This window comes from Nicotiana sylvestris, chromosome 8 (genome assembly GCF_000393655.2).
Source record: "Nicotiana sylvestris chromosome 8, ASM39365v2, whole genome shotgun sequence".
In the NCBI taxonomy this organism is placed as follows: Eukaryota; Viridiplantae; Streptophyta; class Magnoliopsida; order Solanales; family Solanaceae; genus Nicotiana; species Nicotiana sylvestris.
The window spans coordinates 199597961-199670049 of record NC_091064.1 but is presented as its reverse complement, the minus strand read 5'-3'; the positions used below and the strand labels follow the sequence as shown (position 1 = coordinate 199670049).

Sequence of the window (72089 nt, the reverse complement as noted above, 5' to 3'; positions counted from 1 at the left end):
ATAGTCAACCAGCAAAAAGATTTTGAACTGTCTGCTAGTTTTTGGATATTGTGCTTGAAACTTAGCAACATTAGCGTTAAAGTCACAGACAGCTATTTGAATCTGTTGGCCTATTCAATCAGTGGTTCTTTCTTCTTACTTGGACAACTTCATGCTGTTAAACGTTTCATTCCTTACAATTTCAGCTCACTATCATCGTATAAAAGAGGGGCTCTATAAGATGTGAAAGAACATCACTCATGATTGATACATTTCCTTGGGCTTGAAAATCAGATGTTAAAGTGATCTTAAATCTATTTAAGTAATACCTGAACAGGATTTGACTGATTAGCTGAACCAACAAATTTCTGTGACCACCGCTTGGTTGCTATGTAGCCTACTTCCTTCTCCTTTAGCAATGACAAAGGACATGGTGAAGGAAAAATATCAGTTTTTGTTAGTTTTCCTTTTAGGCAGTGGGAGCAAAAGTAACAAATAGCACGGAAATAATTGTAGAGAGTCTTAACAATAATAATTGTAGAGATATTTGAGTGATTTGTGGTCACTTTAGGGGACTTTGGCTGATTTGTCGTTTTGGATCTCTCTTCCTTTCTCTTCGTTAGCCAGATGTGCAAGTTACTGCTGATGTGATGGAGTAAAATTGATGAATGGCGTTACACCTTTGGGTGAAATATGGGAAGAATTTGGTCTTTATACTTCTATTGATTATTCTTGTTTCCCATCTGATGATAGTAGTTTAAAACACTTTCCCATGACAAGAAAGACCTATTTTGGTTTTCATTTTTCCCTTGGGTAATATTGATCATGGCTGCTACCATTGTCCAAGTAAGAAATTGGAAAAGTAGTGGGAGGACCGTTTAATTTACTGATACAGACATACAGGTTTTTAGGGAACAAAGCCCCATCTTGTTAAAAGTTTAGGGATTACACATGTGATTTACCTTAAAAATTTAAATGGATCTCTAGAACAGTACACAGCCTTGTAAACAACCTGATTATTGTCTTGCCTGGTGAGTTGCTTTTGTTTTGGATATCAGAGGTGGATTCCGGATTTGAAGTTTATTCGCTTGTAGTTACAGTAGTAACTTAGTGCACAGTCAAATATCTATAGATATTTAGTAGACTTTTTAACACATATACACTGTCTAGGCAATAGCATGCATTCACGTGAACCTCCGTATGTCGTAGGGTAGATCTGCTCATGTTGGATATCTTCTTTTTTGTCTCCTTTAAAATCTTGGAGACATTACTTGAATCTGGAGTATCATCTAGAAATATAATCTTAATGTACTTTTTTGAGGTGTCCCATAGTTTTATGTAAGTTTCTTCCATCAGAATATCGGATGAAAATAACAAGCTTCTTCTGTCAAAATGTGCATATATAAGTAAATAAGTAATATGTGCTCCACGTGTAGATGGCAAATTAGATGCTGAAATTGACCTGCTAATTATGGATGGGGGTCAACTTGTGTTCTTGTATTCTTGATCCACGTCTCCATTCTGCCCCCTTGTGGGGTATTAGTGTCACAGCATAACTTTAGTTATGCTTACATAGTCAAGAAAATAGGAACTTATTATTATCATTCTCCTTTTTACTTTTCATGACAACAGGTATTCACCAAATATCAAGGAACTCAAAGTAGTTAAGCACCGGAAAGTCAGGCGGGCAAGATTGTACTATTTGCGTGACAAACTCCCTCGGCTCTCTACTTTCAAATGAGAATCCTTTAGTTTGGCCTCTTTCTACTGTCCTTTTCCTTCATAATTTTGTTCCTTTTCTTTATTGGAAGTCTACGTAAGTGTAATTTACATCAAACATTCGTAAATAGGTTGTTTCATTTTTGCTTAGTTTTTCTCCAATCTATTGAAACTTTTTCGACATACTCCTTTTCAATATGAATGATGCAATTACTAGTTGGAGAGTTAAATTTTCTTTTCTTTGATGATGATATTGTTTGCCGTTTTCTATAGCTGTGGCGCTGAAGAATTCGTGTTGCTGCCTTTGCCGTTTCGGGGGGCGCCAAGCGCCAACCTTGACCCCCAAATTTCCTACACTTTGTGCTTTGCTGCCTTTGGCGTTTTAGTTGGTGCCTTGCGCCCTTCTGGACAAAAAAATTTCGTTTTGGCTTCAAACCGTGTGTATTCTAATTGACTCCTACATATATAAGCACTATAATTAAGATCAAGTGTTAATATTCACAAAACTAGACTCCCGTTATGCGCGGGGTCTGTGGAAGGGGTATGCAGCCTTAAGCGTCAATATTCACATTAAAGTTAAATGTAGTATAGCAATTCATTGTACGCGTTAGATCATAGTATATAATTAATTGAGACAGATAGACAGTGAATTAGACCTTGCCATCGAGCTGGGATGTCAATTCTGAAATTCCAAAAACTAGACAGTCCTCTGAAAATTGGCCTTCTTGATTTTCATGGGCATTTAGATAAAATCTTGTGTTTCTTCATATCCTCTATGTACTAATGTCGACCCTTTTGGTGACAAAAATGGCAAAAGTTACGGGCAAAACTAATTTAATAGTGGGCATATCCAAATAATATAAATGAGCTGGATTGAAGTGTAAATAACTGTCTGGTGATATACTATCAGTTGTTTACACATTTTAACAATTCTTTTTGAGATTTACAGAATCACTCCACAGTAGGTAATATGTTAAAGAGAGCGATAAGAAAACTTGAGTAGATGCTCCTCCTAATTATATTAAACAAATTAAAGATGATTACCAATGCCAAAATTGATTTTTAAAAAAAAGAAAAGCTGATAAATTCGGGTATGTTTGATTCAAACATATCCGACAGATCAATATTTTAATTCGGACTCAAATATGGAATAACAAGCAGCTACAGATGTATTAAACGGCATAAAATAATACTGAACGAGTCAGAAACAAAATGGAAAACGTCGAAATTAAGAAATTACGCTAACACGTCGAAGACAACAAAAAACAAAATGAACGAACACGAATATGCTGATGCCTGGTATAAACCAAATAATTTAAGTAAGGACACATAATTTTAGTGTATTTTTGTTTGTAAGTATTCAATATCTAAAATTTATTAGTCTAACTAATAGCATGTTTGGCCAAACTGTAAAATTAGCTTATTCTGAGAAGTATTTTTTCTCAAAGTGTTTTTTCCAAAAGTACTTTTGGTGAGAAATGGTTTGTGTTTGACTAATTAATTTAAAAAACACTTTTGAGCAGCAATTAGTGTTTGACCAAACTTTTAAAAACTGCTTCGTATATTTTTTTGCTCAAAAGTGTTTTTCAAAAAATTGCTTTTGGAGAGAAGTTACTTTTTTCCGCTTCTCCAAAACTGCTTTTGCTTATCTTCAAAAACACTTTTTTTTCTTTCAAAAGTTTGGCCAAATACTTTAATTTTTTAAAGAAAAAAAAACTTTTGGCCAAACAAACTATAATTCAAATATACAGATGATATTGTGAAGAGATAAAACGATCTGATCAAAAATAAACTTAGTCGACTTGATTCTTACATCAAATTATATAGACTTATAATATTTAAATAAATTAAGATTATATAATATTAATTAACTATAGCTGATTGAAAAAAATCACAGGTAATGTATTTATTAATATGACTCGGCCAGGAAATGTAACCATTATATTAAACTACTAAAGGGTGGTTTGGTAGGATGTATAAGAATAATGCGGAATAAGATGTATTAGTATGCATGGATTAGTAATGCATGTGTTAGTAATGCAAGCATTAGTTGTGCATATATTATTTCTTATCTACTGTTTGGTGTGTTGTATTAAAATTATAATGCATTGCATAATTTTTAAGAAAAATAGTTGTTTATAAAAATGCCCTCCATATTCTCTAACTTTAAAGGACTTTAAGGACAATTTTATCTTTAAACATACTAATGCATGCATTAATAGCCTTGATATTACTAATGTCATGGTTTTCTATGCATTACTAATGCATAGGATAATACCATTAGTTATACATATGTTAAAAAAATGTATCAAACAAGGTATTAGTAATGCATAGAGCTAATACTTACATTATTTTTTCTAATACCTCCCGCCAGACGTCCCTGTAATTAAGTGAACAAGTTGAGGACAAATATATATATATATATATATATAATAATTACATTTATTGATATGACTCGAGTAAATTTTAGCTATAATTAAGCTATTTAATCGAAGAATTATCCCGTATTTATCCGATGAATAATCAAACTGAAGTGGACCCCACAAAATAGAAGGAGCAACCAGTCCGAACATTCGCTTTTGAATCGGACGTCACTGTCCGCACACATTCGCCATGTGTCACGCCATCATTTCCACCACCTCCTCTCCCTCCCTTTCCTCTCTTTCCCCTCACCTCATTATTGCTGATTGATACCCCCCACCCCCATTACCCCCACACCCATACCACCCGCACATACCTGTATAAGAAACCTTCATAACATAACTATTCACTTTTCCCCCTCTTTCTCTTTCTTCTTCTCTCAAAAGCTACACAGATCTTTCAGGTAAAATTCCTTCTTCTCCTTTTTATTTTCAACGGCATTTCTATGATCATCAGTTCTTTTTTTTTTTAATTTTAGGAAAAACTGTTTTTTTTTTCTATCTATATTTGCATTTGATGCATTTATCTGTTTTGTTATTGGATGCATTTTGGTAACCTAGGGTTTGTGTATGTGTATGTTTTTGTTTTGTATTTTTTAGGTTCGTTTTGATAGGGGGCTGATCAGCTTGAGGTTCGTAACCATGACTGGTACTACCAACCAGTTGATATCTGTTAGTCCTGAGGAGCTCAGATTCCAATGTAAGCTCTCTCTCTCTCTCTCTCTCTCTCTCTCAGAGATTTTTGTTTCCGGATTTTTGGTTAATTACGCTTTTGTTTTAATTTTATGTCTTGTGATGGGGAAAGTTATTATTTTGATTTGGTTAATTGCAATTGAATGCACCAAAGACGAAAATAGAACGGCCTGTAGAATATGTTGTATCTAGACGTTGGGGATAAATGTGAGAGAGAATTAAAAGAAGAGGGAGAAATTTGAGGGCAATATGCAGTGGGTGAAAAAGTTGTCAAATTTATGTTTTATTAGCACTTACAGACTAATGTATGTGATTTTTATCACAAAATTATGAGCTTTGTGGTGAAATCGTTCAGAGGAAACAAAAAATGAGCTGCTCACACTATGATCTGATTGCTGATCAGATCTATTTTTAAGCTAATCTCGTGGTTGGGGGAGGGGTGGCGGGGCGGCAGGAAGAGGGTGCAAGAGAGTAGTCATATGGGTAAAGTTGCAGTGGTGAAAGAGATTTAAAAGGATTTCATGTGAGGATTTATGGGTTTTTTTTGTTGATGTTTTCTTCTCGATTTATTTGTGCAAAATATTAGCTCGCTCAACTGTGAACTTGACGGAGCCAAAAGAGTGATTGTTCATCCAATATATTAGGGTGAGTAAGTGTGAGATATTAATCAGTATAATTGAGTTAAACCTTATATGCAGACATAATTTCTTCTGCTGTGTTATGTGTCAAACATGGACGCCAAAATCTTGGCGCTAGTAGAAATGGACTTGTAAAGTATAAAATTCCAGAGCTGTTGGCTTATTTTCAGGACCAAGTAACTCAGTAAGTTAGATTAGCTCAATGAATCCGCTCTCTATATTTTTCGATAAGAAAGATGATTTTATTAATCATAGTACTAAGTGGGTGCTCCAAAATATTTACAGTTCAGAAATGCACAAAGGAACTATTCTCCACAGTGTTCTGAGTTGCTTCTTTACTTTCTACCCCTATCAGCTTTGGAAGTTCTCCTTTAGTATCTTAGGCATAGCACGCTGCATAAAGATCAAGGAATAAACGCCAGACATACCATGTCTTGCTGCAGTTATAAAAAAGTGATTGGAGGACTCTGGAGCACATTCACATATGTAATATCATAGTTATGTGGAAGCAACCTCCTCTGTCATGCCTTTTTTATAGCTAACTTTCCAAAGCAGGCTGCTTTAGCGGAGCTCTTTTGACTTCCTAATGACTTCACAAGGCCACTGTGTTACTCACCTGCATTGATCAACAGGTCATAAGACTTCCTATTCTTCCTTGCTTTCCAGTGTGAGATGTTCCCGTCAAAAGATGTGACTTCTGTTCTTCCAGCTTTAGAAGAAGTAGCAATGCTCTTTCAATCTCCAAATCCTGTAGATCTCTTGTGAAATTAATTTGTCACCCATTTTCATCTCTGATATCTGCAAAGTGACAACAATCTGTGATGCACTGATGCTAAGATATATAAGTCTGGAATTGTTGCTTCAGGTGCACTTTTCCACCCACAGATCTAATTGCAGCATCATTTTGCTTCATTGACCTCCTTAAGCTTTCTAAATTAATGAATTCTCTCAAGTAACAATTTATTTGCCTCCACAATGCCACTCATAGGAGTATTTCCCGGTTTTTTGGATTATCTATATGACTTTTTCCTTTCGACATTTTCTATTGTAATTCTTGTTCTATGTGGAGTATCCAAAATCACGTGATAAGGAGACTTCTTTTTGGTACTTTCAAGTTCATTACCCCTATTCCTCCATGTCTTTTTGGAGCTATCATTTCAGACCATTTAACTAGATGCTGCTTCCTCTTCTGAGCTTTATCGTCCCACAGGAAGTCTCTTCCTTTTCCCACCTCATTGGCATTTGCAGCACAAATTAGATATGTTGGCAATTGGCATACACCTATTACTCCCTCAATTTCATTTTTGTATGATGGTGTTTAATTGGGGACAAAGTTTAAGTAATGAAAAGAAAGACTTTGGCACATAAGCTAGATGTATATAACATCCCAAAATAGCCTCCAAAGTTTTGTGATTTTCAATGCCATGTCATTCCTATAAGAGTAGTTAAAGGAATGAGTAGTTATTAAGGACAAAATTAGAAATGTAAAAATTAAAGAGCTTAAAATATAGAACTCAGGGACGATGATGCAGAGCAAACATAGGCCCTCATATTGTTGGATTGTATCTGTGGCAAAGTGTTTTGTTACATGAGCATGTGTAAACATATAGAACTCAGTCCCAAAAACATGAAGGGCTATTCTTTTAAATGTCCGAAAGAATTTTCAGTATGTTTTAATTTTGCAATGACAATAAGCATAGGCCCTCATATTGTTAGAATGTATCTGTGGCAAAGTGTTTTATTACATGAGCATAGGCCCTCATATTGTTAGAATGTATCTGTGGCAAAGTGTTTTATTACATGAGCAAGTGTAATCCACTATGGCACTATCAAGAGTGATATCAGCAACAACAACAATAATTTTGGTCAAGATAGAGAAACTGATACAGTAGAAAGGAATATACATAACAGGCATCATCTATAGAGGAGTATCATGATATGACCAGATAACAAGTTTGTACCTCATAAATTAAAAACAATACAATAATGAACAATATTCTTATTTTATTTAATTAGCTTAATTTATTTTTTGATCTTTATAGGTTCAGACAATATTAATCATTTTGAATTCAAGTACTAGGTCACTAAAATAGTATTGATATTCATGAGATATTCTATCTACAAATGACAAACAATAACTTTTTTATACTTTATTTGGTTTTGTACCTCAAACAAATGTTTTAAGAATATACAACAACAACAACCCAGTAGAATCGCACCAGTGGGGTCTGGGGAGGATAGAGTGTACGCAAACCTTGGGGAGGGTAGAGTGTACGCAGACTTTACTCCTACCCCGGAGGGATAGAGAGGCTTTTTCCGGGATACTGTAAATTTTTTATATCAAAATTTACTATTTTGGATACAGTTTTTTAAATTATTGACACAAGATACCACACGCAACAAATGTGGCCAACGGCTAGCTCCTCCAATAATGATTCAAAAAGAGAAGAAAAGGTTGCTCCAATAATGTTCATTTGCAATTAAAAAAATAACTTTCTTATGCAAAGGAGCATATTCAACAGTAGCACATTTTGATCAGCAACAGGATCAGGATCTTTGTACGTTACACGTTCATTTTTTTATTTTTTTTTATCAGTAAGTTCTTTGGGCTGCACTAAGAAGTTGTTTCTTTTCTTCCTTGTTTGAGCCTTTTGTTGGTTCTTCGCATGGCATACACTTTCATACATTACCTAATTACTGCTTGGCTTTTCTGTGTTAGTTGAGCTGGAGAAACAAAGCTACTGTGATCTTAAAGTTACAAACAGCACAGAGCATTGTGTTGCTTTCAAGGTATGCTTTAGCTCAATTTGACAAAATCTCACAATTCAGTCATCACTTCTTTAATGACTATTACAACTCATATCTAGGTATATCCTGTATCATTTTCTTTGTTAGGTGAAAACTACTTCTCCTAAAAAGTACTTTGTTCGGCCAAACACAGGTGTCATACATCCCTGGGATTCATGTTTTATACGAGGTGCCACTCCGAATCCTGAAGTTCTATTAGAAGCACTTTAATCTGTTATACCACAGTTAGCTTTGAATGTTTTAGCAGAATATTTAGGCAAACATAGTACTGCATAAAAGTTTATTTACACTGGTACCACCATTTGCCAGAAAATATAATAAAGAGCAGTTGTTGATATCTTGGTATATAGCAAATGTACGCACAAATTGTTCAAATATTGGCTTGGATTAGCTTACTCCTTTGCTGTTTGGATAAACTTAGGTAGGATAAATTTATCTTTCAAAATTCTGACTAGGAATTACTTTAATGGCTTATAGTGATTTGTTTCGGCATAGCCCAATCTTCTTTTCTGTTAATTGTTTGTCATGGCAGATACTAACCCTTTGTTTGCGATGATTATTACATCCTTCTTATATGATGAGAGTCTAGGAACAGGGGTATTATACTAATCATATAATAAAAAAAATCTTAGAACAGGTATTCTTTAACAAATGTTTCTACAATTTGGCCATTTATCATCTGTAACGTAGAAATCTAATGTGATGTCTTTATTTACTAAGAGTATGCCTATGCAGTTGGATATCCATTTGGTGCACCTATTTGCACTCACGATTTTCATCTTGTAACATCTCAGTTGTCCATCCTGACACTGACATCCTTTTATGGTTTCATTTATGAAGAAAAATGAATTGACATCCTTTTAATGGTTGGCTTTCCTATATTGTTCTTAACTTTGTAATGTCTCTAGTCACCCTTCAAGCTCAAAAAGAGTACCCTCCGGATATGCAATGCAAGGACAAGTTCCTCCTACAGAGCACCATTGTGAATAATGATTCTGACGAACTTTCTCCCGATACTGTAAGAATTTGGATGGCTTTCTGTATTATGCTTAAAGAGAGAATGCTTGTTATCCTTTATTTTCACTTTATGCTATTGATGGACATTTCTGAATCCAGTTTAATAAGGATAGTGGAAGAACTGTAGAAGAGTGCAAGCTTAGGGTTGTTTACATCTCTCCTCACTCATCTCCTGGACAATCTGAAGATGCGTTTAAACAAAGTTCTGATGTCAACTCTGTAAGTTCTAAATTCAAGTCATAGTCTAGTTCATTTTTCATGTCCTTATTTTTTTCTTCCAAAAGTCATGCTGCTTGATTTCTTAGGATATAATGACTGGTGACGTAAAGTTTCTTTAAAAACATCTGGAGATCTCGAGCAAGTTTTTGTCATATATAACTTGTCATCTTATTTTTTCCCTTTTCCCTTTCCTATATGTGAGAGCCACGTGTTGCTAGATTTTATAAAGCCAGTACTCTTTCTACTTTTCGGTGGATGCTCATTTTGAATGTCTGGCTGTTTTTATTTATTTTTTTTGGTTTGGGGGCGGGGTGAGGGTGATTAGGTGCTCTAGGTTGTTGCTTTAGTTTGTGACAGGAGGTAAAAGATATTTTCTGAATGAAAAAGGTGAATGGCAAAAAAAAAAAAAAAGGAAAGAATTGAAGAGAGGACAGACTATGATTATTCTTCTGCTTTTTGAGAATAAAATGGTTGTCGAAGAGCAGATATGTACCCATCTCATCTCCCCCGATCGTCTTCTTGGCTCATAACAAATCATAAGAAGAAATGTTTAACCATTAAGAAATAGAAGATACTACTACTTTTATTTTATAAATAGCCGTTTATGTCACTGGCTATTTCCCTCCCTTGAGAAGAATGGGAATCAAAGGAGTTCATGGGACCTGATAAAGCAAATAGGGTGGTATAAAGTTTACTTGATTATTCTTCATCAAAAAGGTTTACTTGATTATTAGGATGTCAAGGATAACAAAAAACAGTGATGATTTATAGTTTTTGGATAAGGAAACACTCTACCAGGTTAAGATTCGAACCCCCGCCTCAACCAAAAACATTTAAAAGAAACATTGATGATCATTTTCTGGAGGGTTTTGTTATTGGTCTCTGTCAAAACGTGATTGCGAGCACTTTTTCCCTTGGTGGTGGAGATACTCGTTCTCCCTGCTCCATAGGAACTACTTGAGGAGAATTAATTTAGAATGGAATATCCTTATCGCGTGACCCTATATGGAGATTTCCATGATGGACAAATCCCCCAAAAAAGGAGCAATTGCTATTATTATTTTCAAACAGGATTTCTTTTTGGGCAAGTTGTCTAGACCCGTCAGTCACTTGAAATTCAATGTAACCTGCTTTTCTCACCCATCAGTCACTTGAAATTCAACATGACCTGCTTTAATCTTTTCACCTATCCCCATAGAACCTGGTCAAATCATGGGCCATATTCCATTTTGGAGTACTTTTCAGAACCATGTTGCTTTGTATCCCCAGTTAATGCCAGATGAAGCGTTTCAAAATAGAAAGTTCTACTTCTCCAGTTTGAAAAAGAGAACCGTAAAGTTAGATGTTGAATTTGGTCAATTTGTCGATGAAGTACTTCCCATTTAGCTTTTGTTACTGACATGTGTAAAGCTCCCTAATGGATGTTCTGGGGGAACAAATATTCCGCGATCTTCGGAAGGTTTTAGCTTCTAATCATATGGAGACTTGCACATCATGTAGGTAGAAAAGATTTATCTGTAATCATAATGCCAAGTTTATACATGAGATAGAGAATTTTATCTTAGTCCCAAGTTTGACACCATACTATATGCTTTCGCTTTGATATAGAGTCAAGCATTGCAACGTGCCAGAGATGAAAGGGATGCAGCTTTCCGACAAACACAGCAGCTGCAACAGGAAGTGGTTAGTGTACTTTACATTTTCCTATTTATTTAGTTGTTATAATTATTCATCCATGTATAGGTATATGCTAGTCCAAATTAATACTAATACATTAGTAGGTGGCTCCATATGCAGAACTATCTGATCAGATTAATCCTAGTTGATACACGAAAAAGCAGAGCAGAAGATAAACTGGAAGTGATATATTTGACTTGCTATTAGTTCATTATAATCTTGGGTCCTTATACACAGTCATTAGATAAGGCCAAAATACATAATAGTTCTGGGAACCAAAAAGAGAAAACCAAGGAGTTGAAAATACTGTTTCACATGGGAAGGAATAGTAACTTGTTTAGACTTAGCTTCGCTTTATTTGAAGCAGGCAGGGATTATGCAAAAAGATTTAGACGTGGAACTCAACTGGCTGCATAGAAAAACTATACATCAACCTAATAAAAAAGAGCACAAGAAGAAGATAGCTATAGATCAACAATAATAATCTTACCTTTTGAAATTTCTTGTTTATCTGGATCTACAACAAGCATTGGTGATGGCTTCATTTGTCCATAGATTAATTCTTCGATTTTGAAACTTCAGTTAAATTTCTATCATCTTGCATATATCCATTGGTCTGTAGTTGGCCACCATTCTCATGTATGTTGCTTCATGAACTTGCAGGAAGTTCTTAAGAGACGAAGAAATCGGAGAGGTGATGCAGGCTTCTCTCTAAAGTTTGCACTCGTTGTGGGAGTCATTGGGATAATGGTTGGGTTTCTATTTAAACTGTTGATGTCTTCACCTTCTACAGAATAGCTCAAGTCCCTCCGTTCGTGGATTACTGTTTTTCTCTTTCAGTTTACTGTATAATTTTCTAGTGTTGGGGAACTGAAGAGCTCGCTGGCTCTGTTCTTTCTGTGTAAATTGATCAATTTTTATGATACTTTGTATTCATTCTCACCATTTTTCAGTTGATATATATTTTCTTTTTCTTTTGTCTCTTGAAAATGAGCGGCCGTTCGCCTGTATCATGTGCCACAGTGCCAGACTATTGCTTAGAGTTGATTTTACCTTAAACGTGGGACCATCAGTTCCTTCTCAAAAAAAAAAAAAAAACAGTTCCCATTGCTAGCATTGGTTGCCATGTTCCTTCCTTAATATCTGTTGAATTGGAGTAGTGGTGGCAAAATGGTTCAAAGAAAACAGTTAACCACCCATATTATCCACTAAAAAATGGGTTGAATAATGAACTTTTTAAAAACGGGTCAAATATGGATAAGAACCATATTATCTAAATGGATAATTAATGAGTAATCAATGGGTGTAACTTTTATATTTGTAAAACCTCAAATTGGGGGTTACTCAAGTTAGGGAGACAAAAAATTTTCCCAAAAGTGATCAAGAAGTCATGGATAATATGGGTAACTCATATTATCCGCCGGTTAACCTGTTTTTTATCCGTATTAAATATGGGTCGGGTCGGATCTATTTTTTCATTACCCATTTTCAACTCGAACCATATCCGACCTGCTCGTTTGCCACTCCTAAATTGGAGTAAGTAAATATCCTTGATGTCAATTGTTAAAGTTTCATCAAAACAACCAGAGTAGATTAACTAATGAAATACATACTGTCGAATTGTAAGGACTGCTTGAGCTTGTTAATGGAGGAAGATTCTAGAACATATTTCTGTTATTGAGAGAATGAGCAAGTCCCAGCTTTACACTTTCATATACAGTCGATATATACTAGAAGAAGAAGAAAGAAGGGCTAAAAAGACTAAAGTACATTAACTTACTTATAACAACTAACTACCTTCTTAACTAATTAACTACCCATGTGACTCTCACATGCTTGTATCATAACATGCCCCCTCAAGCTGGAGGGTGCAAAACATTGAACACTCCAAGTTTGCCAAGTAGATAATCATGTTGAGCAACCTCTAGAGCTTTGGTTAACAGATCTGCCTGCTGCTCCTTAATGCTGACATGTGTTGTCTTGGCCATCCCTTCCTTGATTTTGTCCGTAATGAAATGACAGTCGATTTCTATATGCTTTGTTCTTTCATGAAGCACATGATTAGCTGCTAGTTGAATGGCTGATTTACTATCACTGAGTACTGTGACTGGTCGTTCTATTTCCACACCCAGCTCCTTGAACAAACCAAGTAGCCAAGTCAATTCTGCAATACTTGCAGTCATACTTTTGTATTCTGTTTCAGCTGAACTCCTTGAAACAGTCTGTTGTTTCTTTGATTTCCAAGAGATCAATAAGTTGCCAAACTTGATAGCACAACTAGTAATAGACCTTCTAGTATTAAGACAATCAACCCAATCTGAGTCACACCAGCATGTGAGCTCCTTAGAATATTCAGACTGCAGTAATACACCCTCGCCTGGTGTACTTTTCAAGTATCTTACCACTCTCAATGCAGCATCCCAATGAGACCTTTTTGGTGTTTGCATAAACTGGCTCAAGGCTTGTACAACATAATTAATGTCATGCCTTGTTATAGTAACATGGAAGAATTTTCCTACTAGCCTCTGATAAGTGCTAACATCTTGTAAAGCCATGTCTCTTGTGATTCCATTTGCTTTGTCATACTCTATTGAAGTCAGTTTTGAATTGACTTCCAATGGTGTGCATGCAGGTTTCGCTCCACTTAATCCCATGTCTGATATTAATTCTAGCACATATTTCCTCCGATTCAATAGTACTCCTCTCTTAGATCTTGGGACTTCAATTCCCATAAAATATTTCAACTCTCCCAGATCCTCACCTTAAAGTTTTGATGCAATATGTCTTTGGCTTTCTTAATCAGATTTGCACAACTTCCTGTGATGGGGAGATCATCCATATACACAAGAATGACTACTATACCTTCTTGACTCCTCGGTGTGAACAATGAGTAGTCATGATGACTTTGTACAAAACCAGCCCCTAATAGAGCCTCAGTGAGTTTAATATTCCATTGCCTTGAAGCTTGCTTGAGTCCATATAGTGACTTCACTCATTTGAATACCTTCTTTTCTCCTGGCTTTCTAAAACCTTCAGGTAACTCCATATGCACTTCTTCATATAGATCTCCCTGCAGGAAATCATTATAAACATCCATCTGATATAATCCCTAGCCTCTTGAAGCAGTCAATGCAATGACAATCCTCACATTGACCATTTTTTCCATTGTTGAGAAGGTGTCATAGTTGTCCAAGCCTTCCCTTTGACTGTATCCTTTTGCAACCAGTCTGGACTTGAACCTCTCTATGTCTCTATCTGCCTTGAACTTGATTTTATATACCCATTTTGATCAACATCACTCTTCCCTGCTAGTAAGTCTACCACCTTCCATGTGTTGTTGTCTTTTAATGCCTTCACTGCTTGTTTCATTGCCTCTATCCACCTACTATCCTTCACAGCCTCCTTGAATGTCTTTGGTTCAGCCAATCGAGAGAATTTTGCTAAGTAACATTGATAGTTAGGAGTGGTTTGATCATAGGCCAAGTAATTTGATATATGGTAGTTGCAGTTTGTGTTCCTTTCGGTTGTTACATAATCTTTCATCCATATTGGTTCCTTGACCTACCTTGTAGATTTTTTGCCTGGTCTTGAGCTTATTGCATTTCCCAGCTGCTCACTTGTATTTCCTTACTGATCCTCAATTGTGGTTGATCTCTCCTATGCATTCTCAGGAATTCCTGCATCCTCCATTGTGGTTGATCTCTCCTGTGCATTCTCAGGGATTCCTGCAGCATCCATCTCCTGCAAATTCAATGAGTATGAGTATGAGTTCTCCTGCACTATACTCTGCCTATTGTCCTGCAGAGCTACTGCTTCCTCCATGGAATTTAAACTGCTCGTTTCCTGCAAAACATTAGTATGTAAAGGAGAAAATAACAATGGATTCATTTCTCCCCCACACTCCTGAGTGACTGAACTGTTCTCATTCTCCTTAGAAAATGGGAACACAGATTCTCTAAAAATAACATCCTTAGTTGTGAAAAATTGCCTTGTGGATAAGTCAAATAAAATGTAGCCTTTCTGAGTTTCAGAATAGCCCATAAGAACAACTGCTTTGGTCCTTTCTGCAAATTTATCTGTAAGCATAACAAAGACATCCTACAACTCTAGCGTGTGCAAGACTAGGCTTCTTGCAATACAAGACCTCATATGGAGTCTTGCCCCCTGGGACACTGGATGGTAGTGTGTTGATCAAATAGACAGATGTTTTGACACACATTCCTAAGTATTTGATTGGAATTAAGCCCTCAAACCTTAAGGCTCTTGCAGTATCAAGTATGTGCCTATGATTCCTCTCCATTATTCCATTTTGTTGTGGAGTATAGGGACAACTACTCTGATGGATGATACCCGAGCATTCAACAACTTTGCACATTGCTTGTTGAAGAACTCTGTCCCATTATCTGACCTTATCACCTTAACCACAACGCCAAACTAATTCCTAACCATGGTCAAGAACTGTTTTATTGCTAGTTGCTACTCTGGCTTCAAATTTTAACTGCAGGAAAAATGTCCATGTATATCTAGAATGATCATCACAACTGTTGTCACACCTCCTTTTTCGCCCGCGCCGCCGCAAAGGGGCGCGGAGGGAGTTTTTCCAATTAAAGGACAATCGAAACGGAATTTGTTTATTTGTTTCAGAGTCGCCACTTGAGAGATTTAGGGTGTCCCAAGTCACTAATTTAATCCCGAATCGAGGAAAAGAATGACTCTGTATTACAGTCCGCGAACCAGAAATCCGGATAAGGAATTCTATTAACCCGGGAGAAGGTGTTAGGCATTCCCGAGTTCCGTGGTTCTAGCACGGTCGCTCAACTGTCATATTCGGCTTGTTTATCTGATTTTAATTCATATTGAACCTATGGGCAAATTTAAACCTTTTACCGCTTTTACTATTGTTATTTTTTAACAGAGAATTGCAATGTTGGGAGAACGCATCTTGAGCCACGTCACATCAATGTACCCATGGTTATCGACACGTTCCAACTTTGTTGAGATTTAGATTTGGGTCACATAAATGTGCACCCGAGTTTAGGAAAATAACCTTATTAAATACACGCCCAAAGATACTAACGCATTTGTTATTTTGAGAAAAGCCGTAAAATTCGCTATGCGACCTGTCTCGAAATCTAAGCATTTGGAATAACTATCCATTGAGGGCCCCGCAATTTGTAATTTATTCGGCGAGGCACGCCTCCCTTATTTTTAAAAGGGCTAATCAGCCGCTTCTATTATTTATTATTTTTTTAAAGAATTTGCAACGTCGTGGAAATGTATCTCAAACCACGTCACAATCAATGTACCCGTGATTAAAGACACATTTCGACTTTGTTGGTATTTGGATTTGGGTCACATAAATCTGCACCCGAATTTAAGAAAGTAAATTATTAAAGGCGCGCCTAAAGCGACTAGCGTATTGTTATTTTTTGGGAAGGCCGTAAAATTCACTAACCGACATGTCCAGAATTCTGAGTATTTTGATATATATACATTTAATGAGGGCCCCGCAGTTTGTGCATCTTATTTGGCGAGGCTCGTCTCATCATTTTATTAAATGGCCAACCTAAAAGTGGCTAGGATTTTCTAATTAATTTGTCTCTAAAACATAAGGAAAAATCCTAACCATTTTTGTCAATTGTAAACCAAATGTGTCTCACGGCTCAAGGATAAGCCCGACAAATGGAATTGGCATAACTGAAAACTGGCCCAGCGTAAGTCCCAGGCCATTCGAGATAGGCCGTTAAGCCTTGATAGCCCATTCAAAATGAATTTCGAGGACTCATGGACAACTTCAATTTACTGGTATTTCACCATTTTTCGACAAAGGAGAAACGTGATTCGCTTATCTAGATTGTTGCAACACTAATCCTTTCTGATTAAAGCTGAGATTATTTCTACTTGTCTTTGATGAGCTATTGGATACATTTAAGATGAAGGAAAGCATATGTTGACAATGCTAAATCCATGCTCGAATGATTCAGGATTTCATGCGAGTTTACTGTCAATACGTATGAGAATTCAAAAACTTGAAGTGATTTCCTATTTTTAACCGCCTTCTGACTTTAATAATCCAATTAATAGGAACAAAATTAACTAGTTAAAACTGAAGGATAATTTCAGCTAGCATTACTATAGTTCGAAAACTCTATACTAAATATACAAACTGAGTTAGCTGCGGCTAATTTCATTCCACACTCATCAACCTAACTGATTTAAACAATTTAAACAACTTTAAACTAAATCAAACCCTATCTTAATCAACTGGCACCAAGCGACAATTTACACAACTTTAAACTATATCATATAGCATCCAAAGTGCAGAGATCTGGTAGCAACTTTCATTTCAACTTCACACGGGAGTTACATGGAAGACAATCAAGGAAGTGTACCTGGAGTTGGAAGAGAAACAGAGTAGAAGAGAAGTCAGCAGCAGTAGCAGTAGCACAACAACAGTTAACAGCAAAATTCAGAACCAGCTCCAACCAGTTTTAAACCAGAATGACGCTCAACCAAAAAACCTAGAAAGAGTTTGTCAACCCACAACAATACAAAACAACCAGTAACTGACCCCAAAACAGCTTGCTAGCAACCCTATCTTAATCAAGACCCAAACAGGAGCCCCCTAGAACTTCAGTAATCGAGAGGAAACTTGAATACACCATTCGACAATTAAAGCTGGAGCCCTTTTCAATTTTTCAATGGAACAGTGCTAATTGAGCTAAACCAAACTTTTAAGGATCTCTTTCTGTGTTTCAGAATTGTCCGACCCCTCTCCTGTTAGAATGTTCAATCCTCAACTTTATATATTTTTCTTTTTACTCTGAATTTCTGCTCGAAAATCCAGCACTCAGGGTTTTTTTTTCTTTTTAGAATCCCCCTCTCCCACTCTGTCCAGACCCCTATATATATATATCTAAACTCTGCCCCTTCCCTCTTAAAAATACTAAAACTAATCAGAAAATGCCCATGATATTCCTGACAGCCCCCATACCTCATGTTTTTCTCTTTTTAATCAAAGTTATGGGTATTTTAACTTATTTTAATCAACCTCCCCATTCCATTAAGTCTTGTTCCCCACTATCCTTAAACAATGTATCAGTTTAATGGAATTTTAATACCCTATTGACATCCATTCAAATTAAGCCATTTTCAGACTCCTTTAAATCCAAAAATACCCTCCTAAAAGTCCCTGAAATTACCGCCTTACCCACCACCAACCTGTTTTAATCTGTATTAATCCCTTCAGCTATAACCAATTCAAACTTAGCTAACTAACAATTGGACCCTAATTATCCAACAAACTACAACCTATAACCAGTTCGCAACTGAATTCAGACAAATGACTTAATCAGAATTAAGCATAATGAATCAAATTATTACCATTCAAGACTGTAAAACTAATCGACGACATATATCGAATCGACTACGCGAATTACAACACATACAATCGATAGCAAATAATTAAACTCGAACAAGTACAGAGGTGATTTCATATTGATAGACACAAGGATCTATGAAAAACTTAACTAATCGACGAAACTCATTCAAATCGATTATGTAGTTTATTATGTACTCGACCATGACCAGAAAAAGTTCGACCAAATAAAAGGTCTTTGGAGAAGGGCAGAATCAATTGACAAAAATTGAAAAATTAATAAAACCACCTTAAACAAAAAAACAGATATAAACAAACACCAACGGAACAAATAGGAAAGGAAAAATTACCTCAGAAACTCGGAAATAGACGACCATGAAAACACCTTGAAGATTCGAAGAGCTCGGTTGAGATTCGAGCTAAAAGGATCCTGGATTCGTGATGAGGAAGGTCAGGAGGCTCAGGGGTGTTAGTTTCATGGCCAGCGGCGTCGTTGCCGCCGGCTTTCAGGCGAAGGGGTAGGGTGGCGGCTAGGGTTTTTCCATAGGAACCGGTCTCTGAGTTTGAGAGAGACGAAGGAGTGAGAGGGGGGTTTGGTTTGGGGCACGTGGGGTGAGAGATTGAGGTTTTATACGGGGGAGGGAATTGATCCTGGGCCGTTCGATCTGATGAGATCAATGGTCCGGATCAATACACTTAAGGGGAACGGTGTCGTTTGGTTTTAGTTGGGGGTCGGTTCGAACCGGGTAACGGGTTAGGCTAGGGAATGGGTAAGGGAGACGGATTTTGAGCCGTTGGATCATGTAGGATCAATGGCTGTGATTGATTGCCGCTAAATTGACGTCGTTTCAGCGACCATGGGAATGGACCGGGCACAAGGGCATTTGGACTGGGCCGTAAGGGGGTTATTTCGGTTTGGGCCTGGTTGATTTAATTCAAAACTGGCCCAGTCCGACTTTCTCCTCATTTTCCACTTGTTTCTTCTTCTTTTTCTCTTATTTCATTATTAATCAAACTGGAATTCCAATTCAAATCATAAACCAAGTTAAAAATACTAATTAATCCTTAACAACAAGTATCACACACAATTAAATACCAACTAAATAAAATCATACATCTAAATGCAAGTACATGTCTTTGTGGTCTTCATTTTTGCAAATCCACATATTGTTTAACTAACTCCTGAGTAAATCTTAAATGCACATGCAACACATATTTTTGTATTTTTCTTAATTAAGGTAGAAATAAACATGCATAGACAAAATACAGACAAATCACAAACGACACAAAACTATTTTGCATTTTTGGGAGTAGTTTCTCGCAGGGCAAAAATCACGTGCTCACAGCTGCCCCTCTTTGTCCGAAAACATGAAGGGTTTTCGTGCAAAGATAAAGTGAGCGGGTACAAGCGATTTTTGCTCTTTTGACTACTCCGTACGAAGCATTTTTTGAAAGATTTGACCGAACCTCTGCTTCAAAGGTTTCCTACATATCCTTGGCTAAAAAGGGAATCAGGTCAATATAGTTCGGGAAGTTTTAGTAGCTGGAACTACCATGAAGCGGTTGTCTTGCTGTTACTACTATTGTTGCTGCTGCTACCGCTTATTGACCTCCTTATTACACCAGGCTAAAAGAAAACAAGAAGCTAGACTAATCTGGGGACTACAAAATCTTATTTATCTTCAAACTTGCTTTTGTCACCTTGCTTTCTTGCTGGCTCGTGTTTTCTCCGTTGTTTATTTCTTAGACTTGACTTGTAGTCTTCTTTCTGATTTCTGAAGTGGGATTCATGCTGGGGGTATTTTGTTGTAACCCTCTGCACTACCGGCTTCTATCTTGATCTTGAAATGTATTCCTCTGTTATATTGACTTGAAATGTATTCCTCTGTTATATGGGCGGGCTCCCAACCTCAACCCACAACTTTGAAAATAAAGCGTCATTCCGTTCTTCAGGGGTGTTCCTGACTTCAACAACATAGACAAAACAAAGGAAATTTTCTGCCCCAGTTTCCACTAAGAAGATTTGTGAATCGTTAGCAATATTGTAAACCACTTATACTATATGCAATGGTGAGAGTAAACTAATGACTAGGCTAGAAGGTGCGTCTCCTATGATTAAAACCAAGACTCTGACTAGCAGATGCGTCTACTATCCTAAAACCTGAATGAAACAAACTTAAGAAATGCGTCTCCTAAAGATGAATTTAAATGGTCAAGACTAGGAAGTGTGTTTCTTATGGGTGAAACTTCAATGACTCAACTTAGGAGGAAATACGTCTCCTATGGGTAAAGATAAACTTAAGAGGAAGTGCGTCTCCTATGGGTAAAATAAACTTAGGAGGAAATGCGTCTCCTATGGGTAAAATAAACTTAGGAGGAACTACGTCTCCTATGGGTAAAAATAAACTTAGGAGGGAATGCGTCTCCTATGGGAAAAAATAAACTTAGGAGGAACTGCGTCTCCTATGGGTAAAATAAACTTAGGAGGAAATGCATCTCCTATGGGTAAAATAAACTTAGGAGGAACTGCATCTCCTATGGGTAAAAATAAACTTAGGAGGGAATGTGTCTCCTATGGGCAAAAATAAACTTAGGAGGAACTGCGTCTCCTATGGGTAAAAATAAACTTAGGAGGAAATGCGTCTCCTATGGGCAAAAATAAACTTAGGAGGAACTGCGTCTCCTATGGGTAAAAATAAACTTAGGAGGAAATGCGTCTCCTATGGGTAAAAATAACTTAGGAGGAAATGTGTCACCTATGGGTAAAAATAAACGTAGGAGGAAGTATGTCTCCTATGGGTAAAAATAAACTTAGGAGGAAATGCGTCTCCTATGGGTAAAATAAACTTAGGAGGAAGTGCGTCTCCTATGGGTAAAATAAACTTAGGAGGAAATGTGTCTCATATGGGTAAAATAAACTTAAGAGGAACTGCGTCTCCTATGGGTAAAATAAACTTAGGAGGAACTGCATCTCCTATGGGTAAAAATAAACTTAGGAGGGAGTGCCTCTCCTATGGGTAAAATAAACTTAGGAGGAACTGTGTCTCCTATGGGTAAAAATAAACTTAGGAGAGAATGCGTCTCCTATGGGCAAAATAAACTTGGGAGGAACTGTGTCTCCTATGGGTAAAAATAAACTTATGAGAGAGTGCCTCTCCTATGGGTAAAATAAACTTAGGAGGGAATGCGTCTCCTATGGACAAAAATAAACTTAGGAGGGAATGCGTCTCCTATGGGCAAAAATAAACTTAGGAGGAAATGCGTCTCCTATGGGCAAAAATAAACTTATGAGGAAATGCGTCTCCTATGGGCAAAAATAAACTTAGGAGAAAATGCGTCTCCTATGGGTAAAAATAAACTTAGGAGGAAATGCGTCTCCTATGGGTAAAATAAACTTAGGAGGAAGTGCATCTCCTATGGGTAAAATAAACTTCGGAGGAAGTGCGTCTCCTATGGGTAAAATAAACTTAGGAGGAAATGTGTCTCCTATGGGTAAAATAAACTTAGGAGGAACTGCGTCTCCTATGGGTAAAATAAACTTAGGAGGAACTGCGTCTCCTATGGGTAAAAATAAACTTAGGAGGGAGTGCCTCTCCTATGGGTAAAAATAAACTTAGGAGGAAATGCGTCTCCTATGGGTAAAAATAAACTTAGGAGGAAGTGTGTCTCCTATGGGTAAAAACCACCTTAGGAGGAAATGCGTCTCCTATGGGTAAAATAAACTTAGGAGGAACTGTGTCTCTTATGGGCAAAAATAAATTTAGGAGGAAATACGTCTCCTATGGGTAAAATAAACTTTGGAGGAACTGCGTCTGCTATGAGTAAAAATAAACTTAGGAGGAAATGCGTCTCCTATGGGTAAAAATAAACTTAGGAGGAAGTGCGTCTCTTATGGGTAAAAATAAACTTAGGAGGAAATGCGTCTCCTATGGGTAAAATAAACTTGGGAGGAACTGCATCTCCTATGGGCAAAAATAAACCTGAAAGACCTAGACTAGGAAATGTTTTTCCTAGTGGTGACGTGTGATCTTCTCAAATAGCCTTTTGCGTAAGCAGAATTGGGGCATTACACCTGAAAAGTTCACCCTTCCAAGCTTTGATATGAACATAGCTTCCATCCCTGTTTCAAACAAAGGAAACTTGTGAGTTTAAACATGGTGTTTGGTTGCGTTACTCCTGCTGGGGATGCTATCAACCCTTTTCCTTCTGTCCTGAATTATCTTTCTTCAAAACTACTTCCCTCAAAACTTGTATTGTCTTCTATGCGAACTGTTGGGGATAACATTTCTCAAAAAGATGTTATCTTACTCCTTCAAAGACTACTTCCCTTAAGACTGATGTTTCATTCCTCTGCAAATCGTTTCCTTTTGCAAAGCTGGTCTTCCTCTTTTTCTTTTTTCTCTTAAAAAATTGCTTTCTCTATTTATATTCTTCCTTCGAAGACTACCTCCTTTAAAACTCGTGTTATATACCTCCTGACATTGCTTTCTTTAAAGCTTGTTTTGCCTTCTCCCGAAAAACTGCTGGGGATATCGCTTTTCACCAAACTTGTGTTAGACTTCTCGAAAATTTTCGAAATGAACGAAAATTTTATGCCCCAGTTTGATAATCTTCTTTGTGACCCTGTCTTTCTGCTATCAGTAATATTTCCTTTCCCTGCTTCAAATCAAAGAAAGATTTGTTAGTTTAAAATGGGGCGAGTTGTCGTGCCATTTCTGCTGGGGATGGTTTTTCTTTTCTCTTCCTTGCTTTGCTATAAAACTTGCTGGGGATGATTTTTTTTTTGTTGGGGCTGATATTCCTGCTGGGGATGGTTCTTCTTTTCTCTTCCTTCCCCGCTCTGTGTTGTCCGACCATTGTGGAGCTTGATCGAGAATCTGTCGGAGTTGTTCCTGTGTCTTGCAAATCTGCTGGGGATTCTCATAACCTTTTAACTGTTGCTTTTCCGTTTTCTCCAACTTCCCCTGGAAATTTGGTCCTCTTGGGATCTAGACCCATTCATCATTTGGTCTTGAGACCAACCTCTTTTCGCTTTGTCGCCTTATCTTTGGCCTGTCCTATTTGCATTTTGTTTTGCACCATTTTGGCAATTGGTAGTAAGCTCTGAAAATTTTCCAAAAACAAATTGCTGGAGAGGTAAAGTCTTTAAACCAAAAATGAAAAAGTGATGATTTCAAAAAAAATAGAAAAAGAAGTCTTTCTGAACAAATGCTGGGGAAAAGGAAAGAAAAGAACTTATCTGAATGATATAACCGATTCCAACGATCATGTCGCGCATTCCGGATTAATCAACCCAGTCTATTTGTATCAATCAACCCTTCGGACGGCCCCATGTTGCTGGGGATAAACAGGCACTCAACTCTTTGCCAAATGTGGATCCTTTCCGCCAATCTCGTCTTGTCGCCTCATAGTGCCCTTCGAGGGGTTTTCACTAATAAAACTCTCTCATTTCTCTCAACTCGCGTCGTCTTATGGTGCCTGTGAAGGTTTTCACCGATAATACTCTCTCATTTCATTTTATTTTTTCAGCTGGGGATTGGAGTGCTGCCGATATGACTCTCTCTGCTGGGGATTCTTTTCGGTCATCAATTTATTTCCAGTTTATGATCCTCTTCTCTGCTGGGGATCAGAGTGTTATGCATGACTCGGCACTTCTCGAATACTGATCGGGAGGTCCTTTTTGGACATTAATATGGATTTTTGTGTATGACCAAAAGGAAAAAGGGTATCAAAAGTTCAAAATAATTTTGATGGGTAAAACAGTACAACTCTTGGAATCAAACTTTCTTTCCAAAATTACAAACACAACTTGTGCCCCAGTTTTTCTTACTTGGGGATTTTTATTTTTGTTACGCTATGACCGAGCCGCGAGGCGCCTACGTATCCTTCTTTGAGGAATCAGGTCAAACATAGTTCCTAAACCTTTATTTTTCTTGTGACTTTCTTTTGTCTTTATTATCATTATTTTCTCTTCTCTTTTTCTTTCATTTTAATTACTGATTCCAATATAGGGGTATGAAAGAATAAATAAGGCTCAAAAGGGGAAGCAAAGGTTAAAGTGTTTGGATAGAAGAAAGAATTGCCTCCGTCATTTCATTCTCCGATAAATGTCGAGTACAAACAAACAACGATTACAATTAAAAGAAATCATACATAATATCTCTTAACTGTGTCAGAATTTATAGCCATGTTGACGCATTTCCCTTCGATATCTGTTAAACATAAAGCGTCATTGGACAACACTCTGGTTACAATGAATGGCCCTTGCCAATTCGGGGCGAACTTGCCCTTTGCCTCAGCCTAATGTAGGAGGATGCATTTCAACACTTGCTGGCCCACTTCAAACTTCCGGGGACGTACATTTTTGTTGTATGCTCTTGCCATTCTCTTTTGATATAACTGGCCATGACACACAGCTGCCAATCTCTTTTCATCGATCAAGTTCAACTGCTCCAACCGGGCTTTGACCCACTCGTCATCATCAATCTCAGCCTCAGCGACAATCCGAAAGGATGGAATTTCAACTTCCGCCGATATTACTGCTTCAGTTCCATATACCAACAAATAAGGAGTTGAACCTACTGAAGTCCGAACAGTAGTGCGATAACCCAACAATGCAAATGGTAATTTCTCATGCCATTGTCTGGACCCTTCTATCATCTTCCTCAGTGTCTTCTTTATGTTTTTGTTGGCTGCTTCAACTGCTCCATTCGCCTTGGGACGATATGGTGTGGAATTACGGTGTGTAATCTTAAACTGTTGACATACCTCTTTCATCAAATTGCTATTAAGATTAGCACCATTATCCGTGATGATCACTTTTGGGACCCCAAATCTACAGATGATATGGGAGTGAACAAAATCCACTACTGCCTTCTTGGTTACCAACTTGAAAGTTTTAGCTTCAACCCACTTAGTAAAATAGTCGATGGTCACCAGAATGAACCTATGACCGTTGGTAGCTGCCGGCTCAATAGGTCCAATGACATCCATGCGCCATGCAACAAATGGCCATGGCGCTGACATTGTATGCAATTCTGTCGGCGGAGAATGAATCAAATTTCCGTGTATCTGACATTGATGGCATTTCCGCACGAAATTGATACAATCACGCTCCATAGTGAGCCAATAATACCTTGCTCGAAGAATCTTCTTCGCCAATACATATCCGCTCATATGTGGCCCACAAACTCCAGCATGTACCTCTGTCATAACTGACGTGGCTTGACTGGCATCTATACATCTCAGCAATCCCAAATCTGGGGTTCTTTTGTACAACACTCCTCCACTGAGGAAGAATCCACTTGACAATCGCCGAATGGCTCTTTTTTGATCTCCGGTGGCCTACTCCGGGTATATCCCCATCCTGAGGTACTCCTTGACGTCATAAAACCATGGCTCGCCATCCACTTCTTCCTCTATCATGTTGCAATAAGCATGCTGATCACGAACCTGGATGTGCAACAGGTCACATTGAATTTTGTTTGGGTGGTGCAACATCGATGCTAAAGTGGCCAATGCATCGGCAACCTCATTGTGAACTCTTGGGATGTGTCTGAACTCCACTGATCGAAATCTCTTACTCAGATCATGCAAACATTGTCGATATGGTATGAGCTTCAAATCCTGTGTTTCCCATTCACCCTGAATCTGATGCACCAGGAGGTCCAAGTCTCCCAAGACCAAAACGTCCTGGACATCCATGTCTGCAGCTAGTCGCATACCCAAAATACATGCCTCATACTCAGCCATGTAGTTGGTACAATAGAAATGCAGCTGAGCTGTAACAGGATGATGACGGCCTGTTTCAGAAATAAGTACCGCTCCTATTCTAACTCCTTTCGCATTTGCAGTCCATCAAAGAAAAGCTTCCAACCTGGTTCCTCAGGTAATTCCAACTCATCTATATGCATTACTTCCTCGTCAGGAAAATACGTCTTTAACGGCTCGTATTTTTCATCAACAGGATTCTCAGCCAAGTGATCGGCCAGTGCTTGGGCTTTCATGGTCGTCCTCGTCACATAGACGATGTCAAACTCTGTGAGTAATATTTTCCATTTCGCTAACCTCCCTGTGGGCATAGGCTTCTGGAAAATATATTTTAGTGGATCCAAGCGTGAAATGAGATAAGTAGTATATGATGACAAATAATGCTTCAATTTCTGGGCCACCCAAGTTAGGGCACAACATGTCTTCTCGAGTTGAGTGTACTTAACCTCATATGTTGTAAACTTCTTGCTGAGATAATATATGACTTGCTCCTTCCTTCCTGTAATGTCGTGTTTCCCCAACACACAGCCAAACGAATTCTCCAGGACCGTTAGATAAAGAATTAACGGTTTCCTCGGCTCAGGTGGAACCAACACAGGTGGATTTGATAAATATCCTTTGATCTGGTCAAATGCCTCCTGACATTCTGCCGTCCATTCTATCGCATCATCTTTCTTCAGTAGCCGAAAAATGGGTTCACAAGTTGCTGTAAGTTGAGCAATAAATCTGCTGATGTAGTTCAACCTTCCCAACAGACTCATTACTTCTGTCTTGTTCTTCGGCGGTGGCAAATCTTCGATAGATCTGATCTTTGACGGGTCCAACTCAATACCTCGCCGACTAACGATGAATCCCAACAACTTTCCAGATGGAACTCCAAATGCACATTTGGTCGGGTTGAGCTTAATATTGTACTTTCGAAGCCTTTGAAAAAACTTCCTCAAGTCTGCTACGTGGTTTTCCTGATGCTTGGATTTTATGATCATATCGTCCACGTACACCTCAATTTCTTTGTAGATCATGTCATGAAACACAGTAGTCATTGCTCTCATGTACGTTGCCCCAGCATTCTTCAAACCAAATGGCATTACCCGGTAGCAATAAGTTCCCCACGGTGTAATGAATACCGTCTTTTCCGCATCTTCTTCATCCATCAGAATCTGATGATACCCAACATAGCAATCTAAAAAAGATTCGACCTCACGTCCGGCACAATTGTCGATCAAGATATGGATATTGGGTAAAGGAAAGTTGTCCTTTGGGCTTGCCCTATTCAGATTGCAGTAATCAACACACACCCTGATCTTCCCATCTTTCTTTGGCACCGACACCACATTATCCAACCAATCAGGATATCGAGTGACACGAATAACCTTTGCTTGCAGCTGCTTGGTTACTTCTTCTTTAATCTTCACACTCGTGTCTGTTTTAAACTTCCTCAATTTCTGCTTGACGGGAGGGCATGCTGGGTCAGTGGGCAATTTATGAACCACTAAATCCGTGCTTAACCCCGGCATGTCATCATATGACCATGCAAAAACATCTTTGAGCTCAATAAGTGCTTTGATTAAGCCTTCCCTGATATTTGGTGCAACGTGGATGCTTACTTTAGTTTCTCGGATATCATCTGCATCCCCTAAATTGATGGCTTCTGTGTCATTTAGGTTGGGCTTGGGTTTTTCTTCAAACTGGCTTAATTCTCTGTTTATCTCTTCAAAGGCTTCGTCCTCATCGTATTCCGATTCATCATCATAATCGACCTCTTGTACAATTAGTTCGGAATTAGATTGATTTTTTAGACTAACTTGAAGATCCGTTGTGCATGCCATGTCATTATAACCAGTATGAAAAGAACTGTTCAGAAAGAGAAAAGAAGAAAACAAAGTTAAAACAAAAATAAAAAGTTTTTATTAAAATACGGGGTAATAGAGTATCACACTTTGCCGAATACAAACAAAATAAAACAAGAAACTGGATTACAACTCTGGAATAATCCAGAAAACAAGAAAGAAAAAATCCAGAGCCTACTACCAAGACTCCCTCCGGGTGGGAAGAGGAGTAGCCGTCCAATTGTTGACAATGGTCCTAGGCCCCACAAACTGTATGTCTGCCTTACTAGAACCCTCTCCAGCTTCTATCATGTTGACATCGGCGAACCGTCTTTCAAAGCCCTCATCCAAATCTCCATTTGGCTCGATCAGTGGCCCGAGAACTTTCGGGGCCGACAACTTTCTGAAACCTGCTCTGACAAATGATCTGGATAGGCGCGGGATTGGCTTAGGAAGGACCCAGATTCTTTTTTTCAACTTTCGGGCCCGCTTTACATCCACTGCGGTAGGCTTGAATCCTAACCCAAAAGTATCCAGGTTCTTGGGCAAAGAAACTGGCTGGACCATTCCCTGCAGATCAATCCCCAAACCTTTTCCTGGTACAAACCCGCTGTTCAACATCTCTGAGGCTATCATGAAAGTTGCAGCTGTGATTCTGGGAAGTGGAAGGCCCCCACCTTCAGGAATTTTGTCTACTGAGACTGTGTCAAAAACCTGATAAACCCATGGGCCCTTATCATCGTCGGTTTCTATGAGAGGCACAATAACAACACTGATAGTATGTGTACCGTCATCCCCGTGCACCACAATCTCTTGTCTATCCCATTCAAATTTGACCATCTGGTGTAGTGTAGAAGGCACTGCTTTAGCTGCGTGGATCCAGGGTCGTCCCAACAGAAGATTATACGACACCGCCACATCTATCACTTGAAATTCCATGGTGAACTTGACTAGACCAATGGTTAATTCTAGTACGATATCACCCACTGTGTCAGTACCACTCCCATTAAAACCTCGGACGCAGACGTTGTTCTTGTGGATCCTATCATCAGCAACCTTTAGTTTGTACAGAGTGGCCAAAGGACAGATATTGGCACTTGATCCATTATCAATTAGTACTCGAGTGACCACCGAGTCTTCGCATTTCATAGTCAGGTAGAGTGCTTTGTTGTGTTCTGTGCCCTCTACCGGTAACTCATCGTCAAAGAATGTCACTCGGTTTACCTCGAAGATCTTGTGCGTTATTTTCTCCAAATGGTTCACTGAGAGCTTGTCCGGGACATGGGCTTCATTTAGAATCTTCATTAATGCCTGACAATGATCGCTTGAATGGATCAACAAGGATAGCAACGAAATCTAGGCCGGGGTCTTCCTTAACTGCTCTATAATTGAGTAGTCCTGGGCCTTCATCTTCTTCAAAAACTCATCTGCTTCTTCTTCCATCACTGGCTTCTTTATTGTTACGGGATTGGCCCTTCTCAATTCCATAGGAGCAAAACACCTTCCTGAACGGGTTAATCCCTGGGCCTCGCATATTTCTTCCACAACTTCCTTCCCCTTATGCATCACTGTCACTTGACTGTAGCTCCATGGCACAGCTTTCTCACTTGTTATCGGCAACTGCATTACTGGCCTGATAACAACTGGTTCTATACGGGCCCCCTTCACTACCAACACTAGTGTGCTTGATACTCCCGGCAGCACTACCCTGACTGACTCTGGCTTCTTCGCAACAACAGACGAACTTTTCCCCACTACCACAAATGGCTTGTAATCTACCTTTCCCAACTGTACCACTGCCCTTTCACTGGTCGATTTTTCGTTTGGGCTGGCACGAATCATCATTACCGTTTGTGAGGGCTTTTTGGGTTTCCCTCCTTTGTGCACTAGTTCGATCATGTGGGCCACATGGTGCACCGGTAACGGGTTTTCATTGATGTTGGGTGCCTTTGGTGCCTGAACCTCGATCCTATTTGTGTCAATAAGATCATGTATGACAGTCTTCAACTTCCAACACTTCTTAGTATCATGCCCGGGAGCCCCCGAACAATATTCGCAGCTCACTGAGTGGTCTAGATTTCTGGGAAGGGGATTTGGCAATTTGGGTTCAACAGGACTTAATAAGCCTATCTGCCTCAACTTGTGGAACATAGTAGTATAGGTTTCTCCCAACGGAGTGAATGTTCTCGGCCTCTGCATCCTTTCGTTCCTGAAAGCCTGATTTCCGCGGAAGCTTGGCCCTGAAGGATTCCTGTAGGCCCTTGGTAGTAGATATGTGTTTTGTGGAGGTGGATATGTGTGTTGGGGAGGTGGATATGTATGTTGGGGAGTCGGCGCATGCCATTGCGGGAGAGCCGGAGACTGGGTGTAAGTTTGGGCATGATGGACGGAGAAATATGGCTCTTGTGGTGGATAATAGGGTTGTGAAGGGTTGTATGGAGTGGGTGGATAATTTGGGTAATGGGGTCTGGGTTGGTAGCAAGGAGAAGGACCTTTTGATTTGGACCAAGTACCTGTTTCGACTGTTGCGACCTCCTCTCTCTTCTTTTTCCCGAGCGCACCCCCCGTGCCGCTTTGGATAGCCTGAGTTGTGGCCTTGATTGCCGAATAACTCATTATCTTGTTGGACCTAAGTCCCTCTTCAACCATGCCTCCCATTTTTACTACTTCATTAAAAGATTTACCAAGTGACCAAAGTAAGTTGGCTCCAAAGTTTGTAAGAAGTAGTCCACCATTTCACCTTCCCTCATTGGCGGATCGACTCTTGCTACTTGTTCCCTCCAACGGAATCCGAATTCCCTGAAGCTCTATCCAGGCTTTTTCTCAAGTTTTAACAGTGTGAGACGGTCCGGGACGATCTCAAGGTTATACTGGAAGTGACCTGAAAATGCTTGTGCTAGATCGTCCCAGGTATACCACCTGCTAGGATCCTGCCTCGTGTACCATTCGAGTGTAGACCCGCTTAAACTTTGACCAAAATAAGCTATCAGGAGCTCATCCTTTCCACCTGCTCCTCTCATCTTACTACAGAAACCTCGTAGATGTGCCATGGGATCACCACGTCCCTCGTATAGATCAAACTTGGGCATCTTAAAACCTGCCGGCAATTGAACATCGGGGAAAGGACACAGATCTTTGTAGGCCACACAAACTTGGCTGCCCAATCCATGCATACTCCTGAAAGATTGGTCCAGGCTTTTCATTTTACGAAGCACTTCATCCTGCTCGGATTCTTAGCCGGCCTCTCAGTTTCTGCCGGGAGTTGGAGGTGAGGGGTGTAAGTGTATGGCTCGGGTGCTTTAAAGGTTGGTTCAGGGGGATAATGCTGGTTATCGTGAGCCTGAAACAACGGCTCGCTAGAGGATCTTTGTAGTGTGGCTAGTGGAGGTGCCCCGAAGACAGGGACGATTGGCGGAGGAGGGTTTTGTTTGGGTGGTGGAGCTTGGGGATTATAGGAAGTTTCCCCTTGATAGTATTGGGCAATGGGGAAGCTCGTTGATGGGACCAGTGGGAGGGTGTTCCGGAGTCCGAGCCGGTAAGAGGGTAGGAGTAGGGGGAAGGGTTGGTGACGTTTGTCCCCTAGCCCAGGCTAGGTGCATCCCCGTTATCTCTTGTCTCAACCTATCTACCTCTTCTTTCATTACTTGCATCTCTGTCTTTTCCTCCTCAACACTTTTGTCCGAACCAGACATACTTTTCAGAATGGGCCCTTTAGATTTTGTGTGGTAATGGTACTCTGCCAGAACGTTCTAACGAGCTAACTGTTTCGAAACTGGAAACAACAAACTTGTTAGCGTTAGAGCTTAACACATATTGCAATTTCACGTTGGGGTGCAATGTTCCTAAGCAGTATAACCATTTCTATCATGTCTTTGTTTCGACCGCATGCGTCATTCCGGCTTACTTTATTTCTTTTACTCACTTTGCTTCTTCTCTTTTTTTTTTCTCTTTTTTTTCTCGGGGTGGTCGAATCTTATATGGATTGCCTACGTATCATGTCCCCGCATGAATCAGACCGGGCGTAGTTCTGCCATATAACTGTGAAAGCAAATTTTGGGAATCTTCCATTTTCTTTACTGAAACATTATAATACAAACTAAACATTTTTTTGGAAAGAACAAACCTAGGGTAAAACCAAATAAATAAATAAAAAGTACTAACATGTTTTGATGAAAAGAGAATATACAGACAGACAACAGACTCTAAAACAAAACACTGACTCGAACTATAAATACATTAAGGCTCCAAAAGTTGGTGCCCGCGAGGCATCGTTCGGCCTTGCCGCGGGCTTAGGTGCGAGATCCCTTTCAAGTTGCTCCAACTCGTACATTGTCCGCTTGAGGGTCATTTCTTCACACTCTCGACATTTCCTGGTGATAACACGAGCAATAGTCAGAATCTTGTTTCTGGTTTGATATTTCTCTAAGTGTAGGCATTCTATATGATCCCTTCTAACCTTCAAAGCCCGAGAATCATGCGGATGTTGTTTCCGTAACTGCTGTATTTCGCCTTCCATTAAGGCCATCAGATTACAACAATGTTTACTCTAGGTTTCAAAAGCCTTGGCTTGTTTAGCCGCTTTGCTCTCTAGGGTGGCCACCTTCCTTTTTAGACCGACAACTGTTTTTTCATAATCTTTCCTTGCCTATTATAGGTACTGTGTGCGCTCTTTCGTTCTCTTTGCCCATTGTACCTGGAGTTGTGCTATGGTACCCTCAGATTTCTTCAAATCATCCTGGCACTCACTGATTTCCTTTTTTAGTCCGTAAATCAATCTTTCATCCGACCGACTCCTTTGCTGATTGTCAGCATCTATCCTCATTTGTCGGATCTGAGCCTTGAGAGCCTCATTTGCTTGGGCTAACATGTTCTTCTCTCCCTCATCGGCATCAACTTGCACCTTGTTCTCAAATTTCAGATCCTTGATCTGTTGTTTCAGCTTGCCTACCTCGGCCCGGTATTTGCGCTCTTTGGCCAACCAGTCCCACGGTTCTTGTGACGCCTCAACGAACTCTTGAATGTGAGGTTTTTTGGTTGGCCTTTCGTGCTCAAGTTCTCTCGTGTACCAAGCAAGGTATCCTGGCGCCACTTCGCCTTTGGCCTGATCCTGCACGCAAGTATCTGCTTTTAAATATTGGCATTCACTCCAGATCTGACGAACTCTTGCTTCAGGGAATTGTCCGTCAGGGCTAATCTCGATTACTTGAGCACTAAGATCTTCTTCCTGAGGTACTATTTGGCACATCCCGAGTTGTCTCAAGACCCGATATGGCACATAAGGCTGAATGCTTTTGAGCCCCATCAATTGAAAGTGGGCCCTAGCTGTCGGCATATGGATGACCTCATCCACGGGCAACCATCCTAGTGTCCACTGTATTTGGCTGGCAGTAAGGGTCCGAAAGAATAATGTCCATGATGTAACTCCCTCGGGTAGACTGGCCCCCTGGATTCTTGTGTAGAACTCTTCTATGCAAGTTTTCTTTAAGGAACCATAACTCAAGAGCTGGGAACGGTGACAGAGATGCTCAGTCATCCATATTTGTAGCAACAAGTTACACCCCTCGAAGAAACTCCCTCTGGCTTTGCAGGCCGTGAGAGCTCTGAAGATATCAGATACTATCATAGGCGCAAGAGTGCTTTTGTCTTGAATGAGCAAAGTACTGACAACCCTAGCTGTTTTCAGATCAATGTTTCTGTCTTTCCTTGGGAATACCAAAAGGCCCAAAAAGGTTACCATAAAAGCCACTCGTCTATGCTCGTCCCACTTCTGACGGTTACCCTTGTTGCATAACTTGTTGTCCGGGTTGTTGAATCCCCCGACATGACCGTATCTGTCGTATATGAAGCGCGGATTACAAAAACCTGCGGCCAAATCTGGGTTGTGGACCGTCCTAGGTATTTATAACGAATCTAAGAAACGATGCACAGTGATAGCTCTTGGAGCAACCATGTATTTTTGCCTCAACGGAACTTCATCATTTCCGATGTACCCGGCTATTTCCTCCAAAGTCGGGGTGAGTTCAAAATCGGAGAAGTGGAAGACATTGTGCGCTGGGTCCCAGTAAGTGATCAAAGCTCTTATGATATCCCCCCGAGGCTGGATTTCCTATAAACCCGTAAGACCTTTCAGATATTTCTTGACATCATCTTGCCCTTCACCACCTAAATCATCCCACCATAATCACAACTTGAAAGGGATTTTGGTCATTATTGAAAAAGGTTCATTTTGCATCGTGCTCATCCTGCACATTTATTAGGGTAATTAAGAAATAAAATTTATTTAACCCAATCAAATTGGCTATTTTTTAATTTTTCACAGATTAAAAGAAAGATCCGGCTCCGCACACGGCTTTTCAGCACTTCGGGAACGAAGATTTTAAAGCTGGGTGAGTCAACCGGTCAAAATCCAAAAATGACTAAAAGTGGCTGTTCACGCAAAGTCAGCCTTCCGGCGTCCCTTTCGGGAACATTCGGCTATTTTTTGACAATAACGGCATCACCCAACTTATTTACGACGAAAATTAAAATTTTGACATTTTTGGCTATTTTTGCAAAAAGGGAGATTGGACCCGATGAGAGTTGCCTACGTATCTCACACCCTGTGAGAATCAAACCGGCGTAGTTCGGGCCGATAAAACAAAATTCTTTTGAAAACAAGACTCTTTTTCATTGGCAAATAAGATTATTTTTCATAACTAAAACCCCTTTTTCTCTTTTTTTTTTTTCATTTTTTCAAAAATTCGGCAGAGTTTCGACACTATTTGGACACTAGTTTTCAAAGCAGGCGATTTAACTCTTTTTAACCCTCGTACCTCTATCTCTCTTTCCTCAAAATATTCAAAAGCCGGTCAGCATGCAAGTCCGAAGCAAATAAATGCACAAGTAGAAGCAAGTAAGATGCATCAGGATGGTCTTTTTCATTTTGGTACACCTGTCCTAGACAGACCCAACCCCTGTGTTGAGCCTCCAAAGTCAAATGCACGTGATGCAAACAAACGTTCCTACTAGGGATCCGGCATGAAGCTGAGTTATTCTAGGTTTATAACCTGGGTATTTGTTCTAGACTGTGTACCCGAGCGGACAACTCGAGTCGAGGAGGGGGCTACGTACCGGGGACCCGCGGGATCGTCCGGCTTTGTAACTTGTCCGACCTCTTTCTTATTTCAGGTATTGACACTAACAGAATAGGGAGTCTCGACCAGCGAGCTTCTCCCCAGAGGTAAGAAGAGAAGGGTTTCGGCACAGTTTATATACAGTTCAGATAATATCAAAGCGGTAAAAACAGCATTTAGCACATTAGGCCCAAATATGCAAAAAAAATCAGATAAAGCCAAATATAAAAATTTATCTAAGCTCGAATTCTGAACCCTGAACCAGAGATTCTGGGTTCGGTCCCCAGCAGAGTCGCCAAAGCTGTCACACCTCCTTTTTCGCCCGCGCCACCGCAAAAGGGGCGTGGAGGGAGTTTTTCCAATTAAAGGACAATCGAAACGAGATTTGTTTATTTGTTTCAGAGTCGCCACTTGGGAGATTTAGGGTGTCCCAAGTCACCAATTTAATCCCGAATCAAGGAAAAGAATGACTCTGTATTACAGTTCGCGAACCAGAAATCCGGATAAGGAATTCTATTAACCTGGGAGAAGGTGTTAGGCATTCCCGAGTTCCGTGGTTCTAGCACGGTCACTCAACTGTCATATTCGGCTTGTTTATCTGATTTTAATTCATATTGAACCTATGGGCAAATTTAAACCTTTTATTGCTTTTACTATTGTTATTTTTTAACAGAGAATTGTAACGTTGGGAGAACGCATCTTGAGCCACGTCACATCAATGTACCCGTGGTTATCGACACGTTCCAACTTCGTTGAGATTTAGATTTGGGTCACATAAATGTGCACCCGAGTTTAGGAAAATAACCTTATTAAATACGCGCCCAAAGATACTAACGCGTTTGTTATTTTGAGAAAAGCCGTAAAATTCGCTATGCGGCCTGTCTCGAAATCTAAGCATTTGGAATAACTATCCATTGAGGGCCCCGCAATTTGTAATTTATTCGGCGAGGCACGCCTCCCTTATTTTTAAAAGGGCTAATCAGCCGCTTCTATTATTTATTATTATTTTTAAAGAATTTTCAACGTCGTGGAAATGTATCTCGAACCACGTCACAATCAATGTACCCGTGATTAAAGATACATTTCGACTTTGTTGGTATTTGGATTTGGGTCACATAAATGTGCACCCGAATTTAAGAAAGTAAATTATTAAAGGCGCGCCTAAAGCGACTAGCGTATTGTTATTTTTTGGGAAGGCCGTAAAATTCACTAAACGGCATGTCCAGAATTCTGAGTATTTTGATATATATACATTTAATGAGGGCCCCGCAGTTTGTGCGTCTTATTTGGCGTGGCTCGTCTCATCATTTTATTAAATGACCAACCTAAAAGTGGCTAGGATTTTCTAATTAATTTGTCTCTAAAACATAAGGAAAGATCCTAACCATTTTTGTCAATTGTAAACCAAATGTGTCTCACGGCTCAAGGATAAGCCCGACAAATGGAATTGGCATAACCGAAAACTGGCCCAGCGTAAGTCCCAGGCCATTCGAGATAGGCCGTTAAGCCTTGATAGCCCATTCAAAATGAATTTCGAGGACTCATGGACAACTTCAATTTACTGGTATTTCACCATTTTTCGACAAAGGAGAAACGTGATTCGATTATCTAGATTGTTGCAACACTAATCCTTTCTGATTAAAGCTGAGATTATTTCTACTTGTCTTTGATGAGCTATTGGATACATTTAAGATGAAGGAAAACATATGTTGAGAATGCTAAATCCATGCTCGAATGATTCAAGATTTCATGCGAGTTTACTGTCAATACGCATGAGAATTCAAAAACTTGAAGTGATTTCCTATTTTTAACCGCCTTCTGACTTTAATAATCCAATTAATAGGAACAAAATTAACTAGTTAAAACTGAAGGATAATTTCAGCTAGCATTACTATAGTTCGAAAACTCTATACTAAATATCCAAACTGAGTTAGGAGTGGCTAATTTCATTCCACACTCATCAACTTAACTGATTTAAACAATTTAAACAACTTTAAACTAAATCAAACCCTATCTTAATCAACTGGTACCAAGCGACAATTTACACAACTTTAAACTATATCAGATAGCATCCAAAGTGCAGAGATCTGGTAGAAACTTTCATTTCAACTTCACACGGGAGTTACATAGAAGACAATCAAGGAAGTGTACCTGGAGTTGGAACAGAAACAGAGTAGAAGAGAAGTCAGCAGCAGTAGCAGTAGCACAACAGCAGTTAACAGCAAAATTCAGGACCAACTCCAACCAGTTTTAAACCAGAATGACGCTCAACCAAAAAACCCAGAAAGAGTTTGTCAACCCACAACAATACAAAACAACCAGTAACTGACCCCAAAACAGCTTGCTAGCAACCCTATCTTAATCAAGACCCAAACAGGAGCCCCCAAGAACTTCAGTAATCAAGAGGAAACTTGAATACACCATTCGACAATTAAAGCTGGAGCCCTTTTCAATTTTTCAATGGAACAATGCTAATTGAGCTAAACCAAACTTTTAAGGCTCTCTTTCTGTGTTTCAGAATTGTCCGACCCCTCTCCTGTTAGAATGTTCAACCCTCAACTTTATATATTTTTCTTTTTACTCTGAATTTCTGCTCGAAAATCCAGCACTCAAGGTTTTTTTTTTTTTAGAATCCCCCTCTCCCACTCTATCCAGACCCCTATATATATCTAAACTCTGCCCCTTCCCCCTTAAAAATACTAAAATTAATCAGAAAATCCCATGATATTCCTGACAGCCCCCATACCGCATGATTTTCTCTTTTTAATCAAAGTTATGGGTATTTTAACTTATTTTAATCAACCTTCCCATGCCATTAAGTCTTGTTCCCCACTATTCTTAAACAATGTATCAGTTTAATGGTATTTTAATACCCTATTGACAGCCATTCAAATTAAGCCATTTTCATACTCCTTTAAATCCAAAAATACCCTCCTAAAAGTCCCTGAAATTACTGCATTACCCACCTGTTTCAATCTGTATTAATCCCTTCAACTATAACCAATTCAAACTTAGCTAACTAACAATTGGACCCTAATTATCCAACAAACTACAACCTATAACCAGTTCGCAACTGAATTCAGACAAACGACTTAATCAGAATTAAGTAGGATGAATCAAATTATTACCATTCAAGACTGTAAAATTAATCGACGACATATATCGAATCGACTACGCGAATTACAACACATACAATCGATAGCAAATAATTAAACTCGAACAAGTACAGAGGTGATTTCATATTGATAGACACAGGGATCTATGAAAAACTTAACTAATCGACGAAACTCATTCGAATCGATTATGTAGTTTATTATGTACTCGACCATGAACAGAAAAAGTTCGACCAAATAAAAGGTCTTTGGAGAAGGGCAGAATCAATTGACAAAAAATAAAAATTAATAAAACCACCTTAAACAAAAAAACAGATATAAACAAACACCAACGGAACAAATAGGAAAGGAAAAATTACCTCAGAAACTCGGAAACTGGACGACCATGAAAACACCTTGAAGATTCGAAGAGCTCGGTTGAGATTTGAACTAAAAGGAGCCTGGATTCGTGATGAGGAAGGTCAGGAGGCTCAGGGGTGTTAGTTTTATGGCCAGCGGCGTCGTTGCCGCCGGCTTTCAGGCGAAGGGGTGGGGTGGAGGCTAGGGTTTTTCCATGGAGGTCTCTGAGTTTGAGAGAGACGAAGGAGTGAGGGAGGGGGGGTTTGGTTTGGGGGGCGTGGGGTGAGAGATTGAGGTTTTATATGGGGGAGGGAATTGATCCTGGGCCGTTCGATCTGATGAGATCAATGGCCCGGATCAATACACTTAAGGGGAACAATGTCGTTTGGTTTTAGTTGGGGGTCGGTTCGAACCGGGTAACGGGTCGGTCCAGGGAATGGGTAAGGGAGACGGATTTTGAGCCGTTGGATCATGTAGGGTCAATGGCTGTGATTGATTGCCGCTGAAACGACATCGTTTCAGCGACCATGGGAATGGACCGGGCACAAGGGCGTTTGGACTGGGCCGTAAGGGGGTTATTTCGGTTTGGGCCTGGTTGATTTAATTCAAAACTGGCCCAATCCGACTTTCTCCTCATTTTCCACTTGTTTCTTCTTCTTTTTCTCTTATTTCATGATTAATTAAACTGGAATTCCAATTCAAATCATAAACCAAGTTAAAAATACTAATTAATCCTTAACAACAAGTATCACACACAATTAAATACCAACTAAATAAAATCACACATCTAAATGCAAGTACATGTCTTTGTGGTCTTCATTTTTGCAAATCCACATATTGTTTAACTAACTCCTAAGTAAATCTTAAATGCACATGCAACACATATTTTTGTATTTTTCTTAATTAAGGTAGAAATAAACATGCATAGACAAAATATAGACAAATCACAAACGACACAAAACTATTTTGCATTTTTGGGAGTAGTTTCTCGCAAGACAAAAATCACGTGCTCACAACTGTCAAAAAGTATTATTTTCTGTCAAAGGCAGCACTTTTATAAGGTCCCCGCAAATCCATATGCACAAGATGAAACAATGTATCTGTTTTAGAATCACTTAATGGAAATTTCAGTCTAGTTTGTTTTGCTAAAGGACATACAAGGCACCTATCTTGTGGCACACTGCTAACTTTATTATGTTGACCTACTATATGTTTCATCGCTGACGAGGAAGGATGTCCTAGTCTCTTGTACCACAGGCCACAAGAGCCTTCAGTCATCCTGCTCACAACATTGAAAGTCCTTATTCTACTAGCTAGTCTTCCACATTGATCACCCTTTAGCAGATATAGACCTCCTCTTTCTCTACCAATTCCCTTCACCTTGCCATTCTAAAGGTCCTAAAACACACAAAAATTAGGAAAGAAGTTTGCATTACAATTTAACCCCATAGTTAGCCTTAACACTGATAGTAGGTTAAACTTGAAGTTTGGAACATAAAGCACATTTCTGATTGTCCTCTTATCTAATAAGGTTTTACTACCAGTATGAGTAATGTCAGCCTTTTCCCCAGTAGGAAGATGTACTCTATCCTTGTCTGTCTTCCATGTGCATTTAGTATCTGCTAATAATTCTATATCAGAGGTAGTATGATGTGTGGCACCTGAGTCTATAATCCACTCCTTGTTCTTTTGATTTTGCATATAACTTGCCATTAGGCAGTTGATTATACCTGTACCTGTACATGTACTTATCATGTTGGCATGGTGCTCTTCAGGTTCATTGCTCAGCAGGTTCAATATCTGATTGTACTGGTCATCTGTGAAGTAGTGGTATCACCTGGTTCCATTTGCTTCAGTAGCTCTGAATGCATTATCTACATTGCCTTGCACACATAATGAAGACACGTCTGCATTATTGATTATTGCCATGGGCTCTCTTCTCCAACCACCCTGTTTACCAGCTACATTCCATCCTGCTGGCTTTCCAGCACTAGAATTCTATTGCCAACATCCTGCATTCTTCACGCCTTCACCTTATCTTCTCTTTGGAACAAAATCAGTAGGGTTACTTATAATTTTGTAGCAATTTTCTTTGGTGTGCCCCTTTAAATGACAGAATTCACATTGAAGGAGTTGCTTTCTTCCCCTTTCTCTTCCTGCCTACATAGCTAGGGTTTCCATCTTATTAGTTATCAGGTTTGCACCAATTATCTGTTGGCTTTTATCTTGAATAATCATTGCATAAGTCTGGTTGAGAGAGGGAGCATTAGTTTTCATGAGAATTTGTCTCCTTGCTTGATCATACGAATCATTTAATCCATACAAAAACTGCATAACTCTCTGTTGATGCAATTACTCTGCATGATCTTTCGACTTTTCACAACAATTTGGGAAAGGAACCAAAATATCATACTCATGACAAAGTTCCTTCAATTTCGAAAAATACACAGACACAACACTAGTTCCTTGTGCTAAAGTTGTAATTTCATGATGCAATTGAAAATTCTTACATGATTCACTTGTTGAACCTTTCGGGCAAATCCTCCCACACTAGGTGCGCATCCGATGCATACACAATTCCACCCAACAATTCAGGTGCTACATTGTTCATAATCCACGATAGAACAAAGGCGTTACATGTTTCCCACTGTTCCAGTAACTCTCCTTCATAAGCATCCCTTTTGCATGTTCTAGTAACAAAACCTACTTTCTTCTTCCCCAAAAGAGCAATCCATATCGACCTACTCTATAACCCATAGTTCTCTGAGTCTGTAAGCTTAACCAGAACTACAACTAAGCTAGGTATGTCGGAAGGACCAATATAAAGAGGATGGCTGTGATCGATCGACACAATTTCCGCTATGGATGAATCTATGTCCGACATCGACGAATTATCAAATTGCAATTGAACTTCGAGTAACTAAGAAATCAGAAATCGAGGACAGTAATTGAAATCAGAGATCAACGCGTCGCGGTCCAGGCATGCCGCTCTAATACCATGTCAAATTGTAATGACTGCTTGAGCTTGTTAATGAAGGAAGATTCTAGAACAGATTTCTGTTATTGAGAGAATGAGCAAGTCTCAGTCGATATATACTTGCATAAGAAGAAAGAAGAGCTAAAAGGACTAAAATACCCTTAACTTACTTATAACAACTAACTACCTTCTTAACGGATTAACTACCCATGTGACTCTCACATGCTTGTATCATAACACATACACAATACAAAAAAAGTCAGTTTTGGCAGTCTGAATGCAGCCAAGGGAAAAATGGGTCTGAAGTAACATATCAGCGATCAAAAGACTTCAATTCAAACCTTTATGTCACAGAATAATTTCACTGATATTCTGTCCCTATTGTCAATGGAAATTTACTTACTGCCTTGTTCATCACGTTGAAAAGAAAAAGGAAATGAAATGTTTCGACACTGGGTTTGACGTAAACGATTATGTCTTAAATTGTATGCACTTTCCACGAAAATTAGTTATTTGATAGTTATGAAATCTCGTTTACAAATTATAAGCTTGTTTTGCTGTACAACTTGCTTGTATTGTATGTAGGAGTTAATCATAGACTATAGTACGACGATACCATGTTCAAATGGAGCTAAACAGAATTAAAACTTCAACATCACAGTTTAAGAAGTTCTTCATAAAGCACAAACAAGATCAGGAAAACAATCGAATTTCCCCCCCCATTAAGCTAAGACAATAAAAATATGATAATATGATTGAAAAAACATATAATTCATTAAGCACTCATAAATTAAGAACTGAATTGATTTTCACACGACTTTAAATGAATATATAAAAGAACAATGGTCCACCATATTTATTGGGTAAAATTCACAAATAAACACCTTTTAGCCCCTGCAATTGAAAAGGGATCTTTACACAAATAGCCATTCATATTTATTGTTTATTTTTTCTAGTCATATACATAGTTTATACATTAATTATACACAATTATATACATATAATACATAAACTATATATATTTATTATACCTCCACATGCTATTTTTAGATTAAGCGGCTGGGTGGACGATTATTTTGGTTAATTGTTCAATTGAAAAAGCTATTGTCTTGGAGTTCCGAAACAATGGTGGCTATTTTTCTAAACAGAGCCGAAAATTGGCCAGTGGATACTATTTCTAATTTCTTAAACTAATATTTATTAGGTTGGGATCACGTTTTAAATATATTGGGGCAAGTATACAGATAGTCATTCTCAGGGATACTATTTAGAAATTAATCAATACTTATTTTGTCCTGAAATTTTGAACTAAAAATCCTAACTTTAGGACAATTCAAGACGTTTTTGTCGTGAAAACTAAAATTAAGGACGCACTGATTAATTTTTAAATAGTAGCCCTTTAAAGTGGCTATATGGTGTCATTTCTACAAATATATTAGATTAAAGGGCCAGCCCATGTTCAATAACAAAGGCCTGATAAGAAATGCATTTAACTTCTATTTGACTTATTTTATCGTTTCAATTTGAGATAAATATATTGGCGGGATTATCAAACCCTACAGCTAATCATTTTCCCGCTCCTCTCTTTCTGTCTCTACCCCCCCTCACAACCAAACTCATCTCTGAGACTCTTTTCACTTTCTCTCATTTCTCTGCAATTTAATCACATGCTTTTCTCCACCTTCAGATCTGAAAATCAATGGAATTTCAACTAACCTCATTCTCCGCCACCGCCACTACTGCTATTTCCGACATACAAAAAGCATGGCATATATTCGCTCTTCTATTATCAACAGGACGACCAGTTCGGCCGTCGGAGCTTTCATCCAAATGCACCTTATTTTCTACTTCGCCGGATTACATCGAGTTTCTCTGTTTCATTCCTAATTCTCCTCTCCATTTAACGAGCAATTACTTCGTCACTTTTTCTCAATTAGGATTTGTATCAACCGTGAAATTCTTTGCTAATGCGAATGTGTCTCCGGCTTACGTGCCTCAGCTGGAGTTTCGAGCTCTCCAGATGAGACGAGAGAGTGAGTGTATATTTAGGGCTTACTATAGGAAAAGGAAGAGAGCTAGATCGGAGGTTGAGTATTCAAACGTGGTTACTAAAAGAGGATTTTTCAACAATTTTGACGGTAAAACCTGTTGATTCCATAAAATTTTAATTTTTTTGATTGAAATATCACAATTAATTTGAGTATTTTGTTTGCTTATTTCAGCCGAGGAAGGAAGTCAAGAGATGGTGACTTTGCCTTCAATGACTCGGAGGATTTGTGGACAGGTAATTAATGCAGTGCTTTTTGTATTTTAATTTGAGAGGTTGTGAGCATGTCTGGCTAAATAAGGTGTACTTTTTGCTAAATTTAGTCAAACCTTTGTAGAATTTGCAGTATTAGTCAATTGAGATAAGAAGTATGTTAATGAGCTTGTTAATATGATGATAGAAACGTCATTGTTTTCTAATTTGAATTTTTGGTGAAAAATTAGGAGTATCTAGATCTGGAGTAAATGATTTGTCTGGTAAATTTGCGCGTAGCAGATTAGGAATTTAGGATTAGATCTGATGCAAAGCAAATTCAAACTCTATATTTGGTATATCAAGGCCTATTTTAGATCTCAGGCAATTTTGAGTTAGACAGTAGGGTTAGGAGAGTTTTTCCGCTTTTTGGGGGCATTATTTGGAGACTAATTGCAGCTCTTCATGAAGTTCCCATGCTTCAATTTTGGCTGGGTTCGGTTGGTGGTCTGTTTGTCCTTCTGGTTAAGAGTATTCTCGTGCAAACAGCTTCAAAAAACTGCGACTGACAAAAGAATAAAATGCTTTCATTCTGTCACAGGCATATCTCCCAAACTGTGGCATGAACCAGTTGACAAGAATACCATTGTCATTGGCTTGCGACTTCAACAGAGTTTATGAAATGTTCAGAACTTCGATAATTGAAGGTAGTGCCAGACCATCAAGTTCTGGACTTAAGTGTGTTGAATATGAATGTGAAGAGGAGATAGACATAGGAGAGAACAACTGTAAAACAAATTTTGTACATACACCTATTTGTAAATCTAAAATTCTTAGTCATAGCATGTTCAACTCCCCTAAATCAACCGCAGTTGAAAGTATCACAGATCCCGTTCTTCAGCTAAAGCCACTTCACATTAGTTCATTGTATACCACATCTACCAGTATAATTGCTGAGATGGTTGATGCAACAGAAAGGAGAATAAACTCTGGCATAAATTCCTGTATAAAAGTGGACAAAGAAATGGAAATTCTGCCATATGCAGCTGATGCTTCAGTCCAAGGTTTTGAAAGGGTGACTCAAATGGAAAATTCTGTGGAAGGCAACGAAGAAGAACCTGCTTCTTATCCTGTTAGTAATAGAAACATTAACTGCACCGAGACTAATCCAGCAAAGGCGGATGAATCCCCTCGAGATACTCCTTTAGAGAATGCTACCAAGGAATGCACGGCAGCAATTCTCCACATGGAAACAGCAAAAACAGATATGTCTCCACAGAATCATTCCATCTTAGTGCACACACAATCTGCTGGTCAGAAGCAGCTCGGAAAATCATCCCCTAATTCTAAACACTTTCAGAGGGATGTACTAAATCACCGGGAGCAAAGGACTTCCAAGGCACTGAAGATTCATGATGCTGCCAGTCTGCTTCTCGACAAAGAAAGAGATGCCAAGTCAATCCCCATGAAGCTGAAGCACACACAGTACTATGACTTTGGTGTGAGTATTAAAGAGAGTAATGGAAATCCAAAAGAAAATGGGGAAAATTTCGTTTGTAACTCCACAAAAGTAAGTTCCTGACCAGCATTTTATTTGACTTGTGTTTGGTGAAGTTTGTTGCTATAAATCATGATGTCACATTGAGGTTTTGTTTTGTAGAATCAATCAGAGCAAAAACAATTGCCTAACCTGGAGTCCTATATTGTGGAGGACGAAGAGGGTTCAGGTATTTACCTGTGAATTGCTTTCAATCTACAGCCATGATTGTTCCAAAGTTTTTATCAGTTCATGATTTTATCTATCCTGATGACTGTATTTGCAGGTGGTTATGGGACAGTGTACAGGGCAAGGAGAAAGACTGACGGAGTGAAGTTTGCAATTAAATGTATGATATGCAAACTGTTGGGCTTGTTATACTAAATTTAAATTTCTTTGATCTGTACTATCTGATTGTAGACTATTTTGGAGATCCTTTAGCAATTGAATGATGTTTCATTCTTGCATATTGTTGATCCTGACTTGTTAACTTTCCTGACAAGTATGTGGAAAGATGTACCTGGATACTCTTTTATTTTACTGAGCAAGGTCAAAGGTAGAATATTATGAAGTATAGGTTGAAGATGCATCAAAAGATTTGAGGCATTCTTCTGTCTTCATTATTTGATTGCTTTGTGGTGCTTCAATTTACAAATTTCATCTCTACATCAGTGTGACATTGGTTATACTCTTGTGCATTGTTTGTATGCTGGAAAGTTGTTTCATTATCAAAGAAATGGTAAAATGGAGCATCTCTGCTCTTTTGGCATTGGGTTTCTCTGACACAAATCCATGTATTCCCCTAATGTTGCCCTGGAGGTGATCAAATATTTGATACGTTGATTCTGACTTGGCAGGTCCTCACCCAAATGCTAACAAACAACATGTCCTTAATGAGTTGAAGATGCTAGAGCGCTTTGGGTAATGATATAGGAGATTGTTTTAAGGAACCATGGATACATACTCGTGAATATATGCCTATATATTATATCTATAAGTATATCTGCACTATGACATTTCTTCTAAGAACTTTGGTTTATGACAGGGGAAAGAACTTTGTAATTAAGTACGAAGGATCATTCAAGAATGGAAATTCTGATTGCCTTGTTCTAGAGCATGTTGAGCATGATAGACCTGAGGTCAATTCTCTTTTACTTTTGAGTTATCTAGTTTAAATGGTCAATATACTCATTATTTTAACATGTTTCAAACTTAAGGTCTTGAAAAGAGATATAGATGTTTCCCAGCTCCGCTGGTATGGCTATTGCATGTTCAGGGCACTTGCTGGTTTACATAAACAGGTGAGAGTATCAGAAAAGATGCAGATGAACTGAATGGCGTTCCTGAAAACATAATTAACTTCTAATTTCTTACATGCAGGGTATTGTTCATAGAGATGTTAAACCTGGAAACTTTCTTTTTTCTACCAAGGCTAATAAAGGTTACCTCATTGACTTTAACCTTGCCCTGGTAAGTAGGCTATTCAACTTAGTAGAAATTTTCCTACCTGCTACGTTGTTGACCATATAAAATCTAATTACTCTTTTGCCTATATGTTGCATAGGACCTGCACCAGAAATATGGAACATCAGGTACTTCCTCTTTGTGCTGATTAATTTTCTTAGCTTGAAAGATGTCTTGTGCTTTAAATATCCCAATTATGATTAATGTCTCTCTTTAACAGAAGAAAGAAAGCTTCGTTAAGGTAAAAAATGGAAGAAACTCAACATTATCCCAAGCTCACTATAAAACAAAAGAGACCCTAAGGCTGTTTTAAGTTTTAACTCCCAGTAACGTTGCATACTTCGTGTTCAATCTTTATCATTTTTTCTTTTCTTGTGTATCAACCATTGAATGTTCATTAAAAGCTGTATATGTCTAATTCACAGACAAGACAAAGTTGAGCCACGCCACAAGCTCTAATAATGGTCCTATACCCCTTGCCAAGTCTCTTCCTCCAATTAAACAAAGAAAATACAATGCAAAACTTGAGGAAGGCATCAATCAGGAAGCAGGAAAAGGCATTAAGTCTCTAATACGATCGAAAAACCTGAAAAGGAAGGCTGACCAAGAAAAGATCAGCGCAGATATTGCATATAGGAGTATTAAAAAAAGTCAAGGTGCTGATGGTTCGGGGATAACCTCAGCAAAGGATGCAACAAGCAATAGGACACCATCAGCTGAAAGGTTGAGAGAACCTCTTCCATCTCAAGGTAGGAAGGAGCTGATTAACCTAGTGCAAGAAGCACTTCAAGGTTCAAATCATGAAGAAACAAATGGTCCAACTTCCAAGAGAAAAAGGGTTGCTGCAACTCCTGGAAAAGCAGAAAGGAAGTATGTTTACCCAACTCCAATGCCACTGCATTCATCTGGAATTGCCATTGGCGGTGCTGGTTTGCTGAAAAGCAAAGGTCTGTTATTTTGGGTAACTAGATCTGGTCGAAACTGTGGTTTCATGTTTTATTGGGCTTGAGCTTCTGCATTGGGTTTAATTTTCTATTGTTGTCAGGGGACGGGAAACACAAGCGAGAAGGACCATGTGTTGGAACTAAGGGTTTCAGAGCTCCAGAGGTTAGGAACTAGCTAATTGTATATCCACTTACCTTGTTATAACTTTGCCTGTCCCTGTATATTCATTCATGCTATACTCGTCTCTTAAATTTGAGTTGAAATAGTCGGAAGTCAATCTTATTTACATCTTCATAGTAAATTTACTTTTAAATACGTAATCAAGAATTTCATCATCATCATATTTTGCTTATTCCACTGACAAAGGGCCTCATGATCGGTTCACTTTCAGGTGCTATTCCGATCTGTACATCAAGGTACAAAACTTGATATTTGGTCAGCTGGTGTCACCTTACTCTATTTCATTATTGGCCGAACACCATTTGCTGGGGATCCTGACCAGTGAGATTCTTTGTCTATATTCATTGCCATTGAACAGTGATAAATGATACAGAGAATTTGCTAATCAATCTATATTTCATTTATCAGGAACATAAAGGAAATCGTCAAATTGAAAGGAAGTGAAGATTTGTGGGAAGTGGCCAAACTACACAACCGAGAATCTTCATTTCCAGTGGTACTAATAATTCCAGTGTTTTCTTGAACTGTTCTTTTTTTTTATTAAGCTCTATTCATAGCTCTGAATAGTACATTACCATGAAACAGGATTTATTTGACCTAAAATCTCTGTCGCCTGTAAGATTACGAGATTGGTGTTTAAGAAACACCCGAAAACAAGATTTTCTAGAGATCATTCCACATTCCCTTATTGATCTTGTGGACAAGTGTTTAACGTCGAATCCAAGATTGAGGATTAGTGCAGAGGAAGCCCTCCGGCATGAGTTCTTCTCTCCATGCCATGAAGCTTTGAGAAAGCATAGGCTTTATCGTCAAGGGCTCAGCCAAGAGATCCAAGACCCAGTATCTACACTTCCCTTACCAGAAAATTCTCAAACATGTGGAGTATTGTAAACACAAAGTGCATCTAGCTTTTCTATTCTTTCTTTAACCTGTAGTGATGTAAAAATAGCTAACTAATGAAAGCAAATCTTTCAGCAAATCTAGAATTTAGTTGTGTATTCATATATTTTACAGTTGTATTCTAGTCATGCATAGAAACTTAAAGCCATTGTGCATTAACATTTGACAACTACCTAGACCTGCTGTGCAATAATAATACGCAACTATGGAAACTGAAATGGAACTTTCGTTGAGCTTGCTCGAAAGTGTTTCACAGGTTTAATGTAAGAATGTGAAGTGTGAACCATTAGGGGTCGTTGATAAAGTGGTACTAAATTTATACAGTAAATCAAAAATAGTATAAACTTAGTCCCAGATTTAATCTTGAATATCCCATCTTATCCCATCAAATTTATAGTATTATTTTATTAGGAGGGATAAGTTAGTTTGGGTATTATAACCCCAGTTTATTTGCACGAAAAGGCAGAACTCCTTTGCTCATTTTGTTCTTTGAGGGTTCGGGGAAGCTTGTTTATGTACACTTACTTTCCTTCTAGGATTTAACACGCTTTTTGCAATCTGAAAAGGAGTAAAATATGTAATATATATGAATGGCAGGCTTCAATTGGCTGAAATGCGTGGGTGACACCCAGTCAATTCTACCAATTACCAGCTTCTGGTCGTTAGATATTTTGTAACTTAGCATAGAAGTAATATTATTTGGTTTTCTCTAGTTCCTTCCGGAACCAATGACCCGATAATTCCCTTAACTACCTACCCCTGTACTTAATGTTTAAAATATTACTCTTTTCCACATTGTCATTTTCCTTTTGCCAACTCTATTAAACTTTAAACATAATTTTATTTAACTAAAGCAGAAAAAAAAAGGGTATTATTATTTAAAATTGCAGAATACTAAGCGGTGCTTCATTTCTTCCAAGAAACACGGGTAAAGTTTGAATTTTGTAATATTTGTAAAAGGCGATAATAGTTTTAATTCGAATTATCCGATATGTAAAAAGAAGTGAAAAATGTAAAGATTAAAAGTTCTATTGTGGCCTGTGGGGGTATAAATGTAAAGTCACAAAAAAACGGCGCTTGTTCGTTGTTTCCTGTAAATTCTGGAAGCAACGAAATATTCGTGAAAACTAGCGCCTATATAACCACATCTTCAACGCCTTTCGGGTAACGACTTCGCATTTCCGGTATAGCACTGTTTACACGTGAACTCTGAAAAATATTCTCTGCTCGCTCCTGAGATTTTCCAAATGGAAGGTTTTACCTCGTTCTTCAACTCGCAATCGGCGTCGCGCAACCGCTGGAGCTACGATTCTCTCAAAAACTTCCGCCAGATCTCTCCTCTCGTTCAAATTCATCTCAAGCAGGTCCTTTCCTTTTCTTTTATACTGTTAATTTTGTTAATTTTGATTGAGATTTGATATTCTTACGGTATTATCTACTTTTGTTTTCGTTATTGGCCTTTGTTTCTACTTTCTCCACTGATTTGACGGTTTTTGAGTATTTGAGCGTATTTGATGAGAAGAAACAAGTTCTTTTGCCCCGCGGCTACGTTTCTTATTGGATTGTTTGTTAGTTCGTTGACAACTGCCCTAATTTTTATTTTACTTTCTTGACGTGGAAAGAAGAACAAATTTAATTGAAATTTATGAGAAATTTTTGGAATCTCTAATTATTACCTTTGCGTTCTTTGGCCCGGTAAGAAAAGTAAATTAAATTGAAAATCATGACTAATTCGTTGAAGGTTTATTTGAATATTTCTTTAATTTACTAAAATCAGATAATATATTTAAACTTGCTAGAAACGCTTTGGTGACTAATCGTAAAAATTTTAAACATAAAACAGTTGATCACCGGCATAAGTGAAAAGAGTAAGATTACATAGCTTAAAAGGAGCTATACTGTTAGATGTGTGCCTATGTATCAATTAAAGCTCCTGTAAAATAATTAACATCAGAAGACCGTTCGTGAATCAGCATTTTGATTGATTAGTTTTTGAAGTTTTTATTCCAAATTTAGATAGAGCTCTAATTTTACATTGAATTGTCAACAACAACAACATACCCAGTAAAATCCCACTAGTGGGGTACGGGAAGAGTAGACTGTACGCAGATCGTACCCTTACCCCGAAAAGGGTAGAGGCTGTTTTCGGGAGACTCTCACCTCGAGACAATAACATTAGAAAAGAAACAAGAGAAAAGGCATGTAACAACAAAAGATGCCAGAAAGAAAATAACAAGACGATTAAGTGAAAGGATAATAACACAAAACTATGCAAAACAACAATGTGAACCCAACATAGACCGCTAATAAACCTAAACAAAACTCTATCAGATTACCCGGTACAAAGAGGGAAGAACTCTCGACTACCACCCTAATGCTCGACCTCCACATGTTCCTATCAAGAATCATGTCCTTGGAAATCTGAAGCCGCACCATATCCTGCACTATCACCTCGCCCTATTACTTCTTAGGCCGCCCTCTGGCCAAAGTCAACCGCTCACACCTCCTAGCCGGTGCATCTAGGCTTCTCCTCCACACGTGTCCGAACCATCTAAGCCGCGCTTCCCGCATCTTGTCATCCACAGTAGCCACGCCCACCCTCTCCCGAATATCGTCATTCCGAATCGTATCCAGTCTAGTGTGCCCGCACATCCATCTTATCCAGCCTAGTGTAACATTGAATTGTATCAATGTATATTTACTTATCAACAAAGGAGCTGTACTTTTAAATGTGTACCTAGTTGATTATTAATATCAGAATATTGTTCGTAAATTGATGTATTGATTGATTGGTTTTTTGAAATTGTCATGCCAAGTTTAGAGAGAGCTCAAATTTTACACCACGAATTGTATCAATGTATATCTATGTATCAACAAGGGAGCTATGTTTTTATACATTTACCTATTTATCAAAAAAAAAAAAAAAACTTGCGTTAGATAATTAATATCAAAAGCATTTGTGAATCGACGGTTTGATTGATTAATTGAAGTCCTACTAAAATAAGAGAGAGCGGTGATTCTGCATTGAACTGTATCAGTGTGGCAGAATTTAGTTCCACATCTTCCTGATCTTGATTTCTTTCATGGTTATAGGTCTACCTTACTCTATGCTGTGCTTTAGTAGCATCAGCTGCTGGGGTTTACCTTCACATTCTTTGGAATATTGGTGGCTTACTCACAACACTGGCTTGTATGGGAAGCATGGTGTGGCTTTTGTCGACCCATCCTTATCAAGAGGTACTCACTAACTTTACTTCCGTTCAGCAGTGCCTCGTCATGGCCTTCTTTAGTTGTGCAATTTTGTGGTTATGCTGATTATTGAATGTGAACTGATACTTTTGTTATTGTTGGTGAGCAGCAAAAAAGGGTGGCGCTTCTGATGGTGGCTGCACTCTTTGAAGGGGCTTCTGTTGGTACTCTAATTAAAGCGGCCATTGACTTCGACCCAAGGTGTGTGTCCTTCAATATTGTCCCTTTTCATGTTTGAAAATATTGCTTCTGTTTTCTAGTGTGTTAGTTTGAGTCTTCTTGTGCTAAACCCATGAGTATTATGAGTTTCTTCCCGATCTGGGTTTTTTAGCATCTGATTTGGAAGTGGGATTTCTTTGTGTGTGGTCTAAGGTGTTAGTTTAGGTCTCTATATTTGCAATGCTTGATCTGAATTGCAACTTCTGCTTGTTTGGAATGCATCTCTCCTGGCTCCTTCTTTTGTAAATTTTACGATCAATTTTTCCCTTTTAAATGCTGATGCGCCAGAATATTTTACCCTTATTTTGTTTGAGTTTGAAAGGGGGAGGGGAGGGGGAAGAGGAGGTTGAAATCTACAAGAAAAGGGAATAAAATGGAAGCTCGTCTGTTTCAAGGCCCGTACATCCAATCTAGTTCAGCTGGTGGCTGTCTGAGCCTTAAGTTTAACTGCTACATTGACATAAAAGTGCTAAGTGACTGTTGTCTCATTACTGTACTCGTCGTAGCCTATGTAATACTGTATGGTTGTGTATTCTTTTAAGTGCATATACAGCTAGATTGTGCAAGTCATATAGTTTAAAACTGATTTTTTAGCAGCTTTAAGGTTTACATCCTTGAGGGAGGCGCATCTGACTCTTAATTTTCTTCCTTTGCAGCATTGTGATTGGGGCTTTTGTAGGTTGTGCTGTGGTATTTGGTTGCTTCTCAGCTGCTGCCATGGTGGCAAGGCGCAGAGAGTACTTGTACCTTGGGGGGCTTCTTTCATCAGGTGTCTCCCTCCTCTGTTGGTTGCAACTGGCGTCCTCCATCTTTGGTGGTTCCATGGCCCTTTTCAAGTTTGAGGTATATGCTTTGTTCCCTTCATGCTGCAGTGTTGACTTTTAGCATCCTTTATTTGTAAGTTGCTCATAACATTTTATTCCCTGGCAGTTGTATCTTGGGCTCTTGGTGTTTGTGGGCTACATTGTTGTAGACACCCAGGAGATCATTGAGAAGGCTCACTTGGGTGATTTGGACTACGTTAAGCATGCATTGACCCTATTTACAGACTTTGTTGCTGTCTTTGTGCGTATTCTGATCATCATGGTAAGGAGATATTTCAGTTCTTATACCATATTAAATTTCTACGTGATGAAATGCCTGGTGTTTCGATGTTTTGGCTATTGAAATGACTCTTTGTTTTCTCTTTCTTTCAGCTGAAGAATGCAACTGAGAAGGAAGAAGAGAAGAAGAAGAAGAGGAGAGACTAGATTGTCATAGCTTAAAGTGAATATCTCTTACTCTCTTATGTGGGATCTGCTTTTTCAGACACTTCTGTTCATATCGACAAACATGTTAATAGTTTGGTACTAGCTTTAGCTTAGACCGTGATACAGTGTTGTGTGGCATGCCGAGGTGGCTGCGATGGAACATGTGGCTTTGTTTTGGAATTTTAACATCTGATAACCAAAGTAACTGTGATAAGCCTAGTTTCCTTTCTCTCTCTTTTCTCTATTTCTTTGTTTTGCGTTATCGGTTCTGTGCACAAAAAGCTGGTTTTACTTGCTGAGTGATCCTGTATTTTTTTTAGCTTTCTTTGCTACTTTCTGATCTTAGGGGTCAGGTGTGCTTTTGCCAGAATGCTTACATTAGCATTTGAGTGGTCAATCTTGGGCTAGTACTTGTTCTTATTGTTGGATAGGTAGGTGTAAAATGCAAAGTAATTCTAAAAAGACGTATGGAATAGTACTCTGTTACTAATATTTTGAAGAGAAAGGTAAAAAGTAAAATAAATTAACAAAAAGAGTTCCAAACAAAGGCAAAAATGGATATAGATCTTAGATTACCCGAAAATGGGTCTTACCTCCAACTCAGGAAATAGATAGTTACATTTGCCTCTGATTTAATGTTCATATGCATCTCATCGAGCATTAGTCCAAAGGGGTATTTGCATTTATACCTGGTTTTTTGTCACATTTTAACTTGTACCCGCTTTGTAATAAAAAATTGTAAGCGTACTCACTTTTTCGCGTAACTTCAGCATACGGGCCTGAAGTAGCAAAAATTGTTGAACCAAGTTTGCTGAAGTTTTTGTTTATAATTGCTGAACTTAAGTATTCTAATAGCTGAAGTTTTGTAATGCTGAAGTTATTTAGTTCATTTGTAAAAACTTCAGCACTAAATAAGCTGGAGTTTTTTTGTCCTGGATTCATTAGTTTTGTCATTAAGCTTTTTCGAAAAAACTTCAGCAGAAGATGCATTTAGTTCATTTATAAAAACTCCAACACTATATAAGATGAAGTTTTTGAAAAAGCTTTCCAACATACTAGATAATAATCACCTTATTCTTTCATAGTGTATTACTACTATAAAATAATCAGATTGCCAACAATATCTAAATCATAAATTTTGGAAACAATAAACGTGAAAAAACAGAATTATCATGAAAAGAATCACTTAGTGTGACCTTAAACTTCCCGTACGTGGAAATATTTACAAATTATTGTCTACTAACTTACGTAATTATTTATAATTTATTTTTAAATAATCTGATAAACATACTTATGGCAATTATCCCATGAACTGAAGTTTCATAGCAGCACCAACAACAACAGAAGAAGAAGAAGAAGAAGAAGAAGAAGAAGAAGAAGAAGAAGAAGAAGAAGAAGAAAACGAAGGAGGAGGACAAAGGGGGCTGAAGTTGTTTATAAAGTGGGTACAAATTAAAACTTTTAAAGAAAAATGGGACGACCAAATAAGGCGCTCCGTGCAATTTTTACAATTTTTACAATTTTTACGGTCCAAAGCTGACAGTGTTATCAAAGCCAAATTTCTTTTTCCGTACGCTCCTTTAGTCTAACCTATCCAAAAGCAGCATGAAAAAATTAGAACGAGGAATAGGAAAAAGTATTATTAACTCTATTCCAATGTTGCTTAGAATTTTAGGATCAGTTAGTTCGGCTTAAGAAAAAGTTATCTGATGGAATCTGGATGTTTATTCCTTAATAGCCAATTGTCTATTAAATTTTCATTTTATAAAAATTGGGGAATTTGTCATCGAAAGATAAGGCTGTATTGTGGGCCGGACCCAGCCCGGGACCGCTAGCAAACGGGCCAAACGGGCCGGTTCAACGGGCCGATCCCTAACAGTCCTAAAAGCCCACTGTGGGCCGGTCCTCCTAAAATAGACTGCGAGCCCGGGACCGTTTAGCCGGGACCGGCAGGCGGACTTGAACCGGTTCAATCGGGCCTAACGGGCCAAATGGGCCCAACAGCTATTTTTCAAATTATTATTTTTTATTTTAAAAAAGGCCAACGGTTAGAAGTTTAAAAATAGACGTTGGCCTGCAATTTTAGCCGTTTGACTTTTTAAAAAATAGCCATTTGGCCCCCAAACTTTTTATAGTTACACTTTTTCTTTATTCTCAACTATAAATACCCCATCATTCTTTCATTTTTACTCACAAATTCATCAATCTCTCTATAATTTTCTTCTATAATTGCTTACTTTATTATTGCACTTTTGTGAAAAATATTGAAGTTGGTGAATTGAAGTATTCAAGTCTTCAACGATATTCAATTTTCAAGAAGTTGTTCGTCAATTCGGTAAACTAGTTCCAACTCTTAAGTTTTAATATTATAGTTTTGTTTGTATAATTATAATTAGTATGGACTTTTCTTTGAAAAAAATATTTGATGGTAAGGGTAAGGAAAAATCTAAAATTGGTGAATCTAGTCGCCAAGCTACTACTCCTCCCCCGGCTCCCCGATCCAGACCTGTTATCCTTCCTCCTCCACATGTTATTCTTGATAGTGATAACCCTTGTTTTCAATTTTTCGATAGTCAATTTTGCCATGATGTTGCACCAGGTCAACAATTAAATGATGAAGTTATGAATGTTCTTTATCCTAATCAAATTATCTTTGAAAATGATGATTTAGATGAAACGCAACCGGATTTAGATGATATACCTACTAGTCCTGTTAATAACCCAACTGATAATAATCCAAATGATGCCCCGCCTGACCCTCCTGTAGTAACCCCTACTTTTAATAGACAACCTTCTAAACGGACCAAAACATCTCTTGTTTGGCACTTTTTTACTCAACTAAGAGAACAAAATAAGGTTAAATGTAAAACTTGTAGGGTTTTGATGGCTCATAAATATACTGGAGACCGTAGAGGTACGAGTACTTTGACTAGACAAATAAAGAAATACCCTAGAGATAAAGCTAGATATTTACAAATGAAAGTTGCGCAAGAGGGGAGAAGTGTAGATACTGAGGTTAACCCTAGTACGAGTCAAATCTAGTTCAACCGGGAATTAACACTGTTACCGGTGACATTTTATATTATGATCCAAATAAAGATCGTGAAGAATTGGCAAAAATAGTTACTGTTTTGTGCTTGCTCTATAGTTTTCCTTCTAACCCTCACTTTGTGCATTATATTAGAAGAGTTTTTAATCCTACTTATAAAGGATGACCTCGCGCAACCGTGAAGAGCGATATTTATAAATATAAACATGAATATCAATAATATTTGCGCTATTTATTTACTCATATAGATTGTCGCATTGCTATTACTACTGATATTGGTAGAAGTGGTAATGACTGTGATTATCTAACTGTCACAAGTCATTAGATTGATGAGGACTGGATAATGCAAAAGCGCATTATTGCTTATAGAATAATTAATTCACGCCACACAGGTAAGTTTATTGCTAACACAGTTGCAGATATTTGTAGATATTTTTGCATTAGAGATAAAATAATGTCAGTTTCAATGGATAATGCTTATAGTAACACTAATGCTATAAGCTTGCTTACAACTACACTAAATCCTGCATTTAGTAATATTTTCCATGGTAGATGTATTTGTCATATTTACCATTTAATCGTCGGTGATGGTATGAAAATTTTAAATGTGGAAATTGAAAAGGTTAAAATGACTCTTAATTGGCCTTTTTATTCAAACCGTAGAAGTAGACTTAGAGAATATTTTAAAAAATGTGATGAATTTGGCCTTAGAGAAACCGACTAGATGGAATTACATGTATGAAAGTTTAGTTGTTGCATATGAAAATAGAAACCCAATAAACGCAATGTTTAATGCTCATGTTGGTGGTGATGATGATGATGAGCACCTTACAAATCAGGATTGGACTAATGTTAAAATGTTTGTAGACTTTTTAGAACAATTTCATGTTGCTAAAAATGAATTATCTGGGCAATACTATCCTAATTCTATGAAAGATAAGTTTAAAAAATATTTTTTCCTTATCCCCCCTATTTTTGGTGTTGCTGCCATGTTAAATCCTACCATAAAATTAGGAGGTCCTCACTTTTGGTACACAAAAATTTATAAGGCTTTATCACTTTCAGATGAGGAATTTGCTACACTTGGAGATGCAAAAGCCTCAATTAAAATAAATGCTCAAACAATTTATAATGTTTATCAACTTGCCTTAGATCATGCTAGACCAAATGTTCCAACTCCTACTTCGTCTAGTTCGCAATCATCTAAAAGAACTGCGGGCATAAAAACACTTAGTTCTTGGATGGAGTTCAGAGGTTCTCAAGGTGATAATATTGGTGATAGTTCACAACTAAATGAGTTTCAAGTTTATTTGTCGCAGAGACTTGAATTAGAGAATCCTGATAGCTCCTTTGATGTTTTGGAATGGTGGAAGGACAAAAAGAAATACTATCTGGTTCTTTCAAGGATGGCTTGAGATATTTTAAGTGTTCAAGCTTCAAAAGTGCCATCGGAGAGCGCTTTAAGTCAAGTGAGACTTCAAATCGGTGATTATAAAGCGTCTATGAGGGAGAGCTTGGAAAAATCAGTACTCTTCAGAGATTGGATCCGTTCGGAAAGAAGAAATTTTGGACTTGCAGAATCACAACCGGAGATAGACGAAGCTTATGAAGAAATGCTAGTGCAACTTGTGCAGGATGCTGCTTCGCCCGGAAGCGGTGATGAACAAGCTTTTTTTCCTCCACCACCAACGGAAATTCCTCCGGACCTTGAAGGATTTATGAAATTTGTTAGAGATAATACATAGACTAATATGTAACTTGTATTTTGGCACATCTTCCTTAGTTTTTTTCTTCTTTTAATAGTGGTATTAGTACCTTGTTGTGCTCATTCCATTTGGGGGGGGGGACTAAGAAAGATATTGTCATTTTTTGTTAATGTCGTAATAATAAAACATTCTCTTGAATATTTCTTTGCAATTTATTTTGTGTTTAAATTTGATATAGTATATATATATTATAGATATAGATATAGATATAGTATATATAATATATATAAGCTATATATATAAGGTAATATATATATAAGGCAATGACTATCGGAATTATCAAATGGTATCCGATAAATTTGACTGAAAGTTCTAGTTCTAGTGGTTCAAAGCTTTTTGAAAGACCAAAAAACGAATTTGAATATTTTGCGCCATATTCTTTGTCTGAAGTTAATAAACGTCTTCATAAGACAAATACGCCAAGTAGAGATACTTCGTTTGATGATTTGAAAATCTAAATTGAGAATTTGAAAAGAGATATTAAGTCTCTTAAACAAAATCAAATGATATGTGATCACCGGATTACTCAAATTGAGTAAAATAATTCTCTAACTGATTTTCCAACTGATTTTTCGGCTAAAGGAATTTCCAAATTTTCAAATGAAAAGGGAAAAGAAATTTCTGATAAGAATGATCCGATTAATGAAAATTTTGATATGTTTTTAGGAATGATGCAGGTTGTTATGGCTCATAAGTGGTACATTAAATGTACTATCTTGATTGATAATAGTTTCTCTCTAACTGATGTAGCAATGATTGATAGTGGAGCAGATGTAAGTTGTATTCAAGAGGGTCTTGTTCCTACTAAATATTTTCAAAAGACCACTCATTTGTTAAAATCTGTTTCTGGTCATGCTTTAGATATAAAGTATAAATTACCAAATACTCGTATTTGCCAAAATAGAGTTTGTATTCCTCATTTCTTCTTTTTGGTAAAAAACCAGTTATACCCTCCGATTATACTTGGAACCCCTTTTATTAATGTTATTTACCCTTTTAATAACATAGATGCACATGGTTTTTCTGCTACTTATCAAGATAAAGAGATAAGTTATTCTTTTGTTACAGATCCCGTAACTAGAGATATTAACGCCTTGATTAATATGAAACAAAGACATGTTGATTCATAACAATTAAAAATATTGAGCATGAATATATTCGATACTTTACAATCTGCTAAGGTTCAGCAAAAGATTAAATTGATTGCTGAACAGATGGCTGTTGATGTTTGCGTCGATCACCCTAGTGCCTTTTGGAATCGAAAAAGGTATATTGTAACTCTTCCTTATGAAGAAAACTTCTCCGAGGATGATATCCCCACTAAATCTCGTCCTTGCCAGATGAATGCTGAATTGGTCGAATTCTGCAAAAATGAAATTGATAATTTGTTGCAAAAGGGTTTGATAAAACCCTCAAAATCCCCTTGGTCATGTTCTGCCTTTTATGTTAATAATGCTGCAGAAAAGGAACATGGTATTCCTAGATTAGTTATAAATTATAAACCTTTGAATAAACATCTGAAATGGATTAGATATCCTATCCCCAATAAAAGAGATCTGCTATCTAGATTATATGGCGCTAATATATTTTCAAAATTCGATTTAAAATCTGGATATTGGCAAATTCAAATTTTTAAAGAGCATACTTATAGAACTGCTTTTAATGTTCCATTTGGTCAATATGAATGGAACGTCATGCCTTTTGGTTTAAAAAATGCCCCTTCTGAATTTCAGAAAATTATGAATGATATTTTTAACCCTTTCGACAGACTTATTACTCACTTTTGTAGCGATAGTGTGTAACGCAGGGTAGGCGGGCGGTAGTCCATTCCAAAGTAGGCGGGCGGTAGTCCGCACGGCCATCCAGATCCATCTATTTCAGTACCTTTGAAGGTTGGCGGTAGTCCGCACGACCAGTAAAGATTCAAAATAGACGAGAATTTTATTATAGTTTTAATGCCTGTATGGAAGGATCTATCCTTTTACCCAAGCAAGGGGCCTGTCTAGGTCCGATACATACTCTTATTGAGCCCATGTATCTAGCAGTTCTAACTGTGAAAAGGATAGCCCTTTTGACAACTTTAGCGGGCTTTAATGTCACAGCTGGCTAGACGTAGCCACTAAGGCAAAGCCAATAAGAGTAGTACCAGAGTCGACTGTACCACAATCTTGGAACCAAGCCAAGAAACTATATTAAAATTCCTTTATATTTTGAAAGATTCTGGATTCTTCATGGTTAATATGTAATAGATATGAAATATTCAACATAGATATGAAGCTTTTGGAATGGATCTGAGAGAAACAAGTACTAAAAGTACTAGACTTGAAGAGGTAGATATACCTCAAAATATAAAGGAATTTTAATATAGTTTCTTGGCTTGGTTCCAAGATTGTGGTACAGTCGACTCTAGTACTACTCTTATTGGCTTTGTCTTAGTGGCTACGTCTAGCCAGCCGTGATATTAAAGTCCGCTGAAGTTGTCAAAAGGGCAATCCCTTTCACAGTTAGAACTGCTAGACACATGAGCTCAATAAATGTATGTATCGGACCTAGACATGCCCCTTGCTTGGGTAAAAGGATAGATCCTTCTATACAGTCATTAAAACTATATTAAAATTCCCGTATATTTCGAATCTTTACTGTTCGTGCGGATTACCGCCAGCCTTCAAAGGTACTGAAACAACTAGATCTGGATGGCCGTGCGGACTACCGCCCGCCTACTTTGGAATGAACTACCGCCCGCCTACCCTGATCCTGGTGTAAATGGTATCAGAGCCTAGGAACTTTCATGGTAAATATGTAATAGATATAAAATATTCAACATAGATATGAAGCTTTTGGAATGGATCTGGGAGAAACAAGTACTAAAAGTACTAGACTTCAAGAGGTAGATATACCTCAAAACCTTGATTTGTTAAATAAATGGACGATTCCTAAAGTTTCTATAAAAACCATTTATGATTATGGTTGGTTTGATAAACTTTCTTCAAAATAATTGATAAAAACGACTGAACAGTCTTTGGCATTAAATTCTTCTGAACAGACTATTCGTTTGTTAAACAAACACGATATGGACTTATATAAACATCATTATCATTACTTGCATATTGGTATGGTTTAAATTGCGTTTAAACTTTTAACCCTTAAAGAGTTACCAGAGACCTTCTTGGCAGCTCTTAGAGATGCTAGAAATCTGAATTTCAGACAGTCTCTGATGGGTTCGTATGATGACCCAAAATGTCATCTTTAAGTTAAATAATCATGTCGGTATTTTTAAGACCTTGAAAAGCGGTATCAAAAATTCCTCGACTTGTGTGTGCAGTCCGTATAATTTTTCAGAAGGTTTTTATGTGAAAAATGGATTAAATTGTGAACTAGAGCTTTAAAACTTAACTAAGTTGACTTCGGTCAATATTTTGAGCAAACGAACCCGAATAAAAGTTTTGACCATTCCGGTAGTTCCGTATCATGATTTGGGACTTGGCTATATGCCCGAAATCGAATTTGGAGGTCCCTAGATTAAATTATCGCCATTTAACGGAATCTAGAAATCTAAGGTTAAAGATTTCTTAGGTTTGACCAGAGAGTTGACTTTTTGATATCGGGGTCAGAATCTAGTTCTAAAAATTTTCCTAGCTTTTTATATCATTTATGACTTGTGTGCAAATTTTGAAGTCAATCGGACTTGATTTGATAGGTTTTTGCATCGAATATAGAAGTTGGATGTTCTTAGTTTCATTAGGCTTGAATGGGGGTGTGATTCACGATTTTAGCATTGTTTGATGCGATTTGAGATTTAGACTAAGTCTGTATTATGTTTTAGGACTTGTTGGTATATTTTGTTGAGGTCCCGAGGGCCTCAAGTGGATTTCGGAAGGTTAACGGATATAAAAAGGCTGTTGAATTTTCTTTTACAGCATGTGAACAGTTCCGTATATAGTATCCCATGAACAGTACCATGTACAGTACCCCGTGAACAGTACCATGTATAGTACCCTATGAACAGTACCCCATGAACAGTATCGTGTACAGTACCCCGTGAACAGTAAAAACACGTGAACAGTAACCCCCGAATTCTGGACAAAATGCTTATTTCTGAAAATTGTCCCATTTTCCATTTTTGTCAAATTGGAGCTCGGGAAGAGGCGATTTTCGGGAGATTTTCAGAGAAAACAACGGGGTAAGTGTTCTTAACTTAATTTTGGTTAGATTACTCGAATCTATTACTAGTTTTGGTATTAAATCTATGAATTTAGTTGGAAAGTTTGAAAACTCTCTCGGATAGATTTGAGGATTTGAGGGTCGAAATATTATCGAAATTTAGTAATTTTGGTATGGTTAGACTCGTGGTTGGATGAGGTTTCATATTCTGTAAATTTTGTCGGGTTCCGAGATGTGGGCTCCACGGGCAAATTTTTAGTGCAATTTCGGATTTTTAATGGAAAATGTAGAATTTCATATGGAATTAATTCCTATAATTTTTATTGACTGAATCGAATTGTTTATGACTAGATTTGAGAATTTCGGGCACGAATTCGCGAGGCAAAGGCTTGTTGGAATTTTGAATTGGTTGCAAAGCGAGGTAAGTGTTTGGTCTAACCTTAGCTTGAGGGATTAGGAGTTGTGTCTTAATTGCTACATGTTAATTGTAGAGTACGACGTATAGGCATGGTGACGAGTATCTATACGTTGGTGTCAAGCATGTCCGTGAGTCTTGTATTATAATTGTTATGACTCCGTTGTGGTTTATTGCGCTTCATATGCTATTATCACCATTGTTCCCTTGCTAGGATGTTTGTTTGATATTATTGTTGCCTTGCCAGGATGTTTGTTTTGATAGTATTATTCCCTTGCCGGGATGTTGTTGAAATATTATTGTTCCCTTGCCGGAAATTTGTTATATTGCTCTTGTTCCCTTGCCGGGATTCCTTGTGATTATTGTTGGCTTGTAACTGGGAGCGGGTGGTACGCCTACCACACGATATATAATGAAATGGGAGCGGGTGGTACGCCTACCACAAGATATATAATGAAGCGGGAGAGGAAGGTACACCTACCACAAGATATATAATGAAATGGGAGTGAGTGGTACGCCTACCACAAGATATAATGAAATGGGAGCGGGTGGTACGCCTACCACAAGATATAATGAAATGGGAGCGGGTGGTACGCCTACCACAAGATATAATGAAATGGGAGCGGGTGGTACGCCTACCACAAGACATAATGAAATGGGAGCGGGTGGTACGCCTACCACGAGATACATGAAATGGGAGCGGGTGACACGCCTGCCACGAGATACATGAAATGGGATCGGGTTGCACGCCTGCAACAAGATGTGAAAAGAAAGTGAAATATGCTTTTGTTTCCCTTATTCTTCTTAGTGATTGGATTTTGATTCCTTTATAATTCTCTTGATATTCTATTTTTACTTTTTTTTTTAAATATATGTTCAATACTCCAAATTTCAACAATTGTTACATTTTTTTTAACTCAATTGATTTCTCAACTAAATTTTCCTTAAACTGTTTGAGGTTGTACTTTACAAAAAAAAGGAATTTCTACTATGTTTTGATTTATTGATTTCTCGTATTAAAGGTGAAGGATTCATTCGATATTGTACTTTAATTGAAAAGGGTATCTTCTTTATCAAATGATTTCTAAAAATAACTTCATATTTTCTTGTTGATTTCCTAATTGGGTTGGAAGTTGTACTCTACTTTATGTTAAGTGAATGAGGCGTCACAAGGTGACATTTACTCGAAAGAATTATATTCAAAAGATACTTATTTGAAAGATATTTTATTTAAAGGAAATATATTCGATATATATTCATTGAAAAACATATTATCTTAGAGATTATTACTTGAAGGATTTATAGGCGAAAGATTTATATTTGAAGGACTTGATAAATTGATTGCACTTGTATCTATTATTTGTTGAGAAACATTTATGGTGTTCTTGTTGCATGATCTTTATATCACTGGTTGATCATTGTTGCCATCATTGTTATCTGCTTCCTATTATTTTTGTATGCTATATTGCACAAGTTTATTTGGTAGTCTGGTCCTAGCCTCGTCACTACTTCGCCGAGGTTAGGCTAGACACTTACCAACACATGGGGTCGGTTGTGCTGATACTACACTCTGCACTGTGTGCAAATACTGATACCGGAGTGCTTGGACCGTAGTGAGGGTGCTGTCTTCAGCCCACACAGGTGACACGAGGTAGTCCTGCAGACGTCTGCGGGCCTTTGCGTCACCTCCTATTCTTTCCTTTATCCTGTTTCCTTTATTCATTTCAGAAACAGTGTTCATTTTATCCTTCAGACTTTGTATGTAGTATTCTTAGACCATCTGTGAAGCTGTGACACCAAATTCTGGGTAGAGTTGTATTTAGACTTCCGCAGTTTTGTATTAAGATAAGTTGTCAGATTTTGTCTTCCGCTTAATTATTTTCGCTATTTGCATGATATCTACTCATCACTGATAATAGTTTAAACTGGAAAAGGTTAAGTAATTAGGATAATTTGGCTTGCCTAGCTTTCACCAGTAGGCGCCATCACAACTCTCGAGGGTGTGAAATCCGAGTCGTGACAGTTCGATTGAATCTACTGTGACCTATGGTCCAATATATTTTAATACTCAACCCAATTTGCAACTATCTCTTTCTGATGTTAATATTCTTGATGCCTTGACTTTAAATGTGAAAACACATGGTTATAATTATGTGCCTGGTTCTTAACTTATATGTTTATCTTATAGAATATATTTTAAATTATTGTCTACTTTAAATCCTCGATGTAAGTTATACGATACATCTGATCAGACCATATTAGTAGAAACCAATTTTGCAAGGTCCAAGGTCACCACTAGGAGACCTATTAGGTGGGAAGAAATTAATTTTCCAACTACTTGGACTTTAAATTCGGTTATATCCCCAAGTCAGATTACTAATGACTTGTCAAATACTGATTGTTCGCATGTTACTCAAAACCCGGATGGTAGTATTTGTATTCAATTTGTATTCAATTTGATGATAAGTCTACTGTTTATAATAGACATTCATTTTCTAATCATAGACTTTTACCTGCTATTCAACATATTTCTCCCGTCGAGCCAGTCTATGGTCCAGCTCGAAATCGTGCAGCATTGTTACACACTATCGCTACAAAGGTGAGTAATAAGTCTGTCGAAAGGGTTAAAATTAACCCACAAACAAATATTGTTCAAGACAATGACAATATTTCTGATAAGGATATTCCTTCTGTATCCGAAATGGATTTCGACCCCAATGATACTTAATGATTCCACACCAAATTGATTTTAGCCCAGGTTCACGGGCAAGAAAATATATTCAAAAGGAATTTTTTAGTGATTGGAGCCAGTTTAAAACTTGGTTTTTTGATGCTTATAGCAAAGAAGATTTAAACAGTATTTCTCAAGAATTTTACGAAAATTGTGCTTTGCATAATCAAATTATGTATTTTGTTCCTTGGTTTATAACAACTTATTTGCCTCTTTATATAAAGGTGTTAGAAAGATCTTATAAATATGGGAGTGGTAATATTACTAAAGCCATTTACCCTCCTCAAGCCCTCTTATTTTACCTAATAATACTGGTATTACCTTCACTTCTTTTCAAAAATTTGTTGACGATAATGTTGCAGCTGTTAGTATCGCAGAAATTAATAAATTGATTTCTCAAAACAATTATTTGGGTTTATATGTAAAAATTTTAGGAGAACATATCGGTTCTCTTGATAAAAAATTGGATGATTTGACTGCTTTAATAAAGAAGATGAGTACTAACAAAGGACCAACCGATATTGCCTCCACTTTGGAAATCAAACCGGTTGATCAAACGGTTCTTACTCATGTTCAAAGGCCTCCTGAGGTTCAAGATTTTAAATTCAAATCTCTTGATGACTTAGCAGACCTTCTTGATAAGAAACTTTCTGGTTTAAATATTAGACCAATTGATTTATCAAAAAATTTTGCTGATAAAATTGAGATTGTTTCCGATTACAAAACTGAAACGTGGTCTGAGCTTAATACGCTCAAGGGTTTAATTAAACCCAGTAGTAAGTATGCCGACAAACCCTGGATGCAAACTTACTATTATTCCCGTCCTACTCCTCAAGATGTGTTAATAGAGGAACGCGATTGGAATCAGACTAGTACGTCTTACAGCGGTTCCGAAATTTATGAATGGAATCTTGATGGCTTAACTGATAGACAGTTAACTATTCTTGTACATAGAATGCTTATGTACTTAACTATCTGTAAAAGTGTTAAGAACACAGATAGAACTATTTGCAAAATGATTATTGCAGGCTTTACTGGCCAGCTTCGTGGCTGGTGGGATAACTATTTATCTGTTGAAGAAAAGGCAACGGTTATTAATGTTAACGCCGTTGACAAAGGGGTTGATAATATAGGCATGGCTCTAGTTAAAGGTAGAGAAGATGCTGTTTATACCCTTATCCTTACAATTCTAGAATATTTTAACGGTAGATTTACCAATCAGCATGAGACCGTCCATACTTTACTAAATGGGCTTAGATGTAGGACCCTTAGTGAATTTAGATGGTACAAAGATACTTTTATGAGTAGGGTTATGGAGCTATCCGAAAATAAGTATGAACATTGGAAAGCTAAGTTTATAGACGACCTTCCCTCCTTATTCGCTGAAAGAGTAAGAAAAGCGTTAAGAGGTAGTTACAGTGAAATTCCGTATGGAAATTATACCTATGGTAAACTTATAGGAGTGTGTACACAAGAAGGATTAAACTTATGTAATGAGCTGAAGCTTTCTAGACAACTTAAGATTGATAAGCTTAAAGAGAAATACCAATTAGGTGACTTCTGTACCCAGTTCGGTTTACCCGAAACCTCTACTCAAAGTAAGAAGAAGAAGAAAAGTAGATATCATAGGTATCCTAACCCTGATAGCCCGTATAAGAAAAAGAGGTCTAGATATAGATCTAAGGAAGAGCGTGATACTAGAAAAGTGCATCGCAAATCTACTCGATTTACAAAGAATAGATCAAAGAGAGATCTCATTGATATTAATTTGGGCATATCGCTCCAAATTGCAAGCTTCAAAAGCTAAAGGCCTTAGAACTAGACGATGAGTTACGTGACAAAGTTTATAACTTGTTATACACTTCCGGATCAGATTCTGATTATACTTGTTCTGAGACTGAGTACGAAGCTGAGATTGATCTGATAGATTTATCTGAAAGTAGTAAAGATTTGGATAATACTTGCACCTCTTGTAAAGGTGATATTTGCACTTGCGATGATGATGAGTTTTATAAATTGCAATCACAATTTCAAGATTTGAATATAAAAACTATTACATCTGACAATGTAATAGAACTTTTAAAGGAAATTACTGATGAAAAAATTCATAAAAAAATTATAAATTTGACTGAAAGTTCTAGTTCTAGTGGTTCAAAGCTTTTTGAAAGACCAAAAAATGAATTTGAATATTTTGTGCCATATTCTTTGTCTGAAGTTAATAAACGTCTTCATAAGATAAATACGCCAAGCAGAGATACTTCGTTTGATGATTTGAAAATTGAAATTGAGAATTTGAAAAGAGATATTAAGTCTCTTAAACAAAATCAAGTGATTTGGGATTACCGGATTACTCAAATTGAGAAAAATAATTCTCTAACTGATTTTCCAACTGATTTTTCGGCTAAAGGAATTTCCGAATTTTCAAATGAAAAAGGAAAAGAAATTTTTGATAAGAATGGTCCGATTAATGAAAATTTTGATATGTTTTTAGGAATGATGCATGTTGTTACGGCTCATAAGTGGACATTAAGTATACTATCTTGATTGATAATAGTTTCTCTCTAACTGATGTAGCAATGATTGATAGTGGAGCAGATGTAAGTTGTATTCAAGAGGGTATTGTTCCTACTAAATATTTTCAAAAGACCACTCATTTGTTAAAATCTGCTTCTGGTCATGCTTTAGATATAAAGTATAAATTACCAAATACTCGTATTTGCCAAAATAGAGTTTGTATTCCTCATTTCTTCTTTTTGGTAAAAAACCAGTTATACCCTCCGATTATACTTGGAACCCCTTTTATTAATGCTATTTACCCTTTTAATAACATAGATGCACAGGGTTTTTCTGCTACTTATCAAGATAAAGAGATAAGTTATTCTTTTGTTACAGAATCCCGTAACTAGAGATATTAACGCCTTGATTAATATGAAACAAAGGCATGTTGATTCATTACAATTAGAAATATTGAGCATGAATATATTCGATACTTTACAATCTGCTAAGGTTCAGTAAAAGATTAAATTGATTGCTGAACAAATGGCTGTTGGTGTTTGAGCCGATCACCCTAGTGCTTTTTGGAATCGAAAAAGGCATATTGTAACTCTTCCTTACGAAGAAAACTTCTCCGAGGATGATATCCCCACTAAATCTCGATCTTGCTAGATGAATGCTGAATTGGTCGAATTTTGCATGAAAGTTCCTAGGCTCTGATACCATTTATACCAGGATCAGGGTAGGCGGGCGGTAGTCCGCACGACCATCCAAATCTAGCTATTTCAGTACCTTTGATGGTTGGCGATAGTCCGCACAACCAGTAAAGATTCAAAATATATGGGAATTTTATTATAGTTTTAATGTCTGTATGGAAGGATCTATCCTTTTACCCAAGCAAGGATAGATTATGGTGAACAACCATAATCAAAGACTGTTCAGTTAGTGGTGTAAATGGTATCAGTTGAAGGAAATAAAAGTTTCGAAGTTCAGTTCATCATCTTCAGGGCCTTGCGTCTCGGCCTTAAAGGTATTTGTTTATTTTATTTTATTGTATAGTATTTAAATTACTTTGTTTCTCTCCACTGCCGTGACTATGTCTGGCTAAGCGGATTCATATCTATGTTGAAGAACTAATTTCTCTTGCATATTAACCATGAAGAATCCAAACTCTTTCAAAATATAACATTTACACCGGGATCAGGGTAGGCGGGCGGTAGTACGGATCAGGGTAGGCGGGCGGTAGTCCGCACAGCCATCCAGATCTAACTGTTTCAGTACCTTTGAAGGTTGGCGGTAGTCCTCACGACTAGTAAAGATTCGAAATATACGGGAATTTTATGATAGTTTTAATGACTGTATGGAAGGATCTATCCTTTTACCCAAGCAAGGGGACTGTCTAGGTCCGATACATACTCTTATTGAGCCCATTGTCTAGCAGTTCTAACTGTGAAAGGGATAGCCCTTTTGACAACTTCAACGGGCTTTAATGTCACAGTTGGCTAGATGTAGCCACTAAGGCAAAGCCAATAAGAGTAGTACCAGAGTTGACTGTACCACAATCTTGGAACCAAGCCAAGAAACTATATTAAAATTTCTTTATATTTTGAAAGAGTCTAGATTCTTCATGGTTAATATGCAAGAAAAATTAGTTCTTCAACATAGATATGAATCCGCTTAGCCCGACATAGTCACGTCAGTGGAGAGAAACAAAGTAATTTAAATACTATACAATAAAATAAAATAAACAAATACCTTTATAGATATAGATATAGTATTTATAATATATATAAGCTATATATTATATAAGGCAATATATATACATACTATACATACTATATATATATAGTATAGCCTTAGATATATATATATTACAAGAAATTGCCTTAGATAAAAAATATTTCAAAAAAAATAGCCCGGAACACTTAGGCCCGTGGGCCCGACCCATTTAGCCCGGGACCATGTGGGCTTAGGCCCACAGTGGACCGGTTCCACCCATCAGGACCGTTTGGCCCGGGACTGCCAAAGACCGGCCCGCCAAAGTCGGGATCGTTAGGCCCTGCCCGTTTAGCTCATTTAGGCCCGGGCCCGGCCAAGAATACAGCCTTATCGAAAGATAATATGAGATGGGCCGTTTTGTTTAAAATTTTTCCAAATTAACGCATGAATTTAACTGTTGGAAGTGGGTAATCTTTTGTTTTTCACATCAGGGAAAAGATAGCTGAAATGCATTCGGATTTTGCTAAACTAAACGGAAAACGGATATAGATACTCTTTTGTTTAACTTTATCTGACATTGTCAGGGGTGGACATTCAGTACTTCGGTACGGCATTTGAAAATTACGGTTCGGTATTCAGCATATCAATTGTGCATACCAAATACTGTACCAAAGTAGTTCGGTAAGGTTCGGTACGGTTTCCGTATGGTTTCGGTATCGTACCAAGTCTTTATAAGCTAAACAGTTGTGAACTGCTGAAGTCTAATTCATTAGAAAATTTCTAGTAACGTGATAAATGAGCATAGCAACAAAAGAATGTGAGCAGTTCCTTCTAATAATTTCTAATAGAAATCACTACGTGAGCATAGCAACAGAATGTGCCCTTTGCTTCTAATAATTTATAATAGAAATTACATCATTATCTATTTCCTCGAGCACTTAGTAATTGAATTTTACATCAGAATTAGGCACATGGGACCTTCCAGTGTGCTGCTGAAAGCTAAAGGGAAATTTTTGTTCCTATACCATATAAGAAACTATATTACCAAATATGTTCATAGTTTGCATATTACTCACCATGCTAATAGTATTTCTACAAAATATAAACAACTCATTAAATAAGGAATCATTATAGTTGTAGGCTTCCTTATTTAGGCGCGCTAATATTGGAAATTAAAATATTCTTCCAGATATTTTACAACGCAAATCACGCATTAATATTATCGGCTGTTTTGATTCAAAATTTAGCGACTCTGTTTTTGTGATACACTGTGTTTCAACATTTTTTCTGATTTCACAAATCAAAAACGACTAAATCTTCTTCTGCAACAAACACAATTATGCCCAAAATCCCAATTATGCTACAACTGAATGGGAATTGGGATAGCTATGGGAGATTTAGAAATTTTAGGTCGATGGCATTGTAGTCTATGAGGATGCGAGTTATAGTCTATTTATTCCTACAATAGCACATCAATTAATGATCAATATATTCGAAAAAATTATAGAAATAAAATACAAAGCAAAGGAAAAGAGAGCAACAATTCCACCATTGACAATCATTAAAAAGCTTTGAATTCGAATTTGAGTTTTTAAAAATCATTATTTGTTTGGATTGGGTGTTGTTGAAAATAATTGAGAATATGGTTTGGAGTTTATATCTCAATTTTGAGGGGTTTTGGTGAAGATTAGACTTGTGTAACGACCCGACCTATCGTTTTGAGTTTTTGCACTTTGATTGTCAGTTCTCGGGCATGACTCGCCCCGTGTGATGTATTAGGACCTATGTAAATCATTGGTTTTGGTTTGCAGGATAATCGGAATAAACTTAGAAGAACAATTCCTAGTTTGAAGCTTGAAATTTGAAAGGTTTGACCAATATTTGACTTATTTGTATATGATCTCGGATTGGAATTTTTATGATTTGGTTAGATCCGTTAGGTGATTTTGTGACTTAGAAGTGTGATCGAAATGGGTTTTGGAGGTCTGGAATAGAATTAGGCTTGAATTGGCAAAGTTGATATTTTGGCAATTTTCGGTTGATAGGCGAGATTTTAATATAGGGGTCGGAATGGAATTCCGTGA

General features: G+C 37.7%; 4 protein-coding genes across 4 annotated transcripts in view; all 4 read left to right on the top strand.

The window, feature by feature from the left end:
• Positions 1-1928, top strand: part of LOC104229964 (large ribosomal subunit protein bL19c-like) — a 3244-nt gene extending 1316 nt beyond the window's left edge. The window contains exon 5 of the mRNA XM_009782699.2: positions 1612-1928. Within this exon, the coding sequence (XP_009781001.1) occupies positions 1612-1720 (109 nt within the window). The 3' untranslated portion in view covers positions 1721-1928. The remainder of the gene's footprint in view (positions 1-1611) is intronic.
• Positions 1929-4308: 2380 nt separating this feature from the next.
• LOC104229974 (vesicle-associated protein 2-1-like) lies at positions 4309-12160 on the top strand. The gene is made up of 8 exons (XM_009782707.2): positions 4309-4522; positions 4719-4818; positions 8169-8239; positions 8345-8426; positions 9166-9275; positions 9374-9493; positions 11102-11176; positions 11834-12160. Exons 2-8 carry the CDS (start codon positions 4761-4763, stop codon positions 11966-11968), a joined length of 651 nt encoding a protein of 216 aa, XP_009781009.1. The 5' UTR covers positions 4309-4522; positions 4719-4760; the 3' UTR covers positions 11969-12160.
• A 31107-nt stretch (positions 12161-43267) lies between these two features.
• On the top strand, positions 43268-49131 carry LOC104240697 (uncharacterized). Its single transcript, XM_009795576.2, has 15 exons — positions 43268-43826; positions 43911-43972; positions 44529-45497; positions 45588-45654; positions 45751-45813; positions 46322-46385; positions 46510-46603; positions 46682-46765; positions 46845-46934; positions 47029-47056; positions 47354-47875; positions 47974-48035; positions 48265-48374; positions 48462-48549; positions 48639-49131. The coding sequence occupies exons 1-15, from the start codon at positions 43388-43390 to the stop codon at positions 48942-48944; spliced, it is 3048 nt and encodes a 1015-aa protein (XP_009793878.1). The 5' UTR covers positions 43268-43387; the 3' UTR covers positions 48945-49131.
• Positions 49132-49853: 722 nt separating this feature from the next.
• On the top strand, positions 49854-53900 carry LOC104240699 (bax inhibitor 1-like). The gene is made up of 6 exons (XM_009795578.2): positions 49854-50317; positions 52047-52190; positions 52312-52403; positions 53078-53264; positions 53352-53507; positions 53618-53900. Exons 1-6 carry the CDS (start codon positions 50201-50203, stop codon positions 53669-53671), a joined length of 750 nt encoding a protein of 249 aa, XP_009793880.1. The 5' UTR covers positions 49854-50200; the 3' UTR covers positions 53672-53900.
• The last annotated feature ends 18189 nt before the right edge of the window (positions 53901-72089 follow it).

What these genes read in the sequence shown, in the direction of transcription:
- LOC104229974 (XM_009782707.2), top strand. Translation starts at nt 4,761, where the DNA reads ATGACTGGTACTACCAACCAGTTGATATCTGTTAGTCCTGAGGAGCTC. An exon ending in GGATTCATGTTTTATACGAG is followed by an intron (nt 8,427 to 9,165) that starts GTGCCACTCCGA and finishes TAATGTCTCTAG; the next exon opens with TCACCCTTCAAGCTCAAAAA. An exon ending in ACGAACTTTCTCCCGATACT is followed by an intron (nt 9,276 to 9,373) that starts GTAAGAATTTGG and finishes TTCTGAATCCAG; the next exon opens with TTTAATAAGGATAGTGGAAG.
- LOC104240697 (XM_009795576.2), top strand. Translation starts at nt 43,388, where the DNA reads ATGGAATTTCAACTAACCTCATTCTCCGCCACCGCCACTACTGCTATT. An exon ending in ATTTTTCAACAATTTTGACG is followed by an intron (nt 43,827 to 43,910) that starts GTAAAACCTGTT and finishes TGCTTATTTCAG; the next exon opens with CCGAGGAAGGAAGTCAAGAG. An exon ending in TCGTTTGTAACTCCACAAAA is followed by an intron (nt 45,498 to 45,587) that starts GTAAGTTCCTGA and finishes TTTGTTTTGTAG; the next exon opens with AATCAATCAGAGCAAAAACA.
- LOC104240699 (XM_009795578.2), top strand. Translation starts at nt 50,201, where the DNA reads ATGGAAGGTTTTACCTCGTTCTTCAACTCGCAATCGGCGTCGCGCAAC. An exon ending in CGACCCATCCTTATCAAGAG is followed by an intron (nt 52,191 to 52,311) that starts GTACTCACTAAC and finishes GTTGGTGAGCAG; the next exon opens with CAAAAAAGGGTGGCGCTTCT. An exon ending in TGGCCCTTTTCAAGTTTGAG is followed by an intron (nt 53,265 to 53,351) that starts GTATATGCTTTG and finishes ATTCCCTGGCAG; the next exon opens with TTGTATCTTGGGCTCTTGGT.